Below are 72,089 nucleotides of genomic sequence, written 5' to 3'. Positions count from 1 at the left end.
GCTAGGCCAGGGCAATCAGCCACACTTTGATGAGTAGATGTGCACCAGGAAAAATATTTTTGTATAGTGATAAATGGTATGACTATTTTTGCTTCTCTGACTGTAACCATATTAGATCAGTCTAATTATTAAAATGTATATTTCCATATAGACTGCTCTTGGGAACATCTATTTGATAGTCAATTTTTGCCAGAGGCTATGGTATGTGGACACACAGCTGTATACCTCAATGAAGGATATAAAACCAGGAGACGGGCTATAAAACATACTAGCATGTTGAAGTCTACATTATCAAGAAGAGCAGTAAAGGTGGTGCTGTAGAAAATGGTGAACAAATAAGTGAAAACTGTGGCCTCAGATTTTCCTCTACAATAAAATTATGTTAATGGCCTTAGTACAGTTCTGTCCACAGGGGTAGTATGATTTATGACAATTCTTTCAGGAAAACAATAGAAAAATTACTTGGAGTGATATATGTCATAAGAGAATAAATTATGCTAAAGTAATTCATTTAACACATGAGATAAATGAGAATTTCCAATTATATATGTATGGTTCAAAGGTTGAAATAATTTGTCCTAGACGGTTTGGCTCAGCAGTTTAAGCTTCAGCCTATGGACTGAAGGGTCCCAGGCTTGATTTTGCCCAGGGGCCGGTGCCTCAATTGCAGGTTCCATCCCTGGCCCTGGTTGGGGTGGGGTGCATGTGGGAGGCAACCGATCCATGTGTCTCTCATATTGATGTTTCTCTCTCTCTATCTCTTCCACTCTCTCTGAAAAGCAATGAAAGAATATCCTCCTGGGAGGATTAAATTAAAGAAAAGATTGGATTAGTTTGTGTTAGAACTTCTGGTTCTGAGGCTTTGTACTCTGTATTCATGGGAACTTCTTCAGACAAGTACGGTTGATCCTTGAAAAGCTTCCCTGCCAAGGAATCTCTTCAGGGCCCTCTTTATGTCTTTGTTCCTGAGACTGTAGATGAAGGGGTTCAGCATGGGTGTGACCACCGTGTACATCACCGAGGCTGCTGCACTTGCATGGGAGCTGTTGGTAGCAGCAGAGCTGAGGTAAACTCCTAGGCTTGTACCATAAAATAAGGACACAACCGAGAGGTGAGACACACAGGTAGAAAATGCTTTATACTTCCCCTGAGCTGATGGGATTCCACAGATGAAGGAAATTATCTTAGAGTAAGAGTAAAGGATCCCAGCAAAGGGACCACCACCCAGCAGCCCAGCTGAAAAATACATTATTATGTTGTTAAGAAAGGTGTCAGAACAGGCAAGTTGGACCACCTGATTGAGTTCACAGAAAAAGTGGGAGATTTCCAAGTCTGAGCAGAAGAGCAGACCCAACACCATCAAGCTTTCTAACAAGGAATTCAGGAAACTCATGATCCAGGAAACTAGAACCAGCAGTCCACAGAGCCGGGGGTTCATGATGACCGTGTAGTGCAGGGGGTGGCAGATGGCCACATACCTGTCATAGGCCATCACGGTCAGGATAAAGTCATCCAATGCCACAAAGAGTATGAAAAAATACATCTGGGTGACGCAGCCTGCGTAGGTGATGGCTCTGCTCCGCGTCTGGATGTTCACCAGCATCTTCGGGACGGTGGTGGAGGTGAGGCAGATGTCCACCAAGGACAGGTTGGACAGGAAGAAGTACATGGGCGTGTGGAGGCGGGAGTCGGAGCCGACGGCCAGCACGAGGAGCAGGTTTCCCAGCACGGCCACCAGGTACATGGAGAGGAACAGCCCGAAGACGAGGGGCTGCAGTTCCAGGGCCTGTGAAAGCCCCAGGAGAAGAAATTCTGAAATCTGTGTACCGTTGCCTCGTTCCATGTGTTGCAGTTAACTACCAAGAAAAAGAAAGAAAAAACGAATAACTAATTTTCATATTAGCAAGCATTGGTAACTGAGAATAAATGGCACATTTCTATTTTAGAATCAGGGAAGTCATTTGCATATTGGGTGTATGATCTGGTTCCCATTAAGGCATCTCTATTGCCATTTCCCAGTAGAATTTCCTTCTCTACCGTCAACCTGTTGATGGTATATTGCTGTTTTATTGAGGATGTCTTTCAGTATTTGAGGAATATATATTGATTCTAGACCATGTTCCAGGCACTGTTCAGAGTATAGGTACTTCAAAACAAAGTCTACAAACTAATGATGGAGAAAGACTATAATTAAATAAAAATAATAATATACATATCCAATGGTGCAGATGCTATAAAGAAAAGTAAATCACATTAAATGGAGAGAGTGGATAGAGGGTGTTCTGTTTTATAGAGTTTAGCCAGGACTTGCCATCAGGCCCAACTTTAACAGACACCTCAAAGAAGAATGAGCAGGAGCCTGAAGTGGAAGTATTTCCCAGGCAGAAAGAACAGCCAGTGCAAAGGCCCTGAGGAAGTTGGTTGTTGTAGAAAATCAAGTCTCAGGAGTTTCAAGATGCCAGCGGAGAAGGTGGATTATTTTTGCACCTCTTCTCAGAACAAACTGGAAATAAAACTAAATTGTGAAACATACACCCTGAATTACTAACTGAAGAGTAGCTGAAGAGGAGACTTAAACAAGGAAGTGCAGAAGCCACCTTGACACTTGCGGGAAGGTGTGGCTGCCAGAGGGGCTGACACCCCTCCCCCAGGGCAGCCCAAGTTTGAGGAGGGACATCTCCGCTGTGTGTGTGGGGACGTGTTTCCCCTGAGAGAAGTGAGGTCGGGACCCCAGGCTGGGCTCTCCAGGTCGGAGAACCAGAGCCAGGAACATCCGCCCATGCCCACGTAGTAGCGCCCAGTAGTGAAAGGCTGCAGGGCTTCTCTCCACTAGGGAGAGACCAGACAAAGTCACATTTTTTATTTTAAAGGGTCGGAGCACCGGATTTTCATTTGCAGCCACTCACCCTGGGCTTTGGCAGAGGGAGGGAGGTGCTGACTGGAGTCACCTGAGGAGAGCCTGGGGTGGGTGGCAAGTGGGAGAGCAGCTGCTGGGATACCTGTGCTCAGTCACCCTCCCTGATACCGCAGCAGCCATTTTTCCTGAGTGGTGCAAGCTCCTTCCAGCAGCAGCAACCTGGGAAAAAGCGATTACCACCCCTTCTGGGACACAGCTCACCCCACCCCCTGGAATCCCACTGTCCCACCCTGCACCTGGACCCCTGCTGAGAAGGCAGCAGCAGAAGTGGAACCCACAGGTCTGGGCAGGCTCGGGGGCATCGGTGACTGGCTTTTGAGCAGGGCCATTCCCCCAGCTTTCCTGGGAACCTGACTGGCAGACACTTTCCGCTCATGGGAGAGCTGATAGGAACGCCTGACTTCGGCAGACCCCACCAGCTTGCCTGAGAGTGTACCCGCCTGCTAAGGTAAGGGAAATGTTCCAGGACAGACTCAGACCAGTGGCTCTGGGGTAGGGGGACATCCCCACCATCTTCCCTGAAGTCTGAACCACACCTCCTCTTCACAGGAGATACCATCTTTCCAATTTCACCAAAAGCCCTTTGAGAAACAGCCTTTGTACTCACTAAGTCCGGCAGCCAGCAGGCAGGTGGAGGCAGGCAAAGGTGCATCCCAAGGTGCTTTGGGATGTTTGCTGACCCGCCCCGGGCCTCATGCTGCTATAAAGGCAGCCTTGGAGCCGAGCTTGGTTTCTCCCGTGCACAGCCAAGAGCAATGAGGCAGCCCCAAACTGCGGATCACTTCTAGCTTTGCGCAGGTTGCTGAGAGCCAAACGCGGACAGCTTCTGACATCAGCCAGTACCAATGTAACTCTGGGAGGCCTGAGGCCATCAACACACAAAGCAGACAGCCTCAGACAACATAAGACCGGGATCCAAAGGGAGATCCCAGCAGGCACTAAACTCCGCCGAGATGAACTCCACTGTGCTCTGTGTTCTTTTTTATTTTATTATTTTCTTTTTTGTTGCTTTATTATTTCATTTCAATCTTTTTTCTTTCACATATCTTATTTTTCTCCTTACTTTTTTATTCTATTTTTCTTTCTCCTTTTTCCTTTTCTTAATTTTTTCTCTCTTCTTTTTTACCATTTTTCTTTTCCTATTCTTAATTCTTGTTTTTCTCTCTCCTTATTTCCTTTAATATTTTTTTCTTCCACTTATTTTCTTCTTCTTTTTTCTTCTTTTACTACTCTTGTTCTCTTTTCTCTTTTCCAATGCATTCTTGTGTTGTGATTACTTTTGTTGTTGTTGGGTTCTATTGCATGTTTTTGTTTTGTTTTGTTCAGTCAGCACCTAAACAATAGCTCACACATGTGGTTAGGCTTGAGCTTCACAGTCAGCCAGTCTGAGGGGAGATCCCACCCAAGAATAGCACAACCATAATCAAGACCCAATTACAACAGGAGAGCCCAAATCACCCACACAAGGGACATTCCCAGAGCTTCCAGTTCAGGAGATCAAGGGACTGTACCACTGGGTCCACAGGACACTTCCTACAGAGGGCCACTCCACAAAGTGTGGGAGTCATAGCAGTTCTATCTAACACATCAAAACCAACACAAAGAGACAGTTAAAACGGGGAGAAAAAGAAATAACCCCCAAATGAAAGAAAAGGAGAGATCTCCAGAAAAAAGCTCAATAAACTGGAGGCAAGTAATTTATCAGGCATAGAGTTCAAAGTAATAGTTAAAAGGGTGCTTAGAGAACTTAATGAGAACTACAAGGAAGGTAATGGGAACTACAAAAAACTTAGTGGGAACTACATCAGCATGAAAAAGGACATAGGAACCTTAAATAAGAACTACTCAGAAAGGAAGAATACCATAACCGACATCAAGAATACACTGGAAGGAATTAAAAGTAGGCTGGATGAAGCAGGGTAACAAAAAGAAAAAAAATGAGCATAGTTTAAAGGAACTTGGTACAACATGAAAGGTAACAATAATGACAGAAAACTTCTTTAACCTAGTGAAGGAAAAAGTCACACAAGTTCAGAGAGAGTAGTCCTAATCAAGATGAACTCAAATTGACCCATACCACGACACCTCATAATTGAAGGGGCAAAGATTCAAGACAAAGAATCTTAAAGGCAGCAAGAGAGGAACAGTAAGTTACCTACAAGGGAGTTCCCATAGGCTGTCAGCTGCTTTTCTACAGAAATACTTTAGGCCAGAAGAGATTGGCCTGAAGTATTCAAAATAATAAAAAGGAAGAACCTGAAACCGAGACTACACTATCCTTCAAGGCTCTCATTCAAAATTGAAGGTGAAATAAGGATCTTCCCAGGCAAAAAAGGGCTAAAGGAGTTCAATACCACCAAACCAGCATTGCCAGAAATGTTACAGGGGCTGCTTTAAGAAAAAGAAGAAATGGAGAGAGAGGGGAACATAGGTACAAAATCATGGCAATAAATAAGTACCTGTCAATAACCACCTTAAATGTAAATGGATTAAAGGCTCCAATCAACAGACATAAGGTAGCTGAATGGATAAGAAAACATGGCTGATATACATGCTGCTTTCAAGAGGCCTACCTCAGAACAAAAAATTCACACAGACCAAAAGTGAAGGCATGGAAAAATATTCCATGCAAATGGAAATGAATAAAAAGCTGGGGTAGCAATACACATATCTGACAAAATAGACTTCAAAACAAAGGCCATAACAATAGACAAAAAGGTCACTACACAGTACTGAAGGGATCCATCCAATAAAAGGACATAACCATGGAAACATATATGCACCTTATACAGGAGAACATAAATGTATTAAAAAAACAACAAACACCTCTTGGGGCACTTTAAGAGAGACTTGCAGCAATATAGTCATAGTAGGGGCTTTAATACTACAGTATCATCACTGGATAAATCTTCCAGACAAAAAGTCAACAAGGAGATAGTGAGCTTAAGTGACAAATTGGATCAGATGGATTTAATTGATATTTCCAGGACATCTTATCCTAAAGCAACAGAATATACATTCTTCTCACATGCATATGGAGCATTCTCAAAGATAGACCACATGGTAGGACAGAAAATAAGTCTTAAAAAATTCAAGAAAATTGAAATCATATCAAGTATCTTCTCAGATAACAATGGCATGAAACTAGAAATTTCAGTGTTTTTAAACTAAATTAAAAACACAAATGGAAGCTAAATAGCATGTTATTAAATAATGAATGGGTTACCAAGGAGATCAAGGAGGAAATAAAAAAATTACGTCTAGCCGTAGTCAGTTTGACTCAGTGGTTAGAGCACAGGCCTGTAGACTGAAGGATCCCAGGTTCAATTCCAGCCAAAGGCACATACCTCGGCTGCAGGCTCAGTCCCAGTTGGGGCAAGTGCAGGAGGCAACCAATTGATGTGTCTTTTTCACATCAATGTTTCTCTCTCTTTCTTTCTCTATCCCATCCACTCTCTCTGAAAAGCAATGGAAAAAATATCCTCAGATGAGGATTAAAAAAAAATTACCTCTAAATTAATGAAAATTAACACACAACAGCCCTAAATTTATAGGACACAGCAAAAGCAGTCCTAAAAGAAAAGTTCGCAGCATTACAGGCCTACCTCAAGAAGCAAGAAAAATCTCAAATAAACAATCTAATCCTAAACCTAAAAGAACTAGAAAAAGAACAACAAGAAAAACCCAGAGAAAGCAGAACGAAGGAAATAATAAAGATATGAGTGAAAATGGATGACATAGAGTCTTAAAAAGCAATGCAAAAGATCAATGAAACCAAGTGTTGGTTCTGTGAGAAGATCAACAAGATTGATGAACCTGTAGCCATTCTCACAAAGAAGCAAAGAGAGAGGACCCAAATAAGTAAAATCAGAAATGAAAGAGGTGGCCTGTCCAGGTGTGGCTCAGCGGTTGAGTGTCGACCTGGGACCCAGGAGATCTGGGTTCGATACCAGGTCAGGGCACATGCCCGGGTTGGGGGCTGCAGCCAATCAATGACTCTCTCATCATTGATGTTTCTATCTCTCTCTCTCCCTCTCCTTTCCTGTCTCTGAAATCAATAAAGATATTAAAAAAAGAAAAAAAAGAAAGAAAAGAGGTGAAGTAAAATATGACATTACATAACTACAAAGGAGGGTAAAAAAAAAAAAATACTATGAACAACTATATGCCAACAAATTGGAGAACCCGGAAGAAACCGACAAATTCTTAGAAACATACAACCTTCCAAACCTGATTCAGGAAGAATCAGAAAACCTGAATAGACTGATAACAACTAATGAAATTGAAGCAGTAATAAAAAAACTCCCAGCAAACAAAAGTCCTGGACCCAATGGCACACAGGTGAATTTTACCAAACATTCAAAGGAGAAGTAACACTGATCCTCCTCAAACTATTCCAAAATATTCAAGAGGAGGGAAGACTTTCAACGTTTTTTATGAGACCAAAATTATCCTAATTCTAAAACCACATAGAGACACTATGAAGAAAAAAAATTACAGGCTAATATCCCTGGTAAACATAGATACTAAAATCCTCAACAAAATATTAGCAAGTTGGATCCAGCAGCACATTAACAAGATTATACACCATGACCATGTGGGATTTATTCTTGGGATGCAAGTCTGGTACAATATCTGCAAATCAATAAATGTGATACATCACATAAATAGAAATGAAAGATAAAAATCAAATGATCATATCAATAGATGCAGAACAAGCATTTGATAAAATCCAGCACCCATTTATGAGAAACACTCTCAGCAAAGTAGGAATACAGGGATTATACCTCAACATTATAAAGGCCATATATGACAAACCTACAGCTAGTATACTCAATGGGCAGAAACTAAAAGCATTTCCATCTAAAAACAGGAACAAGACAGGGATGTCTGCTTCCTCCACTCTTATTCAACATAGTACTGGAAGTCTTAGCCACAGCAATCAGACAAGAAGAAAACATAAAAGGCATCCAAATTGGAAAGGAGGAAGTAAAACTGTCATTATTCACAGATGACACATGATACTGTATGTAGAAAACCATAAAGACTCCACCAAAAGACTACTAGATCTAATAAATAAATTTGGCAAAGTAGCAGGATACAACATTAATATCCAGAAAATGGTAGCACTTTTGTATGCCAATGAAGAAAATCAGAAAGAGAAACTAAGAAAATAATCCCATTTACTATTGCAAGAAAAAAAATGAGATACCTAAGAATAAACTTCACAAAGGAGGTAAAAGACCTGTACTTGGAAAAGTATGGAACATTGAAGAAAGAAATAAAGGAAGATGCAAACAAGTGGAAGCATATACCATCTTCATGGATTGGAAGAATTAACATCATTAAAATGTGCATCTACCCAAAGCCATCTAAAGATTCAACACAATTCCTGTTAAGATACCAATGGCATATTTTACAGATCTAGAACAAATAGTCCACAAATTTATATGGAACCAAAAATGACCCCGAATAATGTCAGCAATCTTGAAAAAGAAAAACAAAGTTGGATGGATCACAATACCAGATATCAAACAATACTACAGAGCCACTGTAATCAAAACAGCCTGGCACTGGCACAAGAATGGGCATATAGATAAATGAAACAGAACAGAGAGCCCAGAAATCAATCCATGCCTCTCTGGTCAATTAATATTTGACAATGGAGGCAAGAGCATACAATGGAGCAAAAACAGTCTCTTTAATCAATGGTGTTGGGAAAATTGGACAGGTACATGCAAAAGAATGAAACCAACCCCCCAATTTACACCATACATAAGAGTAAACTCAAGATCTCACTTATATGTGGAATCTAAAGAACATAATAAACTGATGAACAAAATAGAATCAGTGACATATAAGCATAGGACAGACTGATGAATCTGAGGGAAGGTGGGTGTGGGTGGGTGTGGGGTTAAAATTAACCAAATAATTTATATGCATATATGCATAACTCATGGACACAGATAATTGTGCGGTGAAGGTCTGGGGTGGGGGGAGAAGGGGTCAATGGGGAGAAAAGGAGACATCTGTAATATTTTCAATAAAGATAAAATTTAAAAATAGGATAAAAGACTTCTTGTAAGTCACAAAACCTTAAAAATCCTAGAAGAAAACATAGGCAGTAAATTCTCAGACACTCATTGGAAAAATATTTTTTGCTGATATGTCTCTGAAGGCAAGGCAAACAGGAAATAATAAACAAATGGGAGTACATCAAACTAAGAAGTTTCTGAACAGCAAAGACACCATCAACAAAATGAAAAGGGAACTCACCATATGGGAGAACATATTCAGCAGTGATTCATCTGAGAAGGGGTTAATCTCCAAAACATATAAAGAACTTCTACAACTCAACACCAGGAAGACAAACGACCCGTTTAAAAATAGGCAAAGGACCTGAATAGACACTTCTCCAAAGAGGACAAACAGATATCCAACAGACATATGAAAAAGTGCTCAAGGTCCATGATCATCAGAAAGATGCAAATAAAAACTACGACGAGATATCACCTCACACCTGTCAGAACTGCTTCTGTCACTAAATCAACAAACAAGTGCTAGCAAAGCTGCAGAAAAAAAGGGAACACTAGTACACTGTTGGTGGGAATGCAGACTGGTGCAGCCACTGTGGAAATCAGCAGAAGTTTCCTCAAAAAGATAAAAATTGAACTGCTTTTTCATCCAGCAATTTTACTTCCAAGTATATATGCTAAGAATCCTGATATATCAATCAGAAAAAATATGTGCATCCCTATGTTCATAGTAGCATTATTTACAATAACCAAGATCTGGAAACAGCCCAAGTGCCCATCAGTAGATGAGTGGATAAAAAAAGCTGTGGGACATTTACACCAAGGAATACTACATGTCTGGAAAACAGAAGGAACTCTTACCCTTTGAGACAGCAGGAATATACCTGGAGATTATTATGAAAAGCGAAATAAACCAGCCAGAGAAAGATAAATATCATATGATCTCATTAATATGTGGAATCTAAGGGAAAAAATAAACAGGCAGACAATATAGAAGCAGAGGCATGGATACATGGAACAATCTGACAAATGTCAGAGGGCACGGGGGTGGCAGGTGAAGGAAGGGGAAGGGATTAGCTAAAGAACATACCTGCATAGCCACCAACGCAGACAATAGTGTGAGGAGGGCCAAGAAGCAGGGTGGGGGCTGGGTGGCCGTGGACAAAGGAGAAAAAGGAGGACATCTGCAATAGTGTCGAGAATAACATATTTAAATAAAATAAAATAAGGAAAACCAAGGCTCCAAATGAGCCAGTGTGTCAAGGGGATTGAGCAAGGCAGAGGAGGATGAGAGATGGGGTCAGAGAATTTTGGGAGATGAGGTGGCCTGTATGTGGCTGTTGAAACTTCAAGTCACAGAGGGTGCCTTCTGCACGTTATGCAGATCTTGCGCTTTATTAATCTGATTGTGAAAGCATCCCATGATTGAAAAGGATCACCTTCTTAGTACCTTCTGTTGATATTAGAGTCAACTTGGATTATATGAGACCAGGCACCCCTGCTCTGAGGACTGCTCTCAGTTCACTAGGCACACACACACCACAGCACACCATGGCCTCCTCATCAGTGTTATTTCCATGACCTTCTCCCTCCCTTCCAAACAATTTAGGCTGTGAGGAAACACAAGTCAAGCTGTTGGGGTCAAGTACCTCTTCCAAAAATAATTTAGAAATAGTACGTCGATATTCCCGTCATGAGCCTCCCACGGACAAATATACTTGGGGTTCCATATTGCTATGCCCATTTTCTGCCCTGTATTTAAAGAAACATAAACAATAGCTTAAATAAACACAGAGGGAGAGGCAGCAATAAAGTGGACCTGAGGAAGAAAAGAGATCTAATAAGCTCAGGGGGTCCCTGAGAGACAATGAGGAAGAAAAATCTTCTTTGGATTCTGGCAGCCTTCCAACCCTAATTATACCCCTTTGAAGGCAGGCAAAGGAACAGAGGAGAAAGAATAAATTTCTTCAAAAGACAAAGATACTTGAAATATAAGTGTGAAACAGCTTACAGATTGACTACCCCAAATGAAAACTGACCAAATAAAATAAACCAATAATTCACAAAAACAACACAGGTTGAATATTTTTAATACCAAGCTATACAAGTCTGGTTTCTCTTGTGCCTCTTGTATATAAAAAGCAATGGAGAGAATACAATATGACTCAGTGATAGATTTGAGCCCACACTATTAATAAACTCCCACGATTCCCCCCATATACATACATAAAATTACTCAATGACAATAAAGTTGATAGCAAAATCCCCAGTTCTTTGTTTAGAAGAATGCAATAAAAAACAGGAGTAAAAGCACTCTGGACACACTATACAAGTGCCATGACTTGTACAGACAATTTACAGGAGAGAAAACAAAGGAATAACTAACCCGCCAGAATATTCTGGTCACAGGCAATGAAGAATTTGCAAAGCTCAGCCACTTACCACAGCACTTTACACTTATCAAGGAAATTCCTTTTCATGTGAACTGAATACAGAGTGAAAGAAGACCCTGTGAAATGCATGTCTCATGAACTACTGCTGCAAGGTAATATTGGCAAGAAATAAACTGGATCTGTACTTTCTCATCAATATGGACCTGTGGTTGAATAGGCCCCGTGATAAAAGTAAAGAAGAACTGCCCTCACTTTCCTGGGCAGCCCTCCCTACCTACTACTCTATTGTCCTACTCCCTTTATTGCAAAACTCACTGTATATGTTCTGCTTTTACCTGAAAGACTTTATGCCTCCCATTGCCACCTCTAATTGGGCTTCCATCAGTTAATTGTCAACAGTTACCCATGTGTTGCTTAGTTCAGGGTTCACTTCTCCTATTAGCATCATAAATTAATCATTAATTCGTTAATCAGACAAGCAAACAACCAGAGGCTGATGGCTGTCAAGAGACCTCAGGTAAATGACTTGGCTTTGATGCTCTCTGGCCCTTTCCCGCAGTACCCGCTGGGCCGTTGGACTCACCTCATTGGGAACTGTGAGGGGAAGGCCTCGGTGTGAAATTCCAACCTCCTGGAAGGTTGATGATGGAGACTGAAGCTCTCTTGCCAGACAAGACAGCAGGGAGGAGGCAAGCATTGGTCTTCTAGACAAACTTTGGTCCAAAAGCAACAACCGAGTCCCATCCAGTCCAAGATTGTTCACGCTGAGAGACTGGAGATGAGGCGATATTTACAGCTCCCTGGGCCTGCTCATTAGGTACATTTCTGTCTTGTTATTCCAACCTCTGATCACATGATTTCCCTGTGGGTCAGACACAATGGAAAGTTTTCCTGGAGACTCTGTGTTCCCAAAAGACCAGGTTAGAAGTCAAGGGAATCCAGCGTCTATTGGCTTTCAGTGGACTAACCTCCCAGCATCTTATCCCAACTCTGATTGAAAATATTTCAAGTCTGCATTAGAAAACTGGAATCTCCAAATATTGACACGTGGTAGGGATACAGGCCCTGACATCTACATAAAATTGCTATTTTTTTTCAACAAGGGGGAGAACTAAGTTCCTTTGATATAAACTTATATCACTGGGCTTCATGAGAAATTAGCCAAAACAATTTGGTATTTCAACCTTATACAACAAGTTAAGGGCTGTCATTTAGTCCCTCGCTCTGAAATATTTGTTAATTATAAGAATTATATGTAGAATTTTTTTGCACTATTATCTAAGCTTGCAATAGGAAAGTAAATAGATTCTTCCCTGCAGGCTCCAGAAGAAACCTAGCCCTGCAAACATTTGGATTTTAGCCCACTGAGACCCATTTACTGTTTCTGACCTCAGGAACTGTAACAGCACAAATGTGCTTGTTTTAAATCACTCATGCGGTAATTTTACATTAGCTTTAAAAACTGAATACGGACAATTATTGAATGAAATTTTCTTCAGGAAACTGAGAATAAGTGTCTCAATCCATTCAGTTAGCATCCCCTGTTAAAGGCATTTTGAGCTGTAATCCTCCCTTACGTAGAAGAAATTTGTAACCAGTTTGGAGATACTCAGCCTCTTTAGCTGGTAGAGAATTTCTTATTGCATAAATGCAAATGTGCTTCAGATTTTGATGCCTTTGAGGTATTAACATAGGAAAAGTAATTCATCATATAAGTCCTGTCTACCATTTACTTCACATCTTCATGTCCAAATTTCTGCTTCTTTTCATTTTATGTCCATTCAAACACTTATTCTTTTCATTTCTATCCTCTTCAACTTTCTCTTAAGTTTCCTTTCAACATAAACTATGAGATTATAAGTGAGTTTGTTTTGTGTACATATGTGTGTGTGTTTGAACTTAAAATTTATACAAATGAACACACATATACATACACACAACTTTACCTTTGAACATTTAGTTCGGGCTCAATAAAATATATCCACATATCTTGTTTATTTTTTTCAACATCCATCCAAAGTCAAGTTTACTTTCCACATGACCTTCAGAAATAAGGACATTGATGCTCAGGCATATTAAATGTTTAACAATTACATTAAGAAACCATTAAATTTTATTGTGCAGTTTCTTGACTTATACAGAAATGGAACCATGAAGTATGGACTGTAATGTTTGTATGGCTTTTATACATCAAATTGTGCATTTTCATGATCAGTTTATATTATGTAATTATACTTCAGTGAATTACTTAGAAGGACAAAAGCCTAAGATCTAGAGCTCTGGTGGCTGATTCAGGCAGAGAAATGGTAGGAGGAATCTCTTCTAACTGGGAAGAAAGCAAAGTGTCATGAATATAGGAACAGTAGAAGTAAAATAAAACAGTTCACATTCGGTATTCTTCCTTTTCTTTAAAATAGAAGATAAAAGTAGATATAGAAATAGGGTAAACTGATCATATATTGCTTCAAGGGAGAAGGGCACCATGACCACACACAACATCATGAATGAGCCTTAGAAACAAACGAAGAGACTCACAGCTGACTATAGACTCACAAGGGGACAGGCAGAGCTCAGAACACCTCCCAGCCATACAATCTCACTTGGTGAGAATGACATTACATTAAAAAATTTGCTTGTAGGTTGGCTTGTCATGCGGCAATACTTACTGATACAATTATCAAAGTGAACAGGAGTGAGGGCAGTAATGATATGCTGCTGATTGTTGTTGGCATTTGTTGTAATTTCTGAAGACGGCATTCATGGTTACTGAGTTATTTTCATTTACTTCAGACAACTGTGTTTAAAAACTCTTATTGGGGTTCATTTCCTTGTAACCAGGAGAGGTGAAAAGAACACATATGTTTGTGTGGGAAATCTGGCAATCTTGATTTACAGGACTAAACAAGAATGCAAGTTCTATCCTGAGTCATTCTTTGACCATTAAAGATGAATAGAATCCTGAGCATAAGAGAGACATATATTGGAAGAAAGTGATAATGATCATTCACCATCCCTTCCAGGCTTATGGAAAATTTAGAAATGGGATCTATATTCTTTATAGTAATGAAAAGAGTCCTATCAGAGGCAGCACTGAAAGTTCTCAAGCAGGAACATAAAGATAATTCAATACAACATGGAAAAATACCAACCAAACTTCAATCATATGAATAAACCACTTTATGAATATGCATCGTTCCTCCATACTCCAATGAGTAGATGTACACCATGAAGAAGAACTATTTTACACAGTAATACAATGTGTGATTTTAAAATTTACTTCATGTATTGAAACTTATCTGTGATATTAAGGTGGTACTAGGTCAACCTATTTATTGAAACATGTCTTTCAATGAACAGCCCTCTTGGAGACAAATGTTCGATAATCACTTTGCAAGTGGCTAAGGTAGGGATTGTGAACACTGAGCTGAAAGAGAACAGGATCTTAAAGAGGAGAAGAAACACCAGTCACCAGGTATTAAACACACCTGCATGTTAGAGTCCACATTATCAGGAAGGGCAGTTAAGATGGTGATATACAAAAGAATGTCAGACATAACAATGAAAAAGAGAGGTCTCTGACTTTCCACTCATAAAATTGTGTAAATTGCCTTGTTCATTAGGGTAGTTTTTTCCATAGAAGTAGCACAATTCAGGATGATTGTTTTAGTAAAAACCAATTATTTGGTGATATATATGTCATTTTAGCCAAATTATTCTAAAAATATCCATGTTGTCTCATTAAGTAAATGGAATTTTCCAAATTGTTTTACTCCATGTTAGAAATAAATTTGGAATAATAGAAAAACCACAAAGAGGAAAGCTGATGGATATCTGACAGAGCAGAAAGCTTAACTGAGTTACGTAAATTGAATAGAGAAGATGAGGTCAAAGAAATGGAAATTCCAGGAAATAAATGGAAAGAGCAAGTTCTACTTCCATAGTCTGAAGACAATCAGAATATCCAATTCAGAGCCTTTGATCTGGGCAGTCATGGGCAGGCCTTCATCCTTAGGACAATGGCCTGCTTGTAGTTTCCTTCACAAAGAATGTTTTCAGGGCCTGTTTGATGTCTTTGTTCCTGAGACTGTAGATGAAGGGGTTCAGCATGGGTGTGACCACGGTGTACAACACAGAGGCCATTGCACTGGCGTGTAAGCTGTGAGTAGCAGCAGAGCTGAGGTACACGCCCAGCATTGTACAATAAAATAAGGAGACAACCGAGAGGTGAGAGGCACAAGCAGAAAATGCTTTATACTTCCCCTGAGCTGATGACATTCCGTGTATGCAGGACACTATCTTAGAGTAAGAGTAAAGGATCCCAGCGAATGACCCACCACCAAGCAGGAGAGCTGAAAAATACATCACCATGTTATTTAAAAAGGTGTCTGAACAGGCAAGTTTGATCATCTGATTGAGTTCACAGAAAAAGTGGGGGATTTCCAAGTCCATGCAGAAGGATAGTCGTAATGCCATTAAGCTTTGTAGCATGGAATTTAAGATACTTGTGATCCAGGACGCCAGAACCAGCAGTCCACAGAGCTGGGGTTTCATGATGATTGTGTAGTGCAGGGGGTGGCAGATGGCCACATACCTGTCATAGGCCATCACGGTCAGGAGGAAGACATCCAACACCGCAAAGAGTATAAGAAAATAAATCTGGCTGATGCAGCCTTCATAGGTGATGACTTTGCTCTGTGTCTGGATGTTGAGCAGCATCTTCGGGACGGTGGTGGAGGTGAAGCAGATGTCCACCAAGGACAGGTTGGACAGGAAGAAGTACATGGGCGTGTGGAGGCGGGAGTCGGAGCCGACGGCCAGCACGAGGAGCAGGTTTCCCAGCACGGCCACCAGGTACATGGAGAGGAACAGCCCGAAGACGAGGGGCTGAAGTTCTGGTTCCTCTGAGAATCCCAGGAGAAGAAATTCTGAAATTTGTGTAAGATTCACTGGTTCCATGTGAAGGAGGCGACTACCAGGAAAGAGGAAAATGACATGACTAATTTACCTACAAACTTGCATTATTCACATATGGGAAATGCTACAATTCATATTTTGCAGTCCACACATTAATTTTAATATTTTGTGTATGAATATGGTCCCATTTAGGGGATATCCAGTGACACCCCTCATATGGAGTATCTGTCCCAATCACCTATGTTTCTGAGAGGCTCGTGTATTCTACAGTTTTAGTGAGAATTTCTTTGGTTCCCAGGAATACAAATTGAGTGCTGACCATGTTTTCAGTTCTGTCCAGGCTGTGAGATAGGGTGCTGAACAGCAAGTCTCTACAATCCAATCAAGGAGAAATAATGTAGAAACAAATAATAAAATAATAAATTATTCAGATGGTGGCAGGTGGTGTGAAGAAAAGGAAAGCACGTCTAAAGGAGAGCGTGGGAAGGGAGTTCTCTTTTTCATGGCTGTGTAGGTCAATATACAAACAAGGTGACATTTGAGCAGAGACCTCAGATAAGTGAGCAGGGGAAAATTCTGAGATGTCCCTAATTAAATAACACTGAGGACACAGAGCGAGAGAAGAAGACAATAGTAGTCAACCAGCTGAAAGCTGTGGGCCGACTTACAAAAGACTGCCCCCCTTCCTGAGTGCGTGTGGAACTTCGAATCAGCTTCTGTAGTGGCCACTAGATGCCCCTGCATCCTGCCTGTGCCTGAGCTCTCAGCACTGTTGCCTGTAACTCATCAAAAGTAGTAAATATTCTTCCTTGTGTACCTATCTTGGAACTGCCCCACTTTACCTTCCTCTGTCCCCGCCCCGTCTGTAGACAGTGTAAATTCTTTCAAAACGACTTATATCTTCCTTCCTCAAAACATAAAGTATAAAATCCTGTCAACTTCAGGACAGTGGTCATGTTGTCTTTTCGGTCTCTCTCTGCTGCTGCTGGTGGTTTAGACTTCATGCCCCAACCTGGTCCTTTTCTGGCTGGCATTTGGCTAAATAAACCCTTTCGGTTTTTAAAAGAAAAGCACTTGGCCCAGAAATTTTTTTGTTTAACACAAGAGAGGATGGGAGACTCAAGGCTATGGGGGAAGATGTGTGCCAGGGAGAGGGAAAGGCTATGCAAAGGCCTCGAGGAAGGTGCTTGTTGTAAATATTTAACTCAAAAGAAGTGAAGCCAGTTTGCAGGGTGAGTGAGCATGAGGGACAGTGATGAGAAGTGGTGTCAGACAAGTTGAGCAGTGAGGTGGCCTCTCTGCTGCTGCTGAAACCTCAGGCACAGGGACTTCCTCGTCCACACTGCCTCTCATATGTTATTAATATTGTTGCAAAGGTGTCCCGGGAATGGGAGAGATCCCCTCCTTAGAGCCTCCCCTCCACTGAGTGCTGGCCTCATACCCTAAGAGCCACCTTGGAACATGAGTGCAGCTATCCCTGCTCTGAGGACTGCTCACATCCAACACACACACACACACACACACACACACCCCACTCTGTGGCCTCCTAGGTAGTGCTCCCATGTCCGTCTCACCCCAACCATGTGGATTTTGCTGGGAATCCATACGACCCAAGCTGGCCAGGCCAGCGATCTTTTTCCTGTCAAATGTAGAAATGTTTCCAGAAATTCCAATTCTTAAGCCTTCCGTAGACAAATAGACTTGGGGTTCCATGCTGGGATGCCCATTTTCTGCCCTGTGCTTAATCAAACACACAAAGTAACCTGTTTAACCAAAGGAGAAGGTGCAGAGATCGGGGCGGAAGAATGAAGCGGATGAGGAGGAGGGGAGATGTCAGAAGCTCAGGGGTCCCCGAGAGACTGCGAGGAAGAAAAATCCTGCTTCTGGCAGCACTTAAAGCCTTAACACATTCCGCTGACGCCAGCAAAATAGAGAGAACAAATATCAGCTTGTCCGGGAGGCCAAGGTGCCTCGCGCACGGTCCGCCTGACAGCTGAGCGGGGCTGACCGGCTCTCACGGGGACAGGAGCCAACGCTGCGCTTGCACCAGCCCGGGAGACGAGCGTGCTGTCCCCTGGCGCGGCCCTTTGACCGGCTAGCTTTGTGGGGCCCATAGGTGACAGGCCAGCCCCTTTCTCCCATTGCTTTTGCACCCTTCAGCTCGGGAAAAAACCAGAAGTGCAGCCACATTGATTTGGGTTGGAACCTTTAAACTGGCAGCAATTTTTTGGCAGAAAAGTGTTGCAATTTTGGAAAACAACCTGGCATCAGCTCTAAGTATCACAAATAATGATATTATTTAACTCAGAGTGTCTCAGGCTCAGCACTGTTCACATTCAGGCCAGACTGTTCTGTGGTGAGGTCGGTCCTGTGCATTGAAGGTGGTTTAGAGCATCCCTGCCTCCACCCACCCCTCTCCAGTATGACAGGAAAAAATCTTTCTGGACATAGCTCAGTGCCGCATGGGGGATAAAATCACCCCAATCAGACCACAGTTTACATTTAAAAGTTAAAACATATTTTAATAGCATTGATATGATAGCAATTTAATGATATAGAGATGAAAGATCATCAAAAGTGTGAGCAGCAGTCACATTATGTATGAAGCCTCATGTAGTCACTGAAATAAATACACTACCCAGTCAAGCAAGCACACAACAGCCTCTTGCCTCTGGACAGCTAAGCTGAATTAGCTCTCAGGCGACAACAGGTAAATGTTCTTGGCTTCCATTCTCTGTGACCCTCTCATGCAAGGTCAGCTGTGTTTGGGGGCTCACCTGGGAAGATCCCTGAGAGGAAGGTCACTGTGGGGATGTCTGAACCCCTCCCTGATGCATAGTGATAGACACCAAAGCTCTGCTCCCAGGGAAGACAGCAGGAAGGTGGAATCAGCCCGAATCAAGGCTCCAAACAAACAAAGGGCAATACAAATAAACATAACCGTGCTCCTCCCAGGCTACGTTTACACTCGCTGAGGGACTGGAGACGAGGAGATATTTATAAATCCCTCTACCTGCTCCTCAGGCACATTTCCCTCTTGTTACTCCAAACTCTAGACACACGGGTCCCCAATGGAAAAATGTTCTCGACAGAAAGAAAATTATTCCGGATTTTCTGTTACCTGTAGACCACTAACAAGTCCATGAACTCAGTGTTTTGTTTTGTGTTTTTTGGTTGTTTATTTTTTAACTCCTTCTCCATGAACTCTCCTCTCTTCCAGATCTCTAAATCTCCTAGAACCTCTTCTCAACTCTGAGTTCCGTTTTCTCCAAGTCTAAGACAGGAACCCGCCCGCATTAGGCCTCTCCTGCCTTCAGCACTGACTTCGGGTGGAGACATAGTCCTGATATCCCTGGAAAATTTCTGTTTTCATTTTCAACAAGTTGATCCTTTTGATAAGAAACCTTGGCCGCCCAGCCGGGCGTGGCTCAGCGGTTGAGCGTCGACCTGGGATCCAGGCGATCGGGGTTCGATTCCCGGTCAGGGCACATGCCCAGGTTGCGGGCTAGGCAGCCGATCAATGACTCTCTCATCATTGATGTTTCCATCTCTCTCTCCCTCTTCTTTCTTCTCTGAGATCAATAAAGATATATTAAACAAAAAAAAAAAGAAACCTTGGCCAACACATGCATTGTCTTCCTGACACTTGTGCCATAACAATTAGGAATTTCGTGCTTTCGTCCCAAGTGAAGAACTGTCATTTAGGCCCTCATTATAAAAATGACTGTTAATTCTGAAAGATATACTTAGATCATTTTATCCCCTATAAACTAAGCTTAGCACCCTTAAAGGATTGTCTGATTTAAGTTTTATAAACAACTTATTAATGTGAAAGCACATTCATGAACTCTGTTCTCCATTGCAGAAACGGGACCTGCAAATGAAGTGTAGTGATCGGCCCAAAGTTAATATCTGAGTTTGTAATGGGCCTTGATTATAATTGTGTCAGATGCTTCTAGGGCAGTGGTTGTCAACCAGAAATAATTCCTCCCTGGGGATGTGTGGCAATGTCTGAAGGGATGCCACTAATACCTAAAATCCACAGGAAAGCACCCACCACCCCAAATTAGTATCCTGTCCCCAATGTCAACACTGACAAGGTGAGAACACCTGCTCTAGACCAGCACTTGTCCACTTCATTACGAATAAAAATCCCCAAAGTCTGTGGTTCAAATGCAAATTCTGATTGATCATGTCTCCAGTGGGCCCCGAGACTGTATCTCTGACAAGCTCCCAGGTGGTGGTGCTGCAGGTCCTCCTGGTCTGTGGACCACAGTGTGAGGAGCTAGGCTGTGGCTCTGTGTCAGAGTCACCTGTAAGTGGTTCTAGGTCTTCTGAACCAAAAACCATCTTTGCACATAATTTTGAAGGAATAGTGTACTCACTTATTCCAGAGGTTGTGCTGAATTCTGTGTTCGTTTCTTAGAATAAGGGCCCTTCAGTGACACAAAATAATGCACTTCTGAAAAGGGCTTTGCAGCAGGCAGAATGTGGGCCTCCAGAGATGTCCAGGTCCTTATCCCCAGCACCTTCGAGTATGATACGTTTTATATCAAGAGAGGGTTAGGGCAGCAGAGGGACAGGCTTGCTAATCGACTGACCTTAGGGTAGAAGATGAGCCAGGCCCACCCCGGTGGGACTGAGGTAACCACCACGGTTCTGTAAGTGGTGAAGAGACAAAAGAGTTGCCCTCAGAGGTTTGGAAAATGCTACAACAAAACTTCTCAGGTATGTTTTCATTTCACTGCAATCATTTTATGCATCTTATTCATTCTATAGTGTCATCCATCTTTATAGGCATACCCATCACTGAATTGTCAACTATGGTCCTTGTACTGCAGATTCAAACAATTTCCTCTTTATTAAAGTATTAAATAAATTAATTACAAATTGTTACTTAACCAAGAACGTAGACCCAATGCCTCTTGTCTCTGGGCTAGAGTTTGGGCTCCCAGGTGACTCAGGGAAAAGGTGGCAGGTTCCAACGTCTCTGACCCTTTCCTGATGTACCTGCTGGGCTCCCAGACTCACCTGGGTGGGTTTTCTTAGAGGAAGGTCTCTGTGTGGAAGATTGAATTGCTCCCTGGATGGTTGATGATGGAGACAGAAGCTCTGTCCCCACACAAGACATCAGGAAGGAGTGAAGCAGCAGTTCCTGAGCCAGCTTAAGAATCAAATGCAACAACCATGTCCTGTCCCCCAGCGTTGTGCAAGCTGAGGGACTGCGCAGGGGAGATATTAACAGCTCTCTATATCTGCTCATCAGGCACATTTCCCTCAGGTTATTCCAACTCCTAAGCATGTGATTTCCCTCTGGGCCTCTGGAGTAAACAGAAAGAAAATTTTTCCTAATGATTCTCTGATCCCAAAAGACCAGGTTGGGCACAGACCTGGTATCTCTGGAAAATTGCCGTTTTCTTCAACAAGGCAGAACTGTGCACCTTTGAGATGCAATCTTGTGCACCACACTCTTTGGCTTCCTGACACATTTGTCAAAATAATTGGGGACTTTATACTTATATCACAAGTTAAGAGCTGTCATTTAGTGCCTCATAAGATATTTATCCATTACTCTGGCTGGTGTGGCTCAGTGTGTTGAGCCTCATTCAGTGCACTGAGAGGATGTCGGTTTGATTCCGTCAGGGCACATGCCTGAGGTGGGGGCTTGATCCTCAGTAGGGAGCACGCAGGAGGCAGCCAATCGATGTTTTTCTCTCACCAATGTTTCTCTCTCTCTAAAGAATTAATAAAAACACATTTTAAAATATTTATTAAGTATAGGAGATACATTTAGATATTTTCATGCCACATGACCTGAGCTTAGCATTTTACAGGAATTGTCTGATTTAATTTTTACAAAAGTCCATTCTAGGGGTAGTGTTATGAACTCTCTTCCTCATGGCATAAATGGGGCTCAAAGGAGTTTATTAATCTGCTCAGAGTTCAAACTGATATGAGATGGGGTATTCATTGGAATTCTATCAGGATGCTTTTAGTTTTCACTGCGGGGCACTGGTTCTCAACCAGAGATGACTTTGCCTCAGGGGCTATTTGGCAAGGTCTGAAGGATGATGCTGAACACTGACAATACCCAACACAAGTAATTATCCTGCCTCAACTGTCAACATGAAAAAGTGAGAACAACTGGCCTAGACCCACACTTCTTCAGCTTCACTCTGCATATGAGTCCCCCAGGTTCTAGTTTGAATGCAGAATCTGAATGATCAGGTCCTGGTGGGCTAGAGATTCTGAGAATCAATAGCAATCTTCTGTGTGATGTTGGTGCTGCAGGTCCTAGTCTGAGGACCACTCTTTTTTGGGGGTTTTATCCTTAGCCGAGGATATTTTCTCCATTGCTTTTCAGAGAGAGTGGAAGAGAGAGAGAGAGAAACATAGATGTGTGAGAAACACATTGATAGGTTGCCTCCTGAATGAGCCCTGACCCGGATCAAGGCTGGGGATTGAGGTATCAAGTCTGCAACCGAGGTACATGTCCTTGGCTGGAATCGAACCAGAGACCCTTAGTCTGCAAGCCGACACCCTAACTATTGAGCCAAACCAACCAGAGCTGAGGACCACTGGTTGAGTGGCAAGGCTGTGGTTCTTCTTTAGAGTCAGGTACTGGTAGTTTTAGATCTTCTCAATAAAAAAATCGTAGTTCTTTGTGATTTTGAACAAATAAGGTATTCACTCATTCGAGAGGCTATTATAAATTCAGTGTTCACTTATTTCATATATGGATTCATGAATTGATATCATATAATATACTTCTGAAAAATGCCCTCTTTAATTCTTTTATATAAAGGTCCTTGAGAAACTAAATAATATATTACTGAAAAAGATTTTATAGTAGGCAGAATGAGCACCTCCAAAGCATGCTAGGATCCTAGCCCCAGAAAACTGTAATCTGTCATTTTTCATAGCAAAGGAGAATTAAGATAGTAGATGGGATATGCTTGCTAATCAGCTGACTTTAAGGTAAAATTGGCCAGGCATCAAAAGCAAAAATAAGCAAATGGGAGTATATCAAACCAAAAAGCTTTGCACAGCATAAAACAATAACAACAACAAACCATCAACAAGACAAAAAGGCAACCTACGGAATGGAAGAAGATATTTGCGAATGATATATCTGGTAAAGGATTAATATCCAAAATACAGAAATAGCGCATACAACTCAACATAAATAATGAACAATTCAATTTAAAAAGTGGGCAGGAGACCTGAGTAGACATTGCTCCAAAGCAGACATACAGATGACCAAAAGACACATGAAAAGATGCTCAACATCACTCATTACCAGGGAAATGCAAGTCAAAACACAATGAGGGGGAGAGAAGCAAGATGGCGGCGCAGGTAACAGCCGCACCCGCCGCCTCCCGCAACCACATCAAAGTCACAACTAAAATACAGAACCACCGTCACTCAGAGCCTCCTGAGATCTGGCTGCACAGAAGCCCCACAACCAGGGAACTGAAGGAGCATTGAGAGCAGCAGGAGGGGCGGAGACGCGGGCGGATCGGGGCTGAATCAGAGACGCGGCCGCGGGCCCACACCCGGTGCCCCAGTTTAAACCCGGGAGGGAATCTCCGTGATGGGGGTTTCCCGGAGGAGGAGGGAGGGGTCCCAGCCCCACAGCAGGCCCCCAGCCCAGGGCTCCAGGGCCAGGAAGAGACGTCCCCACAACTCCCGGCTGTGAAACCAGCAGGACTGTCCCTGAGGGTCGCGGAGGCTGAGGGAGCCCCAGCAGCTCCTCTTAAGGGCCCGGCACGGACTCACTCGGACGCTCCCTCTGAGCCCAGCGCCGGGCAGCAGCCAGAAAGGACCCGGGACACTCGGGGAGGAACTAACCTGCCTGAGATCCGGGCGAGAGGTGGAGGGGCGGCTTCCTCCCAGGCAGAAGGGCTGCAGAGGCCATGGCTCCTGTGGTGAGTCCTCCCTGCACACAGCCAGCAGGCAGGCGCCATATTTGAATCGCCAGCACCTGCCTCACACCTTGGCCCCGCCCCCTGATTCCCGGAGGCCCCGCCCCTCCCCACCTGCAGCTCATCCAGGCCATTTCCAGGGGCTTTTCTGTGCAAGTGGCCTCTCGAGCCTTATGCTCAGGACTTTCCTAAAATCTCTCAAACAAGCAGCAGCGGGCCCCATAGGGCTTGATAAGTGGCCCCAGGCCTGGCAATAGCAGCAGCCTGCACTGGCTCATACCTTGGCCTCCCCTGGACAATGCCAAGCCCAGCACAAGTAGCAGCCAACTATGGTTTGCTGTGTAGCTCATGCTGGGTGGCTCTGGGCAAGACACTGGCAGAGACTGACTTTGCACCTCCCGGGAGGCCTCAGAGACAGTGCACCTGGTGGTCAGACTTGATCACACTGGATCACAACCCTACCACATCCAAGAGTGACACACTCAAGGGGTGCACTTGTGAACACCAAAGCTCCACTGAAGTAAATCCTGCTCCATAGGGGTGTCCCCAGCACAGCAGCTCTCTGGCTGTAGTTGCAGCTGGTCCTCACAGCTGATTGGTCTGGAGGTCAGTTCTTCCCAGTGATGCCAACAGCAACCAAGGCTCAACTACAACAGGACAGTGCACACAGCCCACACAGGGGAGCACCTAGAAGGCCCTGCTCAGGTGACTGGGGAGGCTGAGCCCCTGGACCCTACAGGACACCTACTACACAAAGCCACTCTACAAATTCCAGGAGACATAGCAGCTTTACCTAATACACAGAAACAAACACCAGGAAGCAGCCAAAATGTGGAGGCAAAGAAACATGTCACAAAGGAAAGAACAGAAGAAATCTCTAGAAGAGGAACTAAATGAAATAGATCCAAGCAAGCTAACAGATACAGAGTTCAGAATAATGGTTATAGGGATGCTCAAGGATATTAGTAAGAGTATGACGAAAATAATTGAGAAAATTGATGACATAATAAAGTACCAATTTGAAATGAAGGCTACAGGAACTGAAATGAAGAATAATTTACAGGGAATCAACAGTAGAGGACGCTGAGAATCAAATCAGCAATTTGGAACATGAAGAAACAAAAACACCCAACCCGAAGAGCAAAAAGAAAAAAGAATCCAGAAATATGAAGATAGTATAAGGAGCCTTTGGGACAACTTTAAGAGGCCCAACATTCGTATTATTGGGGTGCCAGAAGGAGAGGAAAGAGAGTAAGAAATTGAAAACCTATATGGAAAAATAATTACAGAAAACTTCCCCTACCTGGGGAAAGAAATAGACTTACAAGTCCAGGAAGTACAGAGGGTCCCAAACAAGAGGAACCCAAAGAGGCTCACGGCAAGACACACCATCATTAAAATGCCAAAGGTTAAAGACAAAGAGAGAATCTTAAAAGCACCAAGAGAAAAGCAGTTAATTACCTACAAGGGAGCACCCATACGACTGTCAGCTGATTTCTCAACAGAAACTTTGCAGGACAGAAGGAAGTGGCAAGAAATATTCAAAGTGATGAAAAACATGGAACTACAACCAAGATTACTCTACCCAGCAAAGCTATCATTTAGAATTGAAGGTCAGATAAAGAGCTTCTCAGGCAAGGAAAAGCTAAAGGAGTTCATCACCCCCAAATCTGCACTACAGGAAATGCTTAAGGGTCTTCTTTAACAAGAAGCTAATGAACAAAAGAATCTGATGAACTAAATAGATCCAGAAACATTGATGCATGTAACAGATGATCATATTTCAGAGGGAAGAGGGAAGGGGGGTGGACGGTGGGAAGAGATTAACCAAAGAAGTTATATGCATACATGCATAATCCATGAGCACAGACAATGACAGGGTGAAGTCCTAGTGAGAGGGTAGAAGCGAGGTGAAGGGAGTCAACTGGGGGGGGGAGGGGAATGGGACACCTGTAATACTTTCAACAATAAAGATAAATTAAAAGAAAACACAATGAGATATCCCCTCACCCCTGTCAGAATGGCTATTATCACAAAGTAGACAAACAACAAATGTTGGTGAGGATGTGGAGAACAGGGAACCCTCGTGCATTGTTGGTAGTACTGCAAATTGGTGCAGCCACTATGGAAAACAGCATAGCAATTCCTTGAAAAGTTAAAAATATAAGTATTGTATGACCCAACAATTCCACTTTTGGGCATGTATCTGAATAAAATGAAAACAGTAATTTGAAGAGATATATGCACCTCTATGTTCATTGCAGCATTGCTTACAATAGCCAAGATATGGAAGCAACTGAGGTGTCCATTGATAGATGAGTGGATAAAGAAGATGTGGTACATATATAGAATACAATATTACTCAGCCATAAAAATAATGAAATCTTGCCATTTGCAATATCATGGATGAACATAGAGAGTATTATGTTAAGTGAAATAAATCAAACAGAGAAAAAATACCATATGATTTCCCTGATATGTGGAATCTAAAAAAGAAAACAAACAAATAAGCAAAATAAAACAAATTCATAGGTACAGAGAACTGATGGTTGCTAGAGAGGAGTGGGTGTGGAGTGAGGGGACAAGAGGAAGGGAATTAAAAAGTATAAAGATCCAGTTGTAAAATAAGTCGTGGGGCTACAATATATGGCATAGGGAAGAGAGTCAATAATGCTGTAATAATTATGTGTGGGAGACATGGTTACTAGACTTATTGTAGTGATCACTTTGTAAGGTATATAAATATTAAATCACTATGTTATACACCTGAAACTAATATAATGTTGTATGTAAACTATAATTAAGATATGATTGGTAATAATTACATAGGTGAGGCTAATGTAATTGCCATAGTCCTCTGAATGTGGAAGAGGAAGGAAAATATATAGTTGGTATCAGAGCAAGATTTTAAAATGCTATGCTGCTGACTTTAAAGATGGAGAAAGGGATCCTGAATAATCAACTGCAACTGAAGACAAGCTGGAGAGCACCCTCATAACTAAGGACCTAAAGTGGAGACTGCACAGAGACTGGGTAGAAAGTGCAGAGGCACAAGAGGGCTGGCTAGACTCCCACAGGCAGCAGCTGAAGGTCTGGAGGGATATCTCAGCTGTGTGTGGGGGTTCCCACTGAGAATTCTGGGGCTTAAACCCCAGGCTGGGCTTCCCAGCCCAGAGCACCAGAAATGGGAAAGGTTCCCACATAACATCTGGCTGTGAAAGGCACCTGGGTTTCTGTCTGCCAGGGAGAAACAGCTGGAAAGGCAGACACCCTCTTAAAGGGCCAACACACAAAGTTTCATGTGCAGCCACATGAGTATGATGTTGGCTGTAGGTCTGTCATATATGGCCTTTATTTATGTTAAGGTATGATCCCTCTATTCCCACTTTGCTGAGAGTTTTTATCAGAAATCGGTGCTGGATTTTGTCAAATGCTTTTTCTGCATATGTTGATAAGATCATGATTTTTGTCCTTCATTTTGTTTATGTGATGTATCACATTTATCGATTTGTGAATATCATACCAGCTTTGCATCCCCGGAATAAATCCCACTTGGTGGTGGTGTATGATCTTTTTAATGTATTGCTGGATCCAGTTTGCTAGTATTTTAGTGAGGATTTGAGCACCTATGTTCATCAGGGATATGTAATTTTCTTTCTTTATAGTGTCTTTATATGGTTTTGACACTGGCCTCATAAAAAGAGCTTGGGAGTTTTCTCTCCTCTTGAATTTTCTGGAATAGTTTGAGGAGGACAGGTGTTAATTCTTCTTTGAATGTTTGGTAAAACTCGCCTGTAAATCCATCTCATCCCAGACTTTTGTTTGCTGGGAGTCTTTTGATTACTGCTTCAATTTCATTAGCTGTTATCAGCCTATTCAGGTTTTCTGATCCTTCCTGATTCAGCTTTGGAGGATTGTATGCTTCTAAGAATTTGTCCATTTCACCCAGGTTGTCCAGTTTGTTGGCATCTAGTTGCTCATAGTATTTTCTTACAATCACTTGTATTTCTGTTGGGTCAGTTGTTATATTGCCTCTTTCATTTCTGATTTTATTTATTTAGGTCCTCTCTCTTTGTTTCTTAGTGAGTCTAACTAAAGGTTCATCAATCTTATTTATCTTTTCAAACAACCAGCTCTTGGTTTCATTGATTTTTTTTTTTTTGTCTCTATGTCATTAATTTCTGCTCTGATCTTTATTATTTCCTTCCTTTTACTTCCTCAGGGCTTTTCTTGCTGTTCTCTTTCTAATACTTTTAGTTGTGCGTTAGATGGTTTATTAGAGCTTTTTCTTGTATCTTGAGGTATGCCTATAATGCTATAACTTTTCTCTCAGGACTGCTTTCACTGTGTCCCACAGATTTGGGGTTGTTGTCTGTTCATTTTCATTTTTTTCCAGGAAATTTTTGATTTCTTCCTTGATCTCATTGGTAACCAATTCATTGTTTAATAACATGCTATTTAGCCTCCATGTGTTTGAATATTTTTGAGTTTTGTAATAGTGGTTGATTTCTAGTTTCATGACATTGTGGTCTGAGAAGATGCTTGATATGATTTCAATCTTCTTGAACTTGTAGAGACTTGCTTTGTGCCCTAACATGTGGTCTGTTTTTAAGAATGTTCCATGTGCACTTGAGAAGAATATGTATTCTGCTGCTTTGGGATGAAATGTTCTGTAAATATTAATTAAATCCATTAGATCAAGTGTGTCATTTAAGGTCTGTGTTTCCCTGTTGATTTTTTCTCTTGATCCGTCCAATGCTGACAGTGGGGTGTTAAAGTCCCCCTCTATGATTGTGTTGCTGTCGATCTCCCTGTTAAAGTCCACCAAGAAATTTTTTATATATTTAGTTGTGATGGTACAGAGGTTGGGGTGGTGGAGGGGCACATGGAGACATGATGGTGGTTGGGGTCCTCGGCCTTTGTTCTCAGACCATCATCAGGACAGAGAAAAGAGGAAGAAAAAGATATGAAGGTGAAAAATGAGAAGCTTCGTAGAGAGAGGAGCTTGGTCTCCAGGAGTCTGGAATCTGTGCCTCAGTTTGCCCTTCCAGGACTGGGGAGGGAGATGTGGACCCACCCACCACTTCAGCACTTCCTCCTGTATCCAAATCCAGGGTGACAGGCAGAAAGCTGAGAAGAGCAGAGCTGACTGAGTGGGTTTCAGGAATGGCTTACTCCAGCCACAGCCCAGCCGCAGCAGTGTTGCCCGAGAGTCTAATTCTTTCCCAGAAGACACTGATTATGCATCAGGCTCCATGCTAGTAGGACACGAGGCTGTCTGCCCTGAGGGCACTCATGCCTTTGGGAGGTGACTCTTTACCTCGTTTTGTTCCAGACATCAACGAATGTAGACCATCCTCAAAAGTGTCCTGTGGAAAATTCACAGACTGCAAGAACACAGAGGGGGGCTACTACTGTACATGCAGCCCAGGATATGAGCTTGTTTCTGGGGCAGCAAATTTCAGTACTGAGAGTCAGAACACGTGTAAAGGTAAGAATGACCCCGCACCTTCTGTCTCCCCATCCATGAGGTTTGGAGTCACCAGAGCCATTCCTGCAGCATAAAGGGTGCAGGGTCCTGATTAGAGGTGCAGCACCCAGGTCTGAGTAGGGACAAGTGTGCCTGTGCCCTCTTGATTGATCTCTTCCCACCCCTGCCTTCCCTCTGAGATCCCTCAGTCTGTTCCATGCTTCTATGTCTCTGGATCTATTTTGTTCATCAGTTTATTTTGTTCATTATATTCTGCATACGAGTGAGATTATGTGATAATTTCTTTCTCTGACTGGCTTGTTTCACTTAGCACAATACTCTCCATGTCCCTACATGCTGTCTTATAGGGTAAGGGATCCTTCTTTTTTACACCTGCATAATATTCTATGGTGTAAATATACCACAGCTTTTTTATCCACTCATCTACTGATGGGCACTTGAGCTGTTTCCAGATCTTAGCTATTATAAATTGTGCTTCTATGAACATAGAGGTGCATAAGTTCTTTCTGATTGGTGTTTTGGGTTTCTTAGGATATATTCCTAGAAGTGGGATCACTGAGTCAAATGGCAGTTTGATTTTTTAATTTTTTGAGGAAACTCCACACTGTTTTCCTTAGTGACTACACCAGTCTGCGTTCCCACCAGTAGTGTACTAGGGTTCCCTTTTCTCCACATCCTTGCCAGCACTTGTCCTTTGTTGATTTGTTGATGGTAGCAATTCTGACAGGTGTGAGGTGATATCTCATTGTTGTTTTAATTTGCATCTCTTTGATGATTAGAGACTTTGAGCATGTTTTCATGTGTCTCTTGGCCATCTGTATGTCCTCTTTGGATAAGTGTCTATTTAGGTCCTTCGCCATATTTTTAATTGGATTGTCTTCCTTTTGTTAAGTTGTATGAGTTCCTTATATATTTTGGGTATTAATCCTTTATCAGATGTGTTCTCCCATATAGTGGGCTCCCTTTTCATTTTGTTAATGGTTTCTTTTGCTGTGCAGAAGCTTTTTATTTTGATGTAGTCCCATTTGTTTATTTTCTCCTTTGTTTCTCTTTTCCTAGGAGATGTATTGGCAAACATTTTGCTACGAGAGATGTCTGAGATTTTGCTGCCTATGTTTCTTCTAGGATTTTTATGGTTTCACATCTTACATTTAAGTTTTTTTATCCATTTTGAGTTTATCCTTGTGTATGGTATAAGTTGGTGGTCTAGTTTCATTTTTTTGCATGTACCTGTCCAATTTTCCCAACACCATTTATTGACGAGGTCGTCTTTACTCCATTGTATGTTCTTTTCTCCTTTGTCAAGTAGTAATTGAGAGTAATGGTTTGGGTAGGTTTCTGGGTTCTCTGTTCTGTTCTACTGATCTATATATCTGTTCTTGTGCCAGTACCAGGCTGTTCTGATTACAGTGGCTTTGTAGTATAACTTGATATCTAGTATTGTGATCCCTCCAACTTTATTCTTCTTTCTCAAGATTGTCATGGCAATTCTGGGCCTTTTTTAGTTCCATATAAATTTTAAAGTGTTTGTTCTAAATCTGTGAAATATGCTGTTGGTATTTTAATAGAGATTGCATTGAAATTATAGATTGCTTTGGGGAGTATAGACATTTTAATGATAAATTCTTCCAGTCCATAAACACAGTATATTCTTCCACTTGTTTATATTTTCTATCTCTTTTGCAATGTCCTGTAGTTTTCTGAGAATAGGTCTTTTACCTCCTTGGTTAAGTTTATTCCTAAGTATCTTAATTTTTTATTGCAATGGTAAATGGGATTGCTTTTTTAGTTTCTCTTTCTCAGCATGTATTATTGGTGCATTAACATGCCATAGATTTCTGGGTGTTAATTTTTTATCCTGCTACTTTCCCAAATTCATTTATTAAATCTAGTTGTTTTTTGGTGGAGTCTTTAGGATTTTCTATGTACAATATCATGTCTTCTGCAAATTATGACAGTTTCACTTCCTCCTTTCCAATTTTGATGCCTTTTATGTTTTCTTCTTGTTTGATTGCTGTGGCTAAGACTTCCAGTACTATGTTGAATAAGAGTGGTGAAAGTGGACACCCCTGTCTTGTTCCTGTTCTTGGGGGAAATGCTTTTAGTTTTTGCCCATTGAATATGATATTGGCTGTAGATTTGTTAGATATGGCCTTTATTATGGCCTTTATTATGCTGAGGTATGATCCCTCTAGTCCCACTTTGTTGAGAGTTTTTTATCAGAAATGAGTGTTGGATTTTGTCAAATGCTTTCTGCTTCTACTGATATGATCATGTGATTTTTGTTTTTCATCTTGTTTATGTGATGTATCACATTTATTGATTTGTGAATATTGTACCAGCCTTGCATCCCTGGAATAAATACCACTTGCTCATGATGTATGATCTTTTTAATATATTGCTGGATCCAATTTGCTAATATTTTGTTGAGGATTTTAGCATCTATGTTTATCAGGGATGTTGGTCTATAATTCTCTTTCTTTGTAGTGTCTTTATCTGGTATTGGAATTAGACTAATGCTGGCCTTATAAAAAGAGCTTGAAAGTGTTCCTTTCTCTTGGATTTTTTGGAATAGTTTGAGAAGAGTAGGTGTTAGTTCTTCTTTGATTGTTTGGTAAAACTCCCCTGTGAAGCCATCAGACTAGGGCTTTTGCATGCTGGGAGTTTTTTTTTTATTACTGCTTCAACTTCATCGGTAGTTATTGGCCTATTCAGGTTTTCTAACTCTTTCATATTGAGTTTTGGAAAGTTGTATTTTCCTAGGAATTTGTCCATTTCATTCAGGTTGTCCAGCTTGGTGGTGTATAGTTGTTCGTAGTATTTTTTTTTTTACAATCCTTTGTACTTCTGTTGGATCAGTTGTTACTTCACCTATTTCATTTCTGATTTTGTTTATTTGGGCGTTCTCTGTTTCTTGATGAGTCTAGCTAAAGATTCATCAATCTTGTTTATATTTTCAAAGAACCAGCTCTTGGTTTCATTGATCTTTTGTATTTTTTTTATTTTTTATTTTTATTTTTTAGTCTCTTATTTCTGCTCTGATCCTTATTTTTCTCTCCTTCTACTTACTCTGGGCATTTCTTGTTCTCTTTCTAAGTTTTTAAATTGTAGGGTTAGATAGTTTATTGTTTTTTGAAGTAGGCCTATAGTGCTATGAACTTCCCTCTCAGGGCTGCTTTCATTGTGCCCCATAGATTTGGGGTTGTTGTGCGTTCATTTTGATTTGCATCCAGGGAGTTTTTTATTTCTTCCTTGCTCTCTTTGGTAACTGATTCATTGTTTAATAACATAGTATATAGCCTCCATGTCTTGAATGTTTTTTAGGGTTTTATTGTAGTTGATTTCTAATTTCATGCCATTGTGATCTGAGAAGATGCTTGATCTGATTCCAATTTTCTTGAACTTGTAGAGACTTGTTTTGTATCCTAACATGTGGTCTATCTTTGAGAATGTCCTGTGTGCACTTGAGATGAATGTATATTTTGCAGCTTTGGGATGGAATGTTTGGTAAATGTCAATTAAATCCATCTGATCGAGTGTCATTTAGGGTCACTGTTCCCTTGTTGAGTTTTTTGTCTGGAAGACCTATCCAGTGAAGTCAGTGGGGTGTTGGTTGGACTTCACTGTTAGAGAGTTCTTCATTAGGGTGAACCACACAGTTGGCCTCACTAACATCCACCACCCAGTAGCAGGAAGCAGCTGGTTCTACCACATCTGTCTCATTGAAGCTCTTCTGATACTGAGGGCATCTGTCATCTCTCCTAAGAGGCTTCCCTGACCATGTCCTGTGGTGTCCCCAGCCATTTCCTACAGAATATTCTACCCACATAATGTGAAAGTGAATGGTGAGTCTGTGAGTGATGATGTAAAGGCAGCTGAAGAATTTTTGGAAATTCTAGATAAGCTAATTGTGGAGGAAAATTACTTGCCAGAGTGAATACTCAATATGGATGAAACTAGAAACTGATACCTGAAAGGACTTTCATCCATAGGAAGACAGGTTAATGCCAGGTTTCCAGGCTTTTAAGGATAGGATAACTGTCTAGCTTGGGGGTAATATTGCAGGCCACAAATTGGAACCCTTTGTGAGCTGGCAGTGAGAACCCCCAGGGACTTCACACATATCAGTAAACATACACTGCCAGTTTAACCAGGAATAAGAAGTCCTGATGACCCAGCTCCTCCCATGTTGCTCTTTTTGATGGTACCATTGCAGATGTCATGGGCAATCAGGAAAGCATACTCACTAGCTCTGTTAACCACATAAGGTGTTTCCTATACAAATTATACCCTATTCGGATATAATCTAGAGAAGAGAAGAATCAGACAATACTCCCAAGGCCAAATACCTGATTTAGTTTCCTGGTAAACATAAGAGAGCTTTCAGAAAAATCCACACTGATGGGTTTTTGATGTGGATCTTCTGAAGACATTGGTGGAAACCTACATCTCTCAAAAATGGAAATCAAATAGTTGTTGTTGGTTTTGAGGATAGTCTTTTTTTTTTTTTTTTTAATATATCTTTATTGATTTGAGAGAGAGGAAGGGAGAGGGAGAGAGAGAGATAGAAACATCAATGATGAGTCATTGATCAAACCTGTAACTGGGCATGTGCCCTGACCGGGAATCGAACCCCGATTGCCTGGATCCTAGGTCGACGCTCAACCGCTGAGCCACGCCCGGCCGGGCTTAAGGATAGTCTTGAATTGGAAGTGCAAAGAATTGTGACAATGGGCTAGAAGATAGTGTCCCCAAAGCTCCTATGTATCTCTCTCTCTGTATGGTTGCTCCAAAATATGACTAATGCCTTCTTCCCCTTTCCCTCCCCAATCTTATGCAAGTGAGACTACTGGTGAATTCTAAGATGGACCATAAAGGTCATGGGCTCGGGAAAACATAGTTCATAACATTACCCTCAGGGGAATGTCTCCAGCTCTAGATTTTGTTGCTCTATCACAGCTCCATCTTCTTAAATCAAAGTCTGTTCAACAAATAACAATCAGAAGAGAAAAAGCAAAGGCCCAGATATAAAAATAGTAACTCACATAAAAATATATTCTTTCATAAACCTGTCATACAAAAACAATTACAACTGTTTATACATATGGAAAATAGAAAAAGGCTCTTATACTTGTCATCTAAAAAAGGAGCTTTGTTAGTAAGAAAAGTAGAATGTATATAATGAACTAGGGCTATCCAAGAACTGTCATAAGACTAGTAGGAAAACTCCATCAAATACCACACTGTTAAGGAGCCATATTTTAGTGGTCCCTTAACACACAACAAATAAAACACTATTTAAAAATTAAACCTAACTGCATTTTAGAAATGCACTTCAATTTATCCATGGATCCAACAAGCTTCAACATAAGAGGAAAAAATATTAACTGTTTTAAGAAAAAAGCACTACCTATTAATCTTAGGTACTATTGTTGAGATAACTTGAATTAGCTCACCTCTATATTCACTTTTGAAAGCAGTTAGAAATCCACACTGCAATAATGTACTTTAAAACAGAGGGTTGATAGACACAGTATATTTACAACTTTATTAACAACTCTCTCATGTTGAAAGTTTTCTGGAACATTATAGATGAATTAATTTCTATCAAGCTTTCTCATGTTACTTACGTTTATATTTCTTTTTGGTGGGAGTTCACACATGTAAAGATGTGGACCAACTGACATCTTTCCCATACAGTTTACACTCAAGAAGTTTTACCCAGTCAGTCCTTTCATGCCTTTGGAAAGAACTGGGATGACTAGAGTCTTTCCATATTTCTTACATTTATATGACATCTCTCCATTGTGCACTCTCATGTCTTCAAATAGTTGTGTGACAAATGAAGGCTTTACCAGAATATTTGTATTCATAGAATTTCTCTCCAGTGTGAGTGCTTTTGTGTATTTCAAAACCTAAATAAGAAATAGCTCTACCACACTGCTTACTCCATAGGGTTTCTGTCCTCTGTAATTTCTTTCATGGCTTCAAAAACTTTGATAACATCTGAAGCTTTTGCAACTCTTACATTCATAAGGCTTCTCTCATATATGGGTTCTTCTGCATGTTCTAGGCAACTGTAATCTCTGTAGGCTTTACCACACTACTTATATTCATAGGGTATCTCATATGACTTCTTTCGTGTTTTTGGAAGGAAGAGGAATGCATAAAGACTTTACCACACTGTACACATTCATAGGGTTTCCTTCCAGTGTGCAGTCTCTTGTGTATTTTTAACATTTGTTTATGGAAGAAGGCTTTCCCACATTCCTGACATTCATGGGATTTCTCTCCAGTATGAACTCTTTCATGTGTTTCAAAGGAACTGTCATGTTTGCAGGCTTTACCAGATTGTTGATATTCATGGGGTTTCTCTCCAGGGTGCAGTCTCATGTTTTTTTAAGGTTTGGTCTTGGGAGAAGGCTCTCCCACACTTGCATTTATAGGGTTTCTCTCCAGTATGAGTCCTTTCATGTAAACTGAAAGGAAGAGTAATAACTAAAGGCTTTACTACATTGTTTACATTCACTGGGTTTCTCTCTGTGTGAGTCCTTTCATGTACCCGAAATGAACTGGGAGAAAGAAATGCTCTCACATTTCTTACATTTATAAGGTCCTTCTCCAGCGTGAGTGATCATGTGTACTTGAAGGCATGACAGCTCACCAAAGGCTTTCTCACACTCCTTACATTCATAAGGTTTCTCTCCAGTATGAATTCCTTTATGCTTTTGAAGAGAACTAGGGCTACTGAGGGCTTTACCACATTGCTTACATTCATACTGTTTCTCTCCTGTGTGAGTTCTTTCATGTGTTTGGAAAGTATATTTGTATCTACAGGCTTTACCACACTGTTTACATTCATAGGGTTTTTCTCCAGTGTGCTGTCTCATGAGTACTTTTAAGGTTTGGTTATGGGAGAAGGCTTTCCCACATACCTTACATTCATAAGGTTTCTCCCCAGTATGAGTTCTTTCATGACTTCGATAGGAACTAGAACTGGGAGCTTTACCACATTGCTTACATTCATAGGGTCTCTCTCCTGTGTGAGTTCTTTCATGTGTCTGGAAGGCTTGATGATATCTAAAGGCTTTCCCACATTGTTTACATTGATAGGGTTTCTCTCCACTGTGAGTCCATTCATGTTTGCAGACTGGCAATAGTTAAAGGATTTCCCACATTCCTTACATTCATAGGATTTCTCTACACTATGATTTCTTTCATGTTTATCAAAAAATTGGAGATAACTGAAGGTTTTATCACATTTCCTAAATTTATAAGGCTTCTCTCTGTTTTTGTGATACTCATATGGTTTTTGTGTCCAGTGTGACATCTGATGTGCCTGTTAAGGGATGAATGATGTATAAAGACTTTTCCATATGTACTACATTCTTGTGGTTTTATTCCAGTGGTTTTCTTGTTCAGATTCATATTTTGAATAAGACTGAGGTTGTCTTCACATTGACTACCCTCTTTATTTTCACAGAGTTTCTCTACCATATGACTTCTGTAAAAAATAAGAAGTAAGTATTAATGGTATCTTTATTAACAATTTTATATTAATTGAGTATTTAAACTACCTTTTAATACATTTTCTGCCTTGTGTGAATTGTTTAAAGTTGAATATAAGGAATGGTCTGCAAGAGGACTTCACCCATGCTATTATCAAGTAACAGTCAATATGTAAAATGTATTGACACTATTTTGAAGTGAACTGTTTTGAAGATAGTATTTTGATAATGACCATTTAATGTCACATATAGGAATGTCTTTTTTGTAAAAACTTTCTAAGAATAACTAAATTTGAAGCAAAGGTTATTTCTTTTGTTTCCTCCTTTTTAAATTTTATAACCTAACAGGATTCCCACATGAGCCACTACTTTTTGTTGTGTGACTTACCTTAGTTTTCTCCCACTGTTTTTATACTGATCTTCAATGTCATGATCTTCCCATTTTTTCCCTTCAATGCAGACTGAAAAAAAAAACAAACCAAAACTCCAAAATATTAGAAATTAGAGAAAATTATTAGGTTCTAGGTCCATTTTTAGTTGTGACAATAACTAGTTTATTTACTAATGTCCTACCTTTCTGCAATCCAAATCTTGGAAAAACATCAATAAGCAAGAAACACTTGCTCTCTGCTTGATAAAGTGATGGTAACACATCATCCTTACCTACTGATTCCAGGTTCCTGAAAGTTTCCTGCATCACATCTCTGTAGAGTTTCTTCCGTGCAGGATGCAGTAAGGCCCACTCCTCCAGACTGAAGTTCACAGCCACATCCTCAAAGGCCAGAGAGTCCTAAAACACCCCAAGTATGTGTAGAGTAGGATGTGTGAGACTGACAGCATTGGACACCTATATTCCATTTATATAAAAGTCACATATAATTCTGTCATCTTCAAATATTTATTCTATGAAGTTCATCATTAGAAACTTACTCCCTACCCACACGTACTTCCTCATAAATTAATAGCATGATGAACACTTGGAAATTATCCATACATTTTTACTGTGACCACATTATATCTTATTGGTCTGTAATGCACACCAAGTAAATCACATTCAAACTAGAAAACAATAAGAGATGGAGACTTTTAAAAGGACAGAGGGGGAAGCACACCTTAGTTATAAAGAAAAATATTAACATTTAATAATACCTCTTTTCAGAAACCATGCAAGCAATACAAGAATGTAATAAAGTATTTAAAGTTTAAAATGAAAAAACAACAACACTCTCCGTGTTTTTAATGAAAAGTTGGTCCTATTAAAAAAATTAATTTAATAAAATTGATAAACATTTAGTCAAGATAACTAAGAAAAGAGGAAGATAGAAACTACTACTATCAGATTTAATAGGAGGGAAAAGGTACATGAGAAAGGACTTGATACCATCCAATATCCATTTTTAATAACAAACTAGTACTAGAGGAACGCTATTTCTTCTTGAGAAAGAATATCTACATGACACCTGTAGCTAACATTATACATAATGGTGAGAAACTAGATGCTTTTATGGTAAGATTAGGAACAGGGCAAGGTTTTCTCTCACTAAACCCATTCAACACGTAGTAGAAGACCTAGCCATGTAATAAGAAAAGAATAAGAAATAAATGGTACACAGACTGGGAAGCAAGAAATAAAACTCTCTTTGTTTCAATGGAAAGAGAAAGAGAAACATAGGCATAAAGAAATAAAATGGCAATAGGTAAGTGCCTATCAATAATAATCTTAAATATAAATGGATTAAATGATCCAATCAAAAGACAGAGTAGGTGAATGGATAAGAAAACATGACTCAAATATATGTTGTCCACAAGAGACCCACCTCAGAACAAGACTCACACAGGATGGAAAAAAAACCCAGAACTGCTGGAGGACTTCAAGGGAGAGATGAGCAGCAATACGGTCAGAGTAGGGGACTTTAACACCCGACTGACTTCACTGGATAGATCTTCCAGACAAAAAATCAACAAGGAAACAGTGACTCTAAAAAACAGTTTCCTTTACACTGAGCCAAACTAACTAATTTAACTGGAGGGGTGGGGTGGGTTAAGGTCTGTGGAACCTTATCACTCACTCAGCACAAAAATAAACAAAAGGGCCCTAGTGAGCCCTCTGGTCTTAGCAGAGTGGAATCAGTCCACTCTGAAAAAACTGCTCTTTAAGAAGTGACCATCTGACGGGCTCACCTCATTCATGGGGTGTAATTATCCTCATGCTGCCCTAACTCCCCCTCTAACGTTGGGACGACCCCAGACTCAGTCACATCATCACTCCAAACACACAGTAGAGTTCCAGCGAAGACATCAACCAAAGGCCACCGTAAGGAGGGCTCCAGTCCCATACCCTAAGCTTCCAAAGGATGAGGAATTTCCAAGACTGTCAACTCAAGAGTCCTTTGGGTACAGAACCCAGGTTCAGTGAGTCAGCGCTGTGTCACAGGGCAGCACGGATCACAGGAGGGGCACCCTGCAAGCGGCAGCTCACAGAGCAGAAGCCTCCGGGTTTTCTTATCAGCCTGACAGGTAAGGACAAGGGGGAAAGGGACGGGTGAGGCTTAAATTGTCAGCAGTCAACATCAAATATCGAGACACTGACCACTCATTATAAGAATAAACATAGGTAAGACAAATATGCACTGATACTGACTGGCTTGTTTTTATACAAAGAAACACTAACAGGATGAGCAAGAAATGATCAAACCTGGTTATTTGAGGGTATTCAGGGAGTCTTCTTAGGAATATTTTTAACCTTCCAATTCATAATTGAATTAAAACACAGAAATTTATATATATCATATTTTCCTATGCTTAACATTATTTTTAATTCACGTTTTGCTTTTAAAAATCAGTTTCAACTTTTCTACATAGGAAACCACTCCAAGATTTAATACTTTAAACATTAACAAATATAAAACCAGAGACCATGAAATACTTATAAATCCCTTTCTAACTAAAAGGATAAGGGGTATAAGTTGTCCCACACTATATATCACACTGGGATATTTTCAGAAATGAGTAGCATATTATAATGCACCAGGGGCTTTCGGTCAAGATGGGAGCCTAGGTAAGAGCAGTACACACATCCTCTGACAACCACTTCAAAATTACTAAGCTGCAGAATGACCATTGCTGAGAACCACCTGAAGTTTACGTGAACAGATTCCTATAACTAAGAATATACAGAAGAAGCCACATTGAGACTGGTAGGAGGGGCAGAGACGTGGAACAAACTGGTCCCACACTCTTGTGTGGTGTTCAAAAATTAGGGAGGAATATCTCTGCTGCAGAGGTCCCCTCTTATTGGCAGGGAGCCCCAGCCCCACAGCAGGCTCCCCAGCCGAGGGTTCCAAAGCTTGCAAGAAAAGTCCCCATAATTTCTGGCTGTGAAAACCAGCACAGATTGTGGCTGAGTGAGATGAAGGGCTCCTAGAGTCCCAGGTGTTTCTCTTAAAGGCGTTTCTGCACAAAATTACTTGCTAACGAACTCAACTGCTCTAAGCTCCAGTGCTGAGGCAGCAGCTCAAATAGTACCAGGGGCATATGGGGAGGAACTGAATCGTCTGGCATCAGAGTGAGAGCTGGAGGGGCAGCTTTCTCCCAGACAGCAGCTCTGGAAGAAGCCATTGTTCCTTTGCTGAGCCATCCCCCTGCGGGTGCAGGCAGGTGCCGTATCTGAGTCTCCATCAACCTGGCTAACTGTTCCCCTGACCCTGGTGATTCCCTGAGACTCTGTCCCACCAACTTGCCAGCCTACTCAAACTACTTCCAGGGATTTTCCATACAAATGGCTTGTCTTGGCTCATGCTGTGGACTTTCTTAAAAATCTCTCAAAGGTTCACAAACCCTCAAAAAGCAGCATCTGGCCTCAGCACGTCCCATACCTCTTACTAAGCAGCCCCAAGCTCAGCACTAGTGGCAGTTGGCCTCAGCTCACAGCTTCGCCTCTCCCAGGCAGCTCCCAAGAGGCCTGTTATGCAAAGAGCCGAGGACTGAGAAGCCCTCAGCATACTGATTTCTGATTCCAAAGAAATAACCTGGAGGACCGACTCTGAAAGACATGATTTTATTAGGACTTAAGTGTGCACGGGGGTAGCCTGCCGGTGAAATCTCTGCAACACAGGCTTTCTAAATACAGGGTTATATCGAATATAAAAAACAAAGCAAACAGGGCATGCAGGCTGGAGTGCTCACAATCAAGCTGTGTGAGATCAAAACACAAGCTATTTACAATCCGGGCTCACATCCAAGAACAGTTTCTTTTTGGCCATTCCTTGATCAAGGAGCTGGCGAGGCTCCCAAGGTCCCACAGCACACTTACAGATGGCCTTTATTATATTCCCATAGGGTGGAAGGGGGAGTTGGAGTTTGGAAAGGGGTCCATGTTCTCACAGACCACACAAGGCCCAAAACCAAAACACCCTTTGGTCAGCTTCAGAGCATATCAAAGCACCACTCAGCCACCTCCACAAATGACACACAGAAAGAGCAGTCTCACCAGACACCAGAGCCCGGCTAAGGCAAGCCCTGCTTTGTAGGGTCAGCCCCTCCACTGTAGTCATGGCTTGATGTCACAACCAATCAACCCAAATGTCAGTCTTTTCCACTGATATTCCTACAGCAATCAAGGCTAAATTGTAACAGGCAGGTGGATACAGCCTACACAAGAAACACACATGGAGCATCCAGCTCAGGCGACCAGGGAGACTGCACCACTGGGGCCCCACAGGACACCTACTGCATAAGGCCACTCCCCAAGAACAGGAGATGCAGCAGGTCCACCTAACACACAGAAACAAACACAGGAAGGCAGTCACAATGAGGAGACAAAGAAACACATCCCGAAAGAAATAACAGAACAAAACTCCAGAAAAACAACTAAACAAAATGGAGACAAGCAATCTCCTTATTCAGAGTTCAAAACAATAGTTACGAATATGCTCAACGATCTCAGTGAGACTTCAACAAAGAGATAGAAAGCATGAAAATGGGGATAAAAAACACAAACAAGAACCATGAGAAATGAAGAATACAACTAAAATGAAGTATACAGAGCATCAATAATTAGATGAAGCAGTAAGTGTTAAAGGGATAAAGGAACTTCTGTAAGAATAAGGAAAAAGTAAAAAACATGAATAATAAAGTGGCAATTAACTAATATCTATCAACAACTGCTTTAAGTGCAAATGGTCTAAATGCTCCAATCAAAAAACGTAAGTTGGCTAAACACATAACAAAACAAGATCCTAAATTATGGTGTCTACAAGAGACTCACTTCAGATTGAAAGACACACACAAACTGAGCAAAGTGATGGAAAAAGTTATTTCATGAAAATGGAAACAACAACAAAAAGCTGGAGTAGCAATACTTATACCAGAAAAAAATTTATTTTAAAACAAAGGCTATAACAAGTGACAAAGACGGACCCAGCAATTCCACGTCTGGGTATTTACCTGGAGAAACCCAAAACACTAATTCGAAAGAACTATGCATCCATATGCTCACTGCAGCATTACTTACAATAGCCAAGATATGGAATTAACCTAAGTGTCCATAAATAGATGAACAGATAAAGAAAAAGTGGTGCATATATACAATGCAATATGACTCAGCTATAAAAAAAGAATTACAGCCCAGCCAAGCGTGGCTCAGCGGTTGAGCATCAACCTAGGATCCAGGCGATCAGGGTTCGATTCCTGGTCAGGGCACATGCCTGGGTTGCGGGCTCGATCCCTAGTTGGGGGCGTGCAGGAGGCAGCCGATCAATGACTCTCTCATCAGTGGTGTTTCTATTTCTCTCCCTCCTTTTCCTTTCCTCTCTCTGAAATCAATAAAGATATTTTTTTTTAAAAAAAGAAAGAAAAAAAAAGAATTACATCTTGCCAGCTGCAACAACACAGATAGACCTAGAGGGTATTGTGCTAAGTGAAATAAGTCAGACAGAAAAAGACAAATACCACATGATTTCACTAACATACAAGAACATTTTGATGGTTGCCAGATGAGAGAGGGGTTAAGTGAAAAACGGGAGAAGAGATTAAGAAGTACAAATTGGTAGTTACAAAACAGTTGTGGGGATGTCAAGTATAATGTAAGGAATTTAGTCAATAATATTTGTAATAACTATGTATTGTCAGATGGGTACAAAATTTATTGGGGTGATCATTTTGTAAGATATAGAAATGTCTAAACCCTTTGTTGTACAACTGAAACTAAAATGTCAACTCTAATGGGGGGGGGGGGAAAGCACTAGGATTTTGCAATTGAAAAGGACTGAGAATTACAAAGATTTACATAAGCTTTGAGAAGTTTCCTGCATATCAATAAAAATACAAATTCAGTTTATTTCCCCTCAAGGTCATTAAAATAAATTAGGACTAGTGTAGCCTTTTAAATGTCAAAGTACTCTAGGGACAGGCACAATCAATCATGACCTAAAAATGGAAAAAGCACCTGAGTACTGAAATTGACCCACCTCACATCTTGAGGCTTTCTTGCCTAATAAAAAAAATACTATTTAGTTCCACAATTTTTTTTTTTTGGCTTATAGCATATCTCTCAATCAGTTTACATATTAAACGCCCAGGTGCTAACGGACACTAGAATCAAAGGGCTGCAATATTCAACAGAGAAAGAAATCCAAGAAAAGAAATACACATATCAGAATAGAAAAGATACATAACCTGCTTCCCTGTAGTTCACAAAGAAACACACATTCAGAAAGTTAAAACATAACCCCCGGTTGAGATAGAACCACTGGATTGGGACAGTCCCTAGGGAAGTAGGAAAGGGACACCCGATCAGGCTTAAAAATAAATTCCGGGAGCTCCGCACACCCTCCCCTCTCCTGTAAGCATGGAAGTGCTCCCTCCCTCAATGGTGGGGGACAGGTTCCTGGATTTGATACCCCGCTTCCCTAACGTTTGGAAAACTTGGGAGCAAACTGGTGCCCCCTGGGGGAGTAGGAGGTAAAGCGGGGCAGAAAGAAGTTGGGGAAAATCTTCCACAAGTGGACTGAGAAGTAGGAGCCCCCACCTCCCGGCATGATCAAACAGAAAACAGTTTTGGGCAGGAAAAGCCCTGTGGCGGTTGTGCAGGTCAACAAGCAGCACTGGCTAGACCCAGAGCATTCCGAGGCTGAGGAAACATCGATGAGAAACCGACCCCAAAGCTCATCACACCATCATCATAATGAAAGCTGACACCACGAATAGAAGGGGAGCCCAGGGGGCAAACGCCACCCCGTTAGGAACAAGGTCCCTCCCAACCAGAAGGCGGAGTCGGAATTTAGGCCCCAAAGCTTGGAGACGACTCCCTCCCCGCACCCCAGGAAACATAAAAATCTCAGGACCACCTGGCCGCTGCGCAAACTCACTCTGCAGTTGGCCTGCGTCCCCTCCAGCTTGTACTTTTTGGTGCTTTCACAGCGGTGCCCACGCCCTGGCCGCTTTCTTTTTCTCTGCCTGAATAAAGCCTGCTTCGTTTTCACTGGGATTCATCCTTGAAATCTTTCCTGGGTGAGTCGGGGACCTGAAAGGCACTTGACACTGGAAAGGTCTGGATCCGGGTCTGTGCCGGGCAGGGACTGGGGAATCCGGGACCACGGCCTCTCCCCCCCACGACCCCTCACAGCGCCCACCCCACGAGGGTCACAGGTGTCCTCCGACGACCCTCTCTGTGGTCACCCCATAATCTGGGGAGGTGCCCAGACAGGCCTGGGCCCAGCTGCCACACGCAGGGACAGGAGGGGACCGAGGTCCCAGCGGAGCCCCCAAGTGGCCTCAGAACCACAGACTCCAGAAGTGACCGCGGAGGGGCAGTCCCCGCCACTTCTTGTTCCAGCGGATTCCAACTAGCCCATCGGGCCTCCGCACCCGCCCGCACACTCACCATTTCTGGGTTTCCTGGGTCTCCGAGTCCTGCCTACCAGTGCATATCACAGGGTGACAAAGGCTGCGCGGAGCCCCCAGAGACCGTTAGGGGCACAGGACTCGGATCTCAAAGGTCTGCGTGAGAAGGGAGGGCTTTGCAGCGCCCCTGATTGGACAGTTCACAAGACCAACCTCCTTGTGCCCGAGGGACACCCCGGTGAGAGTCGTCATGGATCAGAGGAACCAGCCTCCTCTGGAGGGCAGGAATCTGACCGACCCAGCCTCGCATATTTACTTGCATTTAAACAGAACTATTTGTTACTGGTTTTGCACAGCTCTTTGTTAACTAGGGAGCCCAGGCGTGCACAGAGAGAGAATTCTTTGTTCGTTTTCAAAATGTAACAAGTACAGAACTTGAGGGTGGCCCAGGCCAGACCACACTGGAACAACAGGGTCTGATGCCCTGTAGGAGTCAAAGGCTTGACATAAGGCTGGGAGGCCACTCATGGCACTCTGACCCTTGATTAGGAGCTACTTAAAGGCATCTGGCCCTGTTTTAATCTTGATCCTTGCAACCCTTAAGCCTTCCATCCATCCCTTCCCTACCCCACTCATTCTGTCCTTAAGAATCCCAGAGCGGCTTGACTCCGGTGAGAATTTGGAACCCCACAGCCCTAGCCTAGGCTCAAGGACTCTTCTCAGTCTAACCACAGCTTTATTGAGGTATAATTGACTAATAAAATTGTCTATAAAGATGACATGATGGTTTGATATATGTACACTAAATTGTACCCCTGAAATTTTGCTAAAACAGTGGATTAAACTATCACCACACACACACACCACAAAGTATGTGAGGTGATGGATGTGTTAATTAATCTGGAAACTCTAAAATGCCTGAGAGATTGGATTGCAAAACTCTTTGGCATTGTGTTTGGGGAAATAGTGCTCAGATACTGAGACTACCTTTGCCAATAGTTATTTAACACAAGTTTGAAACCAGAAAAGTCAGCATTTGTGCTATCTGTCACTACCACAACCAGCAAGTAGAGACAAGGATCGAATCTTAATGGGTGCTTTATTCACAGGCCTGGCGACCTGAGAAGTCTGTTCTCTGTATCCATGAATCTGTCTCCACTTGTTAGTTTATATTGTTCATTAGATTTCACATATAAGCGAAATCATATGATACTTGTCTTCCTCTGACTGGCTTATTTCACTTAGCATAATACTCTCCAGGTCCATCCATGCTGTAGCAAAAGGTAAGATTCCTTCTTTTTTATGACTGAGTAATATTCCATGGTGTAAATGTACCACAGCTTTTTTTAAATTGAATTTATTGGGATGACACTGGTTAATAAAATTATACAGGTCTCAGATATACAATTCTACAATACATCATCTATATATTGTATCGTGTGTTTACTACCACAAGTCTCCTAAAAATATTTTTTATTTAAAGGTTTAAATTTAAAAATTTTTTAAAGTACTATTATTGTTCAATCTTATGTACTATTGTTTAAAGAAAACTCATTATCTCATGTGATATATTTCTGAAAGTAATTAGAAATCCACAGTCCAATGATGCACTATAAAGAGAGGTTCAAGAAACACAATATTTTTACACCATTAATTATAACTCATGTTGAAACTTTTCTGACACATTGTACATAAATTAATTTTTACCAAGCTTTCTCACATTAACATGTTTATTCCTTTGTGGGAGTTTTTACATGTAAGAATATGGACCAATTCACGTCTTTCCCATACTGTATAAATTCAAGAATATTAATCTAGTGAGCCCTTTCATGCTTTTCATAGAACCTAATATAACTGAAGCCTTTCCCAGATTCTGCACATTTCTATAATTTTTCTTCAGTGTGTATTGTCATGTGTCTTCAAAAGACTGTGTGATCTCAATAAAGGCTTTCCACCTTTCTTATATTTGCAGAGTTTCTCTCCAGTATGAGCTCTTTCGTGTCTTTGTAAGGAACTGGGATCTTTGTAGACTTTCCCACATTGTTTACATTCACAGGGTTTCTCTCAGGGTTTCTCTCCAGTGTGAGTCCTTTTGCGTCTTGATAAGAAACTGTGATATCTGTAGGCTATCCCACACTCTTTACATTCAAAGGGTTTCTTTCCAGTGTGAGTTGTTTCATGTCTTCGAAGATCACTAAGATACCTAAATGCTTTACTACATATTTTACATTTATGAGACTTCTCTGTAGTGTGAATTATTTCATGGGTTTTTAAGGAACGGTGATCTCTAAAGATTTTACTGCATTGTTTACATTCATAGGGTTTCTCTCCAGTATGAGTTCTTTCATGGGTTTTTAAGGAACGGTGATGTTTGTAGGCTTTATCACATTGTTTACATTCATAGGGTTTCTCTCCAGTATGTACTTTTTTATGTTTTGGAAGTGAATTGGAATAAGTGAATGCTTTGCTACATATTTTACATTTATAGGGTTTCTCTCCAGTGTGAGTTCTTTCATGTCTTTGAAGATCACTGAGATACCTAAATGCTGTACTACATATTTTACATTTATGGGATTTCTCTGTAGTATGAGCACTTTTGTGTCTGTTTAAGGACCTGTAAGATATGTAGGCTTTACCACATTTCTTACATTCATAGGGCTTCTCTCCAGTGTGAACTCTTTCGTGTATTTGAAAAGACCAGTGGTCTCTGTAGGCTTTAGCACATATTTTACATTCATACGGTCTCTCTCCAGTGTGAGTTCTTCCATGTCTTCGAAGGTCACTGAGATACCTAAATGCTGTACTACATACTTTACATTCATAAGGTTTCTCTCCAGTGTGAGTTATTCTATGTATTTTAACATTTCTGGAAGACTTGAAGACTTTACCACATATTTTACATTCACAGGGATTCCCTCCATTGTGGGTTCTTTCATGTTTTTCCAACCAGTTTAGATTATTAAAGGCTTTATCACATTCCTTACACTTATATGGCTTCTCCCCATCTTTTTGAAATTCATATGCTTTGTGTCCAGTGTGACATCTGTAGTGCCTACTAAGTGATGAACGAAATACAAAGACTTTTCCACATGCTCTGCATTCATGTTGTTTCACTCTGGTGGCTTTTTTGTTCAGATTGAGATTTGAAATAAGGTTGACGTTTTCTCCATATTGACTAACCCCTTTACTTTCACAGAATTTCTCTACCATCGGATTTCTGTAAAAAATGAGCAGCACATTAACGATTTCTTTATTAACGATATTATATTATACTCACAATGTTTATTATGATTTATAGGTAAAGTATAAATATTCTGTCTTGTCTGAAAACAAATATACGCAATACTCTCCAAAAAAACTTCACCCTTGCAATTATCAAACTGTGCTATTCATATATAGGGTTTATTAATACTGTTTTTAAGTGAAGTATTTTGAAAACAATGAACATGTATGTTACACTGAAACAGGTGTTTTTAAAATTTTTTCTAAGAGGAAATACATTTGAAGAAGGGTTTATTTGTTTTGTTTGCTATTTTTAAAATTTCACAACACATTAGAATTCTCACATAAGACACCGCTTTCTATTGTATGACTCACCTTAATTTTCTCCTCTGGCTTTTGCACTGATTTTCAATGTCATGTTCTTCCCATCTTTTACCTAAAATGCAGATTCAAAAAATGTTTCCAAAGGATTAAAATTTAAAAAATTATTAAATTATAAATCCATGAGCAGCTATGATCATGCCTAGATTATTTACCACCATCCTCCCTCTCCACATTACAGATCTTAGAACAATATTGGTGAGCAAGAAACACTTGTTCTCTAATTGACAAATGAAGGAATTTTGTCATCCTTACCTATGGAGGCCAGGTTCCTGATGGTTTCCCTCATCACATCTCTGTAGAGTTTCTTCTGTGAAGGACCCAGTAAAGCCCACTCCTCCAGACTGAAGTTCACAACCACATCCTCAAAGGCCACTGAGTCCTAAAACACCCCAAATATATGTAGAGTAGGATGTGTGAAACTGATAGCACTGGGCACCCAGACTCCATTTATAGGAAGGTTACATATGATTCTCTTGTCTTCAAACATTTATTCTTATGACTTGATCATCTGAAACTTATTCTCTGTCCACACCACCTTGAACACCTGGAAATTACTTACACATTGTTACTGTGATTACAATACATCTTATTTCTCTGTAACATCATCCTGGACCATGTTGGGAAATAACAGGAATGCCATACAGATGAAATATATATTGTCATTTTAAGACCACTGATTCCTTGCAAAAATAATTATTTCATCTGTTTCATTATTTCCCACCATTTACAACAATCCACAAGCCAGAAGGTTAAATCTGCATGAAGTTTTAATAAATAAAACAGTGAAAAACTGAAAACTTTTCCTTCTGTTCCCATCACCAAACATGTGAATCCAGGAGGCTTGTGAAAATACTTCCAACAAAGCCAGCTGTCCATGTCATCCTAAAGTCCTCCAGGTCTTCACCAGTCATGAGGTGCAGCTGGCTCAGTGTGAACGTACTTGTGGAGAAGCACTGCTTGTAACTTGTGTGGTATTTATCACAGACTCAGTTCTTCTTTCTCTCTCTGTTCAATTTAATGGGGCTGGAGAGTCATTTGGAACTTAAAGCTCAGACACAAGAAAGCAAGCATAACAAGTTACTCCAGAAATCCCTGTACACATGTGTTCAGGGCTGTTTCCTGCCAAATTTTAGAACACACAGTAAGAGAATAGGCCAGGCAAGCTCTTTCCAGTAAAACCCTAACAGGGTACCCTGGGCCTCACTGCCCTAGAAGAACAGGTTAAGAGCTGCAGATTCAAGGGAGTTCATTGAAGTCCATGTGGTCTGATGGTGACTTTGGCCATGATTACAGAACACAAAAGATTCAACAGTACTTCCTTCTAAAAGAACACAAAATTTGCATTCACCAATTTCAGGAGGAAAATTTTCCTGACAAGTCACTCTAGAGGCAGAGCTGCCATTCTTGATCTCATCAAAAAGAAAAAACACATGACATAAACTACTCTTCTTAGATCCCTCCCAAGTTTTGAGGTCACAGGGGAAATGGTATCTCCAAAGTTAGGAAAGAGAACAAATGGTATCTTGAGAAACGCCCCAAACATTCTGTTCTTAACAAGGCCTAAACTGAAAAAAAAATCCATTTCACTGGAGTCTAATGCAAAGACAGTAGAGAACAAAAATGACAGAACACAATATACATGAAAACTAAAACAACTGTCCTTAACGTAAGGATTAAAATACCTCAAAAAAGGAAAGAGAAAGAAACAGGAGAGAAAAGTGAAGTAATAATTACCAAACACTTCTAAAATTAATGACAGATGACACACTGTAGATCCAGAAAGCTCTAAAACACTGAACATGAAAAACACCAAAAATGCATGCCCACGTATATCATATTCAAATTAGACAAACATCAAAGACAAAGAGAACATATTGAAAGAGGCCAGAAGGTAAAACAAACCTTAGGTATAGAAAAACAAAGATAAATTAAAATCAACTTGTTTACAGAAACTGTGCCAGAAAGATCAGATTGTAGTAAAATACTGAACATTTTGAAATAAAAAAAAATACTATGTAGAATTTTGTATCAAAGAAAATGATCCTTCATAAAAAAGAAATAAGGACTTTCTAAGACAAAAATTAAGGGAATTTGTATAGCTACTTTAAATTAAATGTCAAAAAATTCATCAGAAAAAATAAATGATGAAGGTGGAAGGTTAGAAAAGGAAGAAATGAAGATAAAAAATTTTTGTATTTGTTATATAACACATGACACTTTGTTTAAAGAATATTAGCAATAATGTGTTTGGTATTATAAGTTTATGGGTAATGGAAATAAATTACAACAATGTGACAAGGGACAGTGATGGGAGAACTGGGAATAGTGTGGTAGGTGGTACTTGCACAGCAATGAAGTGGTACAGCGTGATTCGACAGAGGATATGGGTTAGTTGTAAATGTGTAATCAAAACTGAAATGACATCACTGACAGAGTTCCTTTTTTGTTAAATGTGTGACTGATATGCTGAGAGAGGAGAAAAAACCAATTAGATAAAATCCTCAACCAAAGCCAAAGAAGGTAGAAAAATGTTGAAAACAAAAAGTAACAAAGAACAAAAGCAAGAAATAGAAAACAGTAAAAGGTTTGGTAAATATTAACCCAAATGCATCAATAACTACTTTTAATCATCAATTGTCTCAATACAATTGAACAATAGAGAAATATCAGATTTTAAAAAACCACATTTTCATGTTCTCTATAAGAAACACACTTTAAATATGAAGACACAGATGGATGAAAGGTAAAGGGATAGAGAAAATGTATGATGCCAACAGAAATCAAAGGACAGACATATGAATTATAAACAATAAAGATTTCAAACCAAGGAAAACCCAGAGATAAAGAGGGACATTACATAATGTCTCCAAGAAGGCACAGAAATCTTTTAGGTATGTGTGCATAACAACACAGGTCAAACTACACAAGACAAGAGCTGATAGATGCGGGAGAAACACATGAGTTTACTACTGTGGCTGGAGCATTCAACAACCCTTTTCATTAATTATAAATTCCAGTAGGGAGAAAATCAGAAAGGACAGGGTGGAACTGAACAGCACTATGAAACAACTGGATTTAGTTGTAATTTATGGAATACTTCATGCAACAAGAGCAGAATACACATTCACCAAGACAGAACACATCCTGAGACATAGAGTATACCTTAAAAATTTGAAAGAACAAAATCATACAAAATATGCTCTTAGACCTCACAGGAATTAGTCTAGAAATCTGTATCAGTAAAATAGTCAGAAAACCCCCAAATATATGGAGATTCAACAACACACTTCTAAATAATAAACAAGACCAAAAAGAAGTCAAGAAAATTAAAAATTATTTTTTATTTTTAAATTTAATTAAATTTTTAAAAACCGATTTTAGAGAAAGGAAGGGAGGGAGGGAAAGAGGAAAAAGGGCAGAGAGAGAAAGAGAGAAGCACTGATTGGTTGCCTCTGGCACACGCCCCAACCTACGATTGAACCCGCAACCTGGGTATGTGCCCTGACTGGGAATCAAACCTGCCGCCTTTTGGTGTACGGATGATGCTCCAACCAACTCAGCCACATCAGCCCAAATAAAATAAAAACACAACCTATACAATTTTATGAGATACATAAAAAGTGGTGTCTAAAGTGAAATTTAGGCCACTGAATAAATATATTTAAAAAAGAAAGATCTACAACCAATAATGTAAGCACATACCTCAGGATACAATTAAAAAAATGACTAAACCCAATGTAAGCAGAATAAAAGAATATATGGAAAAATCAATGGAGAAAAAAAAAAATTTTAAAGCTGCTTCTTTGATGAGATTAGTAAAATTGATAAACATCTAGACTAGATAACTAGAAACAAACCAATTAAGGAATGAAGACTAGCAACTCACAGCCATGCTGTATCACAACTGAGCTGTTCCACAGCCGTGCTGTTTTCATAATTGTGCTGTATCACAACTGAGATGTTGTACTGAATAAAGTTTCCTTCTTCACCACACCCCAAATTGGGAATACCTGTTGGCATCGAATTGGCACCAACAACTATCTGTTGATGTAAGCTTAAAAAATTTTTACCTTCCTATGCATCATTTATTTTAAATAGAGAAATTTATACATACCACATTTACCTATGATTAATCATTAGTATTAATAAAATATTGCTTTTAAATTTTAACTCAATCTTTTCAATGTAAGAAACCACTCAAAGATTTAAACACTAAATGATATAAAAATGCAGATCATAAAAATTTATAAATCCCTTTCTAACTAAAAGGACAAAAGGCACTATGACAGTTTTCTCTATGCTGTATTTCACAATAAGGATATATGAAGAAATGTGTCAGATATAATACATTAGGGGTTTGCAATAAAGCCCTGAAATGTACTACAAATTTCAAGCATTTACATAGGCTTACACAAGCTTTGATGTGTTTTCTCAAGCTATGAAAATTTAAATTCAATTTTTCCCCCCCTCACATCCATTAAAACAGCAGTTCAATTACCTCAGGAATAGTATAGCCTTTTACATGTCAAAGTACTTTAGGGTGAGACACATACAAAACTGACCTGAAATTGGAAAAAGCACCTGAGAACTTAAAAGCATTCATCTGACATCTTCAGGTTCTCTGGCCTGAATGGAACCAAAGTTCTATTTGGTTCCACAATGATCTTGCCTAACGCACATGGTATCTTTCAATCAACTTAAATATTAAAAGCCCAAGTGCTAATGGAAATGAGAATCAAAAGGCTGCAATATTCATTGGACAAAGAAATACAACAAAAAACAAATATTGAAATCAAGACCATTCAGAAGGAAACTCTCATTCAGTAAGGCGAACATAATCGCTAACGTAGGGTCTAGACACCTCTGACTGAGGCAGAAGCCTTGGAGGGGGTCAGGCCGGAGGATGAATGAGAGGGACACCTGAGCAGACCCAGAATTGAACTCTGGGCCCTCCACACACCCTCCCTTCTCCTGTAAGCCCGGAAGCGCCCCCTCCCCCAGGCTTCCATTCTCACAGTGAGGAAACTCTCAGCCAGATTCAGTTTAAGTTCTGACCAAATGAATCCCCAATTCATAAACCCTCTGTCTATAAGTTGGAACCCCTGATCTACATAGACTTCCTCAATATGCAGAAATTAGACTCTGAGGTCAACTGCACTGTGAATGGAAAGCTCATACTAAAATCTAAAGATGTCCTGGCCTTAGAGACCACAATCACACTTCAGAAAGGTTATCCCCACTCCCAACTCCACGCACACATGCATCCCCAGCTTTCCAGGGCCATAGCTTCTCTCAGTGTAAAGGTTCCTTAAATGGTGGGTGTGAGCAAGTAGGGCACCTACAAGGGGAGGCTCCCCAGGAACAACTGGGCCTTCAAGTACTTCCTTTTGCAGGTTCAAGGGAGCTTTACCTCAGGGCACTAACCATAGGCTTCTGCTCTCCACTGGAGTTGCTTTCGACCACTATTGATAGTTAAATGACACAAACCCAGAGTTTGAACAATCCAGCAAAATCACTTAAATATGGCATTTATATGGAAAGGAAAAAAGAAAATTGTAAGGGTCTTTTCCTAGTTCAACTAAAAAACAAACAAACAAATATTTATTCCTTTCAAAAAAAGATGTCAGTTAATTATATTTCTAGAAAAAGAAAGTGGTTTGTAATTAATTAATCATACTTGAACACATCTGCTCTGCAAGTCAAAACCCTGCAATTTGATTTGAAAACTCCCCAAAGTAAAAACCAGACCTCACACATTTACTGCTCAGCAGAAGAGTAACTGATACAAAAATAAAATGTAATCAGAGTATTTTATTTTTTATAAAATTCACCTGTTTTCTGTATGTTTGGAACTATTTTATAGTCTTTCAAGCTCTATACTATACTCCTATTGAAAAACGAACACCTAAGTCATTAAAATCTTTTCAAGGTGAGAAATCCAGGGAGGGTCCTTGCTGACAGGAGAGCTCACCTAGGAAAATTTCCAAACAGGAAACTCCATCCAAAGGAATTCCCCTAGGATGTTTGAACCATGGAAAGATCCTGGGGGGCGGGGGAGGCCCGGCGTTTCATGGAACGTAGTTCCTGGTGGTTATTTTTGCCTTTTCACTCTTATAAAATAGCCACAAAAAATATAAATCTCTAAAAAAGCGCCAGCCACGACTCTGTGGAAAAAGAATAAACAATTAAAATATGGGGGTCTGTTTGAAATGCATCCCGGAGGATTGATAATGATGCTGTGAATGGAAGAGAGAAAGTTGGCTTCGGCATTCGATGAGCGAACTGGAAATTTAGGGACTTGTTGACAGTCACAGGAAGAGACAGGGTAGGGGCACAGAGTCGTGGATCTGACACCCCGCTTCCCACACATTTGGAAAACTCAGGAGAAAATGGGACCCCTGGGGAAAGAGGGAGGACTGGGGACGCCACAGGCCACAGCTGCTCCCACGCACAAACCCTGCAGACCGAGTCACGACTGTCCCCTGATGAACTCCCATGGTCACCGCACCATCTGGGGAGAAACGGTGCGGCGGGCAGAGCTGCCCAGGCACATTCGGGGACGGCAGGCAGCGTGGCAGTGCCGGAGCAGGTCGCCCGGGGTACCGGCAGCTGCCGCGGCACCCACGCTGAGCCACGCCCCCCGGGGACTGGGAGCCGCAGACTCCGAAGCTGAAGCGGGAAAGCTCGGTCCCGAACCCGCGGGTTCCAACAAGCCTCTCCTCGCGTCTCTGAACGCGGCCCGCACACTCACCATTTCTAGGTTCCCCGGGTCCCCCTGAGTCTTGCCTACCACTGCCACCACCAGCGCCGGTCGCAGGGAACGCAGGCTGCCGCGCCACCACCAGGTACCCGGCGGCGAGCTCTGGAGCCCCAGCGCACAGCTCAGGCTACTAGGGATGTCCACTACTTCCGGGTGCGTTGCCCCACCCGCCGGCCCCAGCCACGCCCCTGATTGGGCAGTTCACAAGGCCGCGGCCCCTCGTTCCTGAGTGACAGCTGCGGGAGAAGACAGGCTTCTGGGAAACGCGTTGCCCGGTGGGCGACACAGTTGCTTTTAAGTACAACTTTTCCCTGGCTCGGCGCTTCCTAAGTTGTTTTCAGCCAGCTCCTTGTCAAAGCGAGGGCGCCTGTTGCAGGCGGAGCAACAACAGACAAGGGGGTCAGGCCAGGTCTTATTGGAACAAAAGTGTCTTAAGTCGTCTAGAGGTCAAGGGCTTGGAGTGAGGCTGTGAAGCCACTCATGCAACTGTGACCTTTGTTTAGAAACACAGTCGCTGAAAAGTGAGGCACTGTCTTTAAAGGAGTCTGGCTTTATTGTATTTTATTTACTTCATTTTTATTTTATTATTTTAATTTTTCTCCCTTTTTATTGAATTTATTGGGGCGACACTGGTTAACAAAATTATACAGGTCTCAAGGTGCACATTTTAGCCTTTGATCCTTGCAAGCATTGAGCTTTCCACCCATCCCTTCCCCAACCCCACACTTTTGGTCCTTAAGAGAAAGAACCCCAGAGCATTTGACTCTGATGGGAAGTTGGAAGCCCCCTAGCCCCAGCCTGGGCACAAAGACTCTTCTCAGTCTAACTACAGGGGTATCTGATGTGTTCATTAAATTCTCAAGTGTACATTTTTACACTGGAAGGAAATTTAATTCAGATCAGCTTTTGCATTATATCTGAATTAAGTTTGTATTAAATTTATATTTGAAATACAAATAACTATAATATCCCTAATTGTAACAAGGAATAAAAACTTTATACTACTCTGTGAAATGGAATTAGAATAAAATGTACTGAACTGATCAAAAGAACTGACATACTGAAAATTTCCCTATAAGCATATTGCAGGCATCAGCAGTTCCAGTTCCTACTTGTACAAGAAACAGCACTGACCACAACTTTGGCTGGCACAGAATGCCCAACTGCAGGAATTTGGCTAGCTCTGACCAGTTCCAGCATGTTGACATTAACGATCCTTATCAGGACCAGGAAGGACACTGCCTGCAGGTCCACAGCCCCTCCTCCTCCTCTCTTTGCTCTGCTTTCCCTCCCCCTCCCTATAAAAACCCATGCCTGCACTGAGATGCTAAGATGGGCTTTGAACAAGAGTCCCCCATCTTCTTGAGATTCTGGCACTTGAATAAACCTCTTTCCTCTTTCACCAGCATCTGTCTCACAAGTTTGGTTTGTATGGCGACAGGCAGTCGAATCTTGGTTCCAGTTATAGTTTTGGAGAGCCAGGCAGGAGAGGTGGGCCCCTGTAAGTGCCAGAGGGCCCAGGCTAGGGTCCCAGCTCTTTGCAGCAGGCTGACCCCTTGGCAGGCTAGTTATCGAGGCAGGGATTGCAGGAATGAAATTCCCGGCAGCTGCCAAGAGTTCTTTTTACCTCAGGGACCCTGCCTGCTTTCCCTCTCGAGGCATCAGCCGCCTGAAACTCCTAGCTGGTGAAAGGAAACAGGTCTTTGGGGAGTCAACGGATTCCAAGACTGGGTAGTGCCTGGTGTGCATGACCAAGAGCCCCTTCCCTGCCATTTGGGGTTCTTTGAACCATTTGGGATTCTGTAGGAATCAATAGGTGTTGCGTGGCAGTAAGCATGGCTCAGTGAGAAAGAAAAATCCTAGTTCCCCAGTGTGGGGTTTGGTTGGAGTGCTCTTTTGGTTTTGGTATTTGGATTTTGGTGCTTTGTTTGCTTTTCTTGCTGCCTACATCTTGTGGGGTGTCTTAATGGTTGTGTTTTTAATTTGGGATACTGCCGCTTAGAGAAATTTGCATAGGAATCATATTGCTATATAGTTGCTTGCTCCTTCCTGTTTGTCTAATTGTTATTTTGTATGTAATCTTGACTCTTAAGCATGGAGGCCTGAGAGTCCATATCCAAGGGTAACTGCCTGGGTTATATTTTGAATAATTGGTCCACGTATAGCTATGAGCCAATGACCAAGAAAGCGATGATTTTCTATTGTAATACAGCTTGACCAATCTATGTTTGGGGATCTGAAGAGCGATGGCCCCTAAATAGTTCTTTGAACTGCTATACTGTTTTGGAATTGGAGTTGTTTTGCCAAAGGTCTGGTAAATGAGATAAGATCTCTTTTGTGCAAGCTTTGATGTTGTTAAATCATAAGAATTCTACCCAGAAAGACCTAGATTGATGGTTCAAAGAGGGGGAAAGGGTCTCACTCCTCTTGAAGACAGTAAAACTCAGAAAGAAAAATATGAGGAAATAAATCGTTTAAACCCTCTAAATCTTTCTCCCTGAGGCCTGGAGGCTGATGTGGTCTTGAGTACAGTGGGGGAGTCAGTGCTGCTCCCAAGCCCCCTGCTGTGGGAGCAACATGGGGGGGGGGGGCGGGGGAGGCAGGGAGGAACAAAAACAACGGCTTTTTAACACTACTGGCTAGAATGCAGTCCAAGCCTGATATCTCCCCTCTCTTTTCCAGCCTCCTTGAAGGTTGCCAAGGACAACAAATAAACAGCTCACTTTTAAACACATGAAAGGAATGCAATGATCACCAAGAATTCAGATGGGTAATTTAAGTTTAATTGATGTCTTTTAGAACTTATTACCATAAAACATAGGTTTGTTTTGTCTGAGGTTTGCAGGAATAAACTCATGTTACTTATCCCTGTTACAAAATTTGTCAAGAAAATGGCTTGGGCAATAATGGACTTTAAAATCTCATAATTTTGTTAAGAAATAATAAATATAACTAAAATGAAGGGTTATTGATAACGCTTTTCAGTAATAATTATATACACCTAAACATAGTTTCCAAAGTCTTTAGTAACTTAAAACTTTTAAGTTTTGCTGGGTTAAATGATAAAAATTATTGAATATCTAGATATTTTGAAATAGCAGAATACTGAAATATATATCGATCTGAGTTTGCCTACTTTTGGCTTCTCATTGCAGAAGCTAGAAGATGGATTTGGATCTGTTAATGAATATATCTTATATTTTATTTGAAATATGTCTCTTGAAAATGTGATGTGAATGTATTTGCTAGTGAAAAAACCTGTTTCTGGAAGTTATAAAACATATTTGCCAATCTGAGGAATGTTAATTAGTTGTCACTAAAAAGATCAAGGTTTCTAAGAGTTAAGAATTCTAATTTAGTTGGAAAGAAATTGTATGGTTTTGGTAATATAGAATTGAAAGTAGGTTGTTCTAAAGTTGGTTATTCCTGAATGAATTAAGAAGAAAACTGAAAGGGACCAGGAAAATCGCAGAAGTTTCGTGCAAGTTGCAGAAGGTTCAGGCAGGTTGAAGAGGGTCTGTGCAGACTGAAGAAGGAGTGTGCAGAGGGGAGAAGCAAAAAGGAGACATGGGTAAGCTGAGTAATAAATTTAATACAGTAAATGAATATAAATATCAAAAGTAAGCTAATACAGGATTTATTTGGTCCTTTTTGGCTGTTAAAGGGGGAAAAAAGCTTTTTTCCTGTATCTGCCTAGAGAGCAAAGATTCTCTGTAGTATTAAAATAGCTATGTGTAATATTGTATTAATCAGGTACTTGATTACTTAGAAGCCATATTCTTAATGGAACAGAGTGACAGTCCTCAGAAGGAAGTGGGGAGGGGGGTGAACCGAAGGAGTTAGATGCCCGTATGCACAGTCCATGGGCACAGACTGTGGTGTGTTGAAGGCCTGGGGTGGGAGGGCAAGGGGGGAATATGGGGAACATCTGTAATACTTCAAAACCCATCGTCTTAACCCTAAGAATGAAAGTTTTGCTAGCCCATATTTATATTTGATACCTTTTATTGGCACTTTAGATAAATAAATAATTTAATTTTGTTTCATAATGATATATGATCTTTTGGTCAAATATGTTTGACAACCTTCCCAGGGTTTAAATTTTAAGAAACTTTTTCTTGACCTAGAATTGGCTTTGGATCATTCTGGTGGGCCTCTGGAATGCCTTGGAGATTTGTTCTTTCTCCTTGTGAGTAAGAAATTTTGAGCTAATTAGACCTATTTGATATGCTTGAAAATACACAGGAGGCTTTGTCAAATAAAGAAATGATAGCTATGTTCCATTTGTATACATATTTTTATTATTAAAATGGGTGTTCTAGAAATTGTATAAAGATCTCCAAGACTCTCCAAAGTTCTGATATACTTTCATTTGTAATTCTGTTATTTTAAAATGTCGATATAGAAAAGCAAATTCCTTTGTCAACTGCATTATAATCAGATCTATAACCGTGTCATTTTAAGTTATTTTTGTCATTTAAAGACAGTTATTGTTTTGCTCTGATGCATTTACAAATATATTACATCTTCAGAAAAATTCATAGAAAGAACTCTGAGAAAATTGACTCATAGTGTATAATGAGTAAATGAGAAAAGCCAAGTTTATGTAAAAATCCACAATCAAAATGGAACTTAGAGCTCAGAGAAAAGGAAGAAGGCACAGCAACTTATTCTACCAGACCCCATGCTAATGTGCCTCAGGGCTGCTTCTGGGCACCCACAGGCCAAGCAGAAAGTAATGTGCCAGGAGAGCTCTTCCAGCAGGGTCACTACCGTCTGTCCTGGGTGCTGCTGACACTGAGGAACAGGCTCAGAGCTTCAGGCTGCTAGGGAATCCACTGACACCCACAATAATGAGCTTGCTCCTGATTACAAAACATGTAAAGGTTGCAGCAGTGATTTCCTCCAAAAGAACACACAGCGTCCATTCTCCGATCCTCTCTAGACGCTGCCCTCCCTTCTGTCATTTCCAAGCTCCAGGGGGAGTAAAGGAACATGAGAGCGCAACCCTTGACCATGGAATCCCTCAGCTGGTGAACAGCACACACAGCCTGTAGGGTGTGAAAGGGTTTGTTACGGTCACAACTGAGCTGTCTGGCTAGAGTGAGGCGGGCCTCTCAGGGGGCCATTAAAGAGCCTTGAGAGATGCGTGGAGATGGCGCATGGGCATGTCTCAGGAGGCTCCAGGGTGAGCGGGTGTGAGAGCTCACACACAGGGCAGGAGCTGGTGAGGCGTCAATTCCCCGCCACAGGAGGGCACGCGAAGGCCTCCGTATCGCCTTGGACAGCCGCGGGCGGGCAAAGCAGCGGGAATGAGGCTGCAAAGCTGGCAGCAGCCCTCGGGAACTGGAGCAGGAGCTACGGGGGTTCTGCTCTGGCATTGAAGTAACTTAGAGGCTGTCATTCCCAAACTCACAGGAAAAAAGCTAAAAAACTTGCAATGACCTTCCTTTCTTAGCTCTGTTAGAGCATTTGGTTGACAGTGTGACCCAGTGTCACCAAAATTGGGAAAGAAAAAGAAAGCTGGCATTTAGGAAAATGTCCCAAATATTCTGATCTTAACACCTTGCTGAGAGGCTACCTGAAGCCAGGACTCGCCTGTGCGGGGGCTCCTTCGGGCAGCAAGGTGTTGAATGTAGATCAGTTTTTGCCTGACTCCCTAGAGAGCACTGAAATGCAAATGACTATAATATCCCTAAGATAACTGATTCGTATTTTTAGTGTAGACCTAGAGAAAGAAGGTCTCTACCAAGAAGGACTCCTGGTGGCTTAAATGAGTTCAAATTAACAGCCACCACCAAAAAAAGCCTAGTAGCCATTTCTACCCCGGGGCTTGTCAGCAAACTGCACCTCAGGGACTGGCCTGCACGGAGCGACCCGCTGCACCTTCTGCCCTCCAGCCAGCTCTTGGGGAGCAGCTCCAGGAATCTTATTGCAACCAGTAGGGCTGAGCTTTCCCCATCCAATTGGAGCTGTGCAGCTAAATCCCCGCAGAACTTCACTGACCAATCAGAGTGGCTCCATTCTGACCAATCAGGACAGGGCCTTTTGGGCCAATCAAACTGAAGACTTAAGAGTACTGCTACGATTTGGAGCCTTCATTTGCATGAGGACAGGCCAATCAGGGACCAGGGGCAGGAACTTCTGTTTATATAAACAGTCAGCTCCCCTTAAGCGGAGAGCACCCTTTCCCTTTCCCCCCAAGACTGAAAACTCTTTCTGATGCTGGAGGTGAAAGCAGGGAAGGTGACAGGCGCAGAACAGAACTGTCTGGCTACAGGGGCCTGGGCCCAGGGCCAAGTAACAGTCATGCTGTTTTCACAGCTTTGCTGTATCACAATTGAACTGTTTGCACTGAATAAAGTTTCGTTCTTCGCTGCACCCCAAATTGGGGATTCCTGTTGGCATTGAATTGGCACCAAAGACTGTCAGTTGACATTAGTAACATAAGAAAAACAACGCGCAGCATGTTGCCAAGAGCTGTGGCTGGTTGTAGCCATAAGCTGTCCAACTGCGTGTGAGAGCAACCTGGAGAGACTCGGACAGCTCAGGTTAGCATAATACCTGCAGCTGCCACTCACCTGTCCCGTAGTGTGTGTGTGTATATATATATATAGAGAGAGAGAGAGAGAGAGAGAGAATGCACCTGGAAATTTCTCCCCCCATCAGCTTTATTGTGGTATAAGTGACTAATAAAATTTTTTATATTTAAGGATTACAACATGGTTTGATATATGTACCTTGTACCATATACTTGAAATTTGCTAAAACAGTGAATTAAGTGGTCTCGCCTAACACACAAAACTGTAATTGAGATAATGGATGTGTTACTAATGTGCCTGAGAGATTGGATTGAAAACTCTTAATGCACTATTTACTTATATAAACAACTTTCATTGTGATGTAATCCACATACTATTCACTACACCTAAAGTGTACAATTCAAAGTGTACAATTCAATAGTTTGCAGGGTATATGCATATATTTGCAATCATCGCTACAGTCCATTTTTGAACATTTTCATCAACTGAAAAAAGAAAGAAAAACCCTCTCCCCTTTAACTCTAACTCTCAAACATCCAATCTTCTCCCATCACCAGCCCTGGGCAACCCCTAATTTATTTTCTGTCTCTGCAGATTTCCCTATCCGGGCTTTTATGTGAAAGGAATCTTATTATCTATGGCCTTTGTGATTGACTTCATTGATAGAGCATAATTTTTTCAAAGTCATCCATGTTGTAGCATGTACCAATACTTCATTTATTTTTATGGCCAAATACTATTCCATTGAATGGATAAAATACTTGTTATTTATCTATTCACCCATTAATTGGCATTTGTTTGTTTCTACTTTTTGGCTACTGTGAATAATGTTGCTATAAACTTTATGTACATGTGTTTGCATTTTTCTTGGGCATATGCCTGTGATAGGAATTGATGAATCATACGGTAATTCTAGGTTTAATTTTCAAGAAACTCCCAGATGGTTTTCCGTAGTGGCTGCGCCATTTTATATTGACCACCCGAGTGTAAGGGTTCAAATACCTCCACGTGTCCTTGACAACATTTGTTATCGTCTTACTTTTTGATCCCAGCCATCCTAGTGTTGTTTTGATTGATGACTTTATTTCACTTTAGTCACCACTTTAGCATTTTGTGGATGGCTAGTGATGTCCAACATTTTTTCAAGTGCTCTTGACCATTTGTCTATCTTTCTTGGAAAAAGGTATATTTAACCCTTTGACATTTTAAAATTCAGTTGTTTCACTTTCTATAATTAAGTTATAATAACTCTTTAGATATTTTGATACAAGTTTCTTGTCACATAATTTTGCAAAATTCTTCTGTGAGATGTGTTTTCACTCTCTTGCTTTAAAAGTTTACTTGTAAGTGTGGTAATATGTACATACCATAAGATTTACAGTTTCAGTCTGGCCGGTGTGGCTCAGTGGTTGAGTGTCGACCTATGAACCAGGAGGTTGATTCTCGGTCAGGGCACATGCCTGGGTTTCAGGCTCGATCCCCAGTGGCTGAAAAGAACCTAAAATTAATGTAAAATATATTGGAGAAGAAAGAGGCCAAATAAGTAAGAACATGATTTAGAGGTGACATCTAAACATAAATAAGATAGACATCAACAGAGCACCATTTTTTAAATGCTAAAAGAAAACTCACACAAAAAAATCAAAACACACACACATAAAACATAAATTGCATGGGAAAATTTTTTTTAATTCATCTTTATTGTTGAAAGTATTACAGATGTACCCCTTTCCCCCCCATTGATCCCCTCCATCCCATGCCCACCCCACCCAAGCCTTCACTATACTATTGTCTGTGTCCTTGGGTTATTTGCATATAAGTTCTTTGGTTAATCTCTCCCCACCCACCCACCCACTCACCCACCCTACCTTCCCTCTAAGATTCCACTGTCTGTTTGCATGGAAACTTTTATGCATAGAAACTTCCATTCCTGTTCTTACAGGATGTAGCCCTAGTGGGTGATAAAAAATAAACGTTGATAGAAACTGCAAATGCCACTCCATCCACAAATGCATTACTTTTTGGAAACTATAATAGTATTGAACAATGTCAATAACCCCATATTTTTGTGTTTCTGTGTAAACATTTAGGAATCTGTCAAATACCATGGATAAGAGACGGGATGGCTCATCTGGATTATCTCCTAATTGGCTTATCCACTCCCTTCCTCCATAAAAGGGGAATCACTGGTGGAAGTCACTGCATTTTCCAACAAGCCACAGGCAGTCTGCATCTCAGGAGTGGGTCAGCAGGCAGCTCTGCAGCCATGGGGGAACCCGCATCAGTGTGCATCGCAAACCAGCCTTTTCTGGTGAGTACAGATTCCATATCAACAGCAAGAGTGTCCATTTGTGTACTTTTCCTTTTGTGAAACCTCTGAAAGTATCTTACTGAACATTGTTTCTTGGGTGTTAATGTTTGTTAAATAACGTTCAAGGTGTACTTTTTTGTATATAAAGCTTTCTTGAGGTAAGAGGCCTGATGTTTTTGTTTTGTGTTGGTTTTGCTTTTTTATTTTTTTTAGAGAGAGAGAAAGGGAGTTGGGGAGAGGGAGAGAGTGAGGGAGAGAAACATCAATTGGTTGCTTCCCATCACGGGGATCAAAACCTAGGTATGTGCCCTGACTGGAAATCAAACACACAACCTTTGGGTGTACAGGACGATGCTCCAACCAACTGAGCCACATCAGCCAGGGCTGTTTTGCTCTGTTTTCATTTCTTTATTTTTTTAAATCCTCACCCAAGGATATTTTTTCCATTGCTTTTCAGAGAGAGTGGGAGGGAGAGAGAAACATCGATGTGAGAGAGACATCGATTGGCGTCGGGGCGGGGATCCAGCCTGCAGCACGTCGTGTCCTTGCCTAGAATCAAACCGGAGACCCTCCGGTCCTCAGGCCAACGTTGTAACCGCTGAGCGAAACTGGCCAGGGCGGGTTCGCTTTGCTTTTAACCAACATCAGTCATCACTAGAAATCGGAAGTAGTATTTGCCCCTGCACTGTTTAAATTGTTCCCTTCTCTGGAATTTTTTTTTTACATACATGTACTTGGTCTATTAACTTTTCCCTCCAACCCAGATTAAAATCAGCAGGGGCAGTGACTTTGTTAAATTCTCAGTCACATTTTAGTACACGACTTGGCATATCACAGATGCTCCATAAATACGAGGATCATACAACTTTCCCTCCGAGCTGGGACACCTTGGGTAATGGAAGGGGTAGGATTAATTATGGCTGGGTAATAGGAATGCAATGAGATTTATGGTTTCTCCTTTAAAAAGTACCTCTGAAGAGGAATTTAAAAGAAAGGGTGTGCTATGGATTTACATTTTAAATAGATCATTGTGACTCTAGTTTTAAAATGGGTTACAGAGAGAAAGGATTTGAAATCTTAGGCAGTGATAATAATATTGCAGTATAGCACTCCATGTATAATTCTGGTTGAGTAAATTTGCTTGAAATATTTAGAATGTTTTGGAGCTTGAACAATTTCTTTCAATGAGCACCATCTAAGGGCAACGCAGTGAGTGAGTATGGCAGTGGGCCACATTAAGGGCCACATTAGTCCGGCCTGTGTGGTTCAGGGGTTGAGCATCGGGCTACAATCCAGGGGATCTGGGTTCAGCTTCGGGTCAGGGCACACGCCTGGCTCGCAGGCTCCACCCCCAGCGGGGGGCGTGCAGGAGGCAGCTGGTCAATGACTCTCATCATTGATGTTTTTCTCTCTCTCCCTCTCCCTTCCTCTCTCTGAAATCAATAAAGACCTATTTAAAAAAAATAAAGTCCACATTAGACTTCTCTTCATGGAGTATCCAGTTTAGTGAGAAAAATAATATGAAAGAAATAGAAAATTATACACATAAAATAAAAATTGAAAAAATTAATACAAAAAGTGTCATTAATTTTTATTGCTAGATCAGGGAAGGTCACTCTCTGTAAATGGTATTTTACAGGAAATATGAAAGATGCTCAAAAATTATTCAAAAACTGAGAATGTTTACACAGATTTAGAAGAGTGGATGGATGGCTCATTGATATGAGTGTGGCATGGCAGGGTGTCCAGAATGACACTGGTTTACACAGGGTATTAGCACTAACAAGAGACTTTAGGGGACACTGAGATAGTGGTGAATTATTTGGGGAACTGGTTGGTTCAGTGGCACCTGATCACTGAGCTGAGTCATCGATATCAGCAGTGGTGTGATGAGTGGGCAGATGGATAGTTGACTCTCAGAGTTGAAGTCAGATTACACTGATTTTATGGGCATCTGTAGTTCATTGATGGTATCTGTAGCCAGAAAAATGAATGAGATGGCCTAGAAATGGTGTGAATGTAGAACAAATGTGAGAGCAGGACTGACTTCTAAGAAGCATCAATTGTGTTAAGTCAGAAGAGCTGAGATTAACAGGGAGGAGTAGGAGGAGAGTTAGGGGGATCAAAATGGTTAATTATAATGGAGGTCTTTGTGCAAAAAAGAAACTCTGTTGAAAATATGGTATTTCTGAGTTACAGTAAAACCTTGATCTAATGGACTAATTCAGGCGAGGGGGTGTCCGTTAAAGCTGAAAGTCTATTCGTAATAAAGTACGTTTTCCGAATGTGTATGCTTAAAAAATTGACAAATTTGTTTACCTGTTTTTACTTATGTAGACACATTTGTGTAATTAAAATTAAGTATGTGAGAAAAGTATGATTTATTTATAAGCAAATCTTGGTTAAAAGCATTTTAATATTAACAGGGTGTCAATTTTCACATATGACATATGGACCAGAAATTTTAAATCTGAAGTGTGTTAAATCGAGGTCCACAAAGTTGAGGGTTTACTCTATGAACCAGAGAATATTTGAGTAAAGAAGGGACTGGGGTGTGCAAATGCAAGTGTGTGTTGAGGGTTGAAAGGCGCATAATTTCACTGGGTTAGAGGATACCAGCCTGTGTGGCTGATGCCGACGAAGGTGGAAAGAGGGCAGCATCCTCTGAGGAAGCTGGTGGGTGAGACGGTCTGGAATTGATTTGGTTTCGTAAAGCCAATTATCTGTAAGCCTCTTGAGATAAAAAGGGGAGGTCTGGGGGAAGTTAAAAGGATTTGGTGGGCTTCGAATTGTTTCTGGAGTCACACCTCTGGCCCTGTAAGACTGTGTTGTAAAACAAGGACAGCACTTTTTATTTATTATTTATTTATTTATTTATTTATTTATTTATTTATTTATTTATTTAAATACCTCAACAATGGCTGATAAATCCGTTCACCCATTTTTTGAATATTTCCTCCCATTTGTGTACATTTTTCTAGCTTGCAGAAAGCTCATAGCTTAGGGGCGCCTCTGAGAGCCATAAAGGCTTTTAGATACATGGAACCTCTGTCCATTTCCCTTGGGAATGGTAAAAAAAAAAAAAAAAGAACCAAAGAAAAATAAATAATAAATAAATAAATAAATAAATGGTCTGGAATTGAAGCCGGATAATGACTTTGCTTCCTTTGTTCTTGACTCATACCTGCTTGATGTCCCAGGACCCGGCTCTTACCGCGCGGGGCCTGTGCTCACAGCGCCAGCAGCATCGGGACACTTAGGAATGCAGATTCTTGGGCCCACCCCAGTCCTACTTGGGTTGAGGTTCAGAAAACGGAGCTTCAATAGCTTTTCAGATGCCTGGGATGAACAGATACATTTCTCCAGAAAGAGAGGAGGGTGGAGGATCCAAATAAATCAAAAGTCTTTATCACTCATTTTATTCAAACTTTTAAATTTCATTTTGTTTTTAAAGGGAAAACTCAAAAGGAACATGATATCCCCGACTTCAGCCAAGAAGACACAACTCCTTTCATCCAAGACCAAGCGGCAACGTCGTCGAGAAAGGTCTGCACTTCCTATGAGGCTGACCAGCTGCATTTTCAAGAAGCCAGTTACCAGGGTCACTTCCCATCCCGGCAATGTGGTCAGGAGCAGGCGACACGGGGAGCCCTGGGAGAGGCCCCGGCAAGCCTGTGCGTTCAGGAGGCTGCAGGGACTCCAGCCCTGCAGCAGGGAGGGAGAACTTCTAAGTACTTTGGATGTCACAAATACCATGAAAATAATTGCACCAGAAAGCGCAGGCGAATCCCTGGGCTGTGCTGGTCCTGGGTCTCTACACACCAGCCTGGAGCCCACCACAGCACAATTTTTAGGTTGGGCAGAGATGATCCCAGGAGGTCTCTGTGTCCCACAGCTTCTCTGCAGGCAACCAGTTACCCGTGGAGACATCCAGAGACAGACTCTGAAAGTGAAAAAAGCAAGAGAGAGGCTGGCTGTGGCCTTGAGGGCAGACAGGCTGGCCAGGGAGGCAGAGAGAGCCAGGAGCCAAGAAGGGTGTTGTGAAAACTGAAAATTATTTGAAGGTTGTGCTGAAAAAGCCCAGCAGTGTGGCTTTTGGAAAGTGGTTCACTGTGAGAACACCCTCAGTATACTTGTTTCCTTTCGTGTCACTTCTCTTTCTTTCTCTGGACTCTGATGCTTTGATGTATTAAAATTGTATGTTATTAAACTTTTTTGAGACAAAAATGAAGGAGAGTAGATGGTTTTGTGGGTAAGAGATTGGGCTTCATGGGTCAAGAAAGGAGATCTTGTCCTTGTACACTTCACTTTCTGTTTCCCATGATTTTTATTCACTTTTATATTAAATTCTACAGAGGTAACTTTGAGATTGATCAGTTATATTATTTTCTTATAATACAGTCAAGGAGAAGATGACACCTACTCTCCAGAGATTTCTTTATGGTTAGTTAATTTGATTCCATACAAATCTGATTTTATTAAGCTTGCTTTTATATCTCATTCCAAAATAAATTGTATCTTTTTTTTGTGCCAAATTCTAATTCAGACATAAGACATTAGAATTTAATTAGCACTTATGCTACCTGTTACACCCTTATCTGTTACTAAAAACTACCTGGGTGACTTGTTTAGAGTTAACCTTAGATTCCTAAGAAGGAAATGTTGTCTGGGACCATTTTACCTGGAGAGAACCTTGGCAACTGGCTCATTGCCTTGGCCCTGCCATTAGGTCCTGAGTCAAGAAACTTGTTCACCTGCACACAGCATAGGGCACATCGTAATCTTTCCATTAGCAGGTGATGAATAGTATTTGGTGGAAAAAAGTGTCAAATTACAGAAGCGAGGGAAGATTCTTTCACTAGGTCAAGACAGAAAAGGAGTGATGAGAGTTTGGAATGATCAGGCACTTTCTAGACTTCCTTGAACTTTTGATAGAGCAGTTCTAGCAGAGGTTCTAGGGCAGGGGGATGTCACTTGGCCCTCTCTGGTCCAACAGATTCCAGATACAGGGCCCTTTACGGATCAGGAGGTGGAGCCTTACATGACAGGGCTCTTACATGTCAGACCTGGAGTTCTGAGAAGTGGAGTTGTGTGAGGTCACAGTGTAGGAGCAACTGACAGGCTTTGAGATGACCTGGGAGGAGCGCACAGTGGGTGGACATTGGGGATGGTGAGGCCAACACCTGCAGGTCATTTGTATAGTGCTTGGGCCTGTGCCTGGACATATCTACTCAAGTCATGTTAATATGAGCTGATTTCTTCCCTCATTGAATCTTTTCTTCCCTCTTCTTATTTTCTGTTAAATTATTTTATCTTAAGTTACTTTTAGTTGGGTTTTGCCTCTTATACATTTAAATTATTCCTGAGTGATTCTCAGATGTAGACTATGATTTCAGTGAGTTACACTGAAAAATGAAGGTGTTCAGGTGTGATCATTGGGGACCTGATGGCATCCAGCATGGTCAGTGATCTTCAGGACATCCATATGATAAGCCATATGATAATTAGAATTTTAAGACAAAGCGCTATTAGGTTTTGATGGTTTGAGTGAGAATGAGTGGAAAGTCGTACTGATTCAGTTTTTCAACAGCAGCTTCTGGCAGTGCCTGCATTCCTTGGCTCGTGGGAGCATAACTCCAATTTCCGCCTGTGTTTCACATGGTCTGCTTCCCTCCACGACTCTGTGTCTTCTCTTAAGGACCCAGTCATTAGATTTAAGGCCCACCCTAAATCCAGGATGAGTTTCTCTTCATATCTTTAACTAATCACATCTGAAAAGACCCAATGTTTTTTTATCCTCACCTGAGAATATGTTTATTGATTTTAGAGAGAGGGGGAGGGAGAGAGAGAGACCTCAATCGGTTGCCTCCTGTATGGACCCCAACCAAGGATCGAACCTGCAACCTTTTTGGTGTACAGGTGACGCTCCAACCAACTGAGCTACCTGGCCAGGGCAAGACCCAGTTTATAAATATATATCAAGTCAGATTCTGAGGTTCTGGGTAGACATGAATTTTTGGCAGACATTTCTCAATCCACTACCTTCTCTCTCAAGCGGGGGCAGTGAGAGATCCACCTTGGAAGTGACTACCTGGTGCCGGGTGAGACCTGAAGGCGTTGCATCAGCATCAGCCAAACACAGTACACAGACGGCCTTCATGGCTCAGTCAGATCTGAGTGGAAGCAATACTGCAGGGGTGGCTTTTCTCAAAAGTACTTGATTCAATTGATGAAGGTAAAATTGTGATGTTTTTACATTCAAAGAAAGGAGAAATTTTACAAAGTGAAATAAGAATTTTTGAACACCAAACATACAATAAAAAAATATGGGGGTGCCCTGGCCGGTGTGGCTTAGTTGATTGGAGCATCGTCTTGTGCATCGAGGGGTGGTGGGTTCAATTCTCAGTCAGGGCACATGCCCAGGTTTCAGGTTTGATCCCCAGTCGAGGTTTGTGCAGTAGGCAACCCATTAATGTTTCTCTCTCTTAAAAAAAAAAAAAAAAAAAAAAAAAATCATGGGGGTGGGGATAAGAAAATGTCACATTTCAAAACATTTTTTCTCCAATCATGTTAACAAAAATGGCAGAGTTGGGAGCTAAGAGTTAGTCTCTCCACCGAAGCAACCGTTAAAATGGACAAAACTAACAGAATCAACTGCTTCCCACTGTGGAATAGAATCAGAAACTTACAGCACCAAGGACAGTAATTACTTTTAAAAAATTAAAAGGTTGCTGAATTTGGGTAAGAAAAGCAATGCGGCATTTTGGGGTTGATGCCATTCCCAGCACAGCAGTGGTTGTGAAGGTGGGAGCCCAGGTTCCTTGTGTGGCTCCCTGGAATCAGGAGATGACACTGACCTTGTCCTTTGAGGGCGATTGTGTGACTGAAGGGCAGTGAACTGTCCATTGGCTCACTGAGGCACCAGAGCATAGCTGATATATATTTCTCTTTCTCAGACTGTGCTAACTTTCCAGGTGGTGTCATTATTTGCTAAAAGATTGAAAGACAAATGTTACTTGTAGCTGCCTCGAGCAAGGGATGGTGGAAGCGGCAAGCAAGCAGCCAGACCCACGAACCTGGAAAAACGATGGATGCGGAATAGTTTCTTAGGGAAAGGGGGGATCTGCTGTTAATCCCAGGAATGCAGGAGTTTGGGTATTGCTGCCCATCGTCTACATCCACAGCTGAGCAGCTCCTCAGTGTTTAAGATGTATTAGATGGGGGGGAAAGGGTCAATGGTATCTTCATTCAGTGAGGCCCCCCACCCTCCAGAAAGAAGATAATCCACCCCCTTCTTCCCTATTGTCTCAGCTGTCACTCCTTCCTTTCCTTCAACGCCCTTCTTCTCTTTTTAAAAATATGTTTTATCGCTTCTCGGCCTTTTGGCTAAGATCAAGTGTAAACTATGTTTTTATTGATTTTAGAGAGAGAAGAGCGAGGGAGAGAAACATCGATGGGCTGCCTCCTGCACGGCCCCTACTGGGGATGGAGCCCGCAACCGGGGCATGTGCCTGACCGGGGATCAAACTGGAGACCTCGGTGAATGGTCAGAGCTCAGCCAACTGAGTCACACCAGCCAGGGCAATGCCCTTATTTTCTACTAAGAAACCACACCTGTCTCACTTATTCATCTCTTTCCCCACAAAAACATAAGTACCGGGAGCGCAAGAACTTCCTTCATGCCTGTACCTCACAGCCTGCTGTGCCTGCACTGGGTCTGTTTCTTCTTGGTAGGTTGTGTTTCTAGGAATTTGTCCATTTCTTCCAGGTTATCCAATTTGCTTGCCTATAAATGTTCATAATAGTCCCTATTTATCTCTTTTTATTAGGCATTCATTGCAATAT

The 72,089-nt window shown here is 41.2% G+C and overlaps 4 protein-coding genes, 1 non-coding gene and 1 pseudogene across 6 annotated transcripts; 2 read left to right on the top strand and 4 right to left on the bottom strand.

Moving 5' to 3' along the window:
- Window positions 1-889: 889 nt before the first annotated feature.
- LOC107533213 (olfactory receptor 7A10-like) lies at window positions 890-1,843 on the bottom strand. Its single transcript, XM_016207808.2, has one exon. The coding sequence runs from the start codon at window positions 1,841-1,843 to the stop codon at window positions 890-892; it is 954 nt and encodes a 317-aa protein (XP_016063294.2).
- Window positions 1,844-15,353: 13,510 nt separating this feature from the next.
- LOC107533214 (putative olfactory receptor 7A2) lies at window positions 15,354-16,301 on the bottom strand. Its single transcript, XM_016207810.2, has one exon. The coding sequence runs from the start codon at window positions 16,299-16,301 to the stop codon at window positions 15,354-15,356; it is 948 nt and encodes a 315-aa protein (XP_016063296.1).
- An 18,864-nt stretch (window positions 16,302-35,165) lies between these two features.
- On the bottom strand, window positions 35,166-39,373 carry LOC107533255 (uncharacterized; annotated as a pseudogene). The gene is made up of 4 exons (XR_015714380.1): window positions 39,365-39,373; window positions 37,847-37,973; window positions 37,572-37,644; window positions 35,166-37,179 (listed from the first exon to the last, which is right to left on the bottom strand). The product of XR_015714380.1 is annotated as an uncharacterized LOC107533255 (transcript).
- Window positions 39,374-45,909: 6,536 nt separating this feature from the next.
- Window positions 45,910-53,844, bottom strand: LOC107533254 (uncharacterized). The gene is given in 3 exon segments (XM_016207855.2): window positions 45,910-48,242; window positions 48,623-48,683; window positions 48,884-53,844. Coding segments are annotated over 3 exon segments (1,416 nt in total). The 5' UTR covers window positions 48,918-53,844; the 3' UTR covers window positions 45,910-46,921.
- Window positions 53,845-55,020: 1,176 nt separating this feature from the next.
- On the top strand, window positions 55,021-68,295 carry LOC107533215 (methyl-CpG-binding domain protein 3-like 2B). Its single transcript, XM_087816170.1, has 3 exons — window positions 55,021-55,230; window positions 55,392-55,544; window positions 67,699-68,295. Exons 1-3 carry the CDS (start codon window positions 55,021-55,023, stop codon window positions 68,293-68,295), a joined length of 960 nt encoding a protein of 319 aa, XP_087672296.1.
- On the top strand, window positions 61,855-61,985 carry LOC148093353 (small nucleolar RNA SNORA44). Its single transcript, XR_015714460.1, has one exon. It is a non-coding gene; the product is annotated as a small nucleolar RNA SNORA44 (small nucleolar RNA).
- Window positions 68,296-72,089: the final 3,794 nt, after the last annotated feature.

Source organism: Miniopterus natalensis, chromosome 4, assembly GCF_054644295.1.
Source record: "Miniopterus natalensis isolate mMinNat1 chromosome 4, mMinNat1.hap1, whole genome shotgun sequence".
Lineage (NCBI taxonomy): Eukaryota > Metazoa > Chordata > Mammalia > Chiroptera > Miniopteridae > Miniopterus > Miniopterus natalensis.
This window is presented reverse-complemented; position numbering and strand designations above follow the sequence as displayed.

What these genes read in the sequence shown, in the direction of transcription:
- LOC107533215 (XM_087816170.1), top strand. Translation starts at nt 55,021, where the DNA reads ATGGGACCCCTGGGGAAAGAGGGAGGACTGGGGACGCCACAGGCCACA. An exon ending in GCCGGAGCAGGTCGCCCGGG is followed by an intron (nt 55,231 to 55,391) that starts GTACCGGCAGCT and finishes CACCATTTCTAG; the next exon opens with GTTCCCCGGGTCCCCCTGAG. An exon ending in GGGATGTCCACTACTTCCGG is followed by an intron (nt 55,545 to 67,698) that starts GTGCGTTGCCCC and finishes TTGTTTTTAAAG; the next exon opens with GGAAAACTCAAAAGGAACAT.
- LOC107533214 (XM_016207810.2), bottom strand. Translation starts at nt 16,301, where the DNA reads ATGGAACCAGTGAATCTTACACAAATTTCAGAATTTCTTCTCCTGGGA.
- LOC107533213 (XM_016207808.2), bottom strand. Translation starts at nt 1,843, where the DNA reads ATGGAACGAGGCAACGGTACACAGATTTCAGAATTTCTTCTCCTGGGG.